The following is a 62,978-nucleotide window of genomic DNA, read 5'->3' as shown; positions in this document are numbered from 1 at the left end:
CCATATATAATATAGTTCATAAAAAACATATTTGATAGTGATCATGCTATTGTTCCAGTGAATGAGACTTTAAAATATTGCTGTTATTGTCTTTTGCAGATATAGTAATCATATGGATCAGAAATAACAGAAAGTTACCAGCCATTAATCCTGGTAAAAGGACAGATATTATTAAAGCAATATGAATTCCACATCACAAACATATCTCTGTCAGTGAATACCGGGGCCCCGGTTGGCTGATATACATTTGTGCGGTGGAGTTCGCCTTGCACTGCCATCGATCCGGACCGGCACCGCCGATAGGGATGATCAGGCTACAAGTAGCATGCAGTCTCCATTTAATGGAAGGTTTCCACAATTACAGGTCTTTCCTTAAGGCCAGTTAAAGCAATATTCACTGCACATAGCGATTACCGGTAAACTGACACTGGGAGACATAATGGCAATTTAACTAAAAATACATCCTAAAGAAATATCCACATAAATATTAATAACATTTCCACAACAGAGGATGGGAATGAGAGAAAGTGTAGTGAATAGCTCTGTTGGATGAAGTTTGAGATAGGAGATGTGAAGGCAGAAGCTGACCCAGCTGAGAGCAATCTGAGCAAAACAAATATTAAGGCTCCATGCGCACTAGCGTTTATTTTAAATTCTAGAAGCTATTATGAGCATTTTTTTCTGTTCATAGAAGCTAATGGTGTTATCCTATGTGTCCATGCTAGAAGTGTTTTTCAGTCTTCAGCGTTTAGGAGCAGAAAATAAATTAAATGTTCTTGTAGGGTTTTTGGGAGTGTTTTCCCAGCACAAAAAAACACTCCTAAACGCTCCTAAAACAGTCCTAACAGCTTTTTTCGAGCATTTTTTTTTCCATACACTGTAAAAATGCTAATAAAACACTAATGCTCCTGAAAGCGTCTAAAAACTACTGAATCAATACTACAAGACAGCACAAAAACACTATTATCAGCATTTTTTCTAGCATTTTTTAAACCTATAAAAAACACTAGTGTGTATGGAGACTTGTTACAAACTTGTGTAGTGTCTTTATTCACTTTTTACACCTTTTGGATGAGTGGGTAGGGATACTACTACAGTACTACTACTGGGGGCCCACTTGTTAAAGGAGGCTTCCAGATTCCAATAAGCCCTCCGCCCGCAGACTCCCACAACCACCACCTAGGTATTTTCGGAAGCCCCCTCCTGCCCCCAAGCAATCCTTTATGTTGAGGGCATGGGGCCTGGTATGGTCCAGGCTTTCTTGACCTGCTGGGCTGCATACTCGGAGAAGGGTCTGGTATGGATCCTTGGGTGGGACCCCCACACCATTTTTTTTGGCATGGGCCGGCGGCAATGCTTGTTTTTACATTCAGCTGTCAGCCTGGAAGCTGATGACTCATCGGTTGTTAAAGATGCAGCAGCCAGCTTCCCAGGCTGCTCCTTAACAACCAGCTATACACAGTTTTTAAAGATGAAAATAAATTAAAAAACGCACCAAAAATGCACCACAATACGTGTCTAAAAACCACATCAACGGCAACCGCATAAATTTGAACCTAGGGTAAAGAATAATTCCAGGCATCAGCATGTTATATAGAGTTAAATTGTTAATGAGTTATGACATACCTGGCCAAGCTGAAAATTTCTGAAAATCTCCAGTTGCTTCCGAGTCTTGCACTGAGCGGCTACACTCTTGCATTGTGAACACAGGAGGTCAGTTGATTGCCCACAAAGCATTTTTCAATTGGACAAGGTGGGGAGGCTGGGTGGTGACATCACACTCTTCACCTTGTCCTAGCAGAGAATGCTTTGCATTCATTCAGGGAATGCAAAGCATTCTCTGAATGGTGCCCATGTATAGCTGACCACTTGCATTCACAAGGCATCAGGTGGACTGCTCAGTACAGGACCAGGAAACATGTGGAGATCACTGAAGTAGCGAAGCCTAATTCAGTGATTTCCAGCTTCTAATGGCATCCGCCACATATGTCATATGCTGTACATAGTTACATTGGACCAAGTTGGGCCAATGTAACTATATATAACATGCCGATACCTGGAATTATTCATTAAGGGCCCATTTACACCTCTCCGTGTGTGTTAACAGACACATCAATTTATACTGCATGAAAGCATCCCATTTACTTTGGGGCTGGGTTCACACTACTGGGAATTGGATGCGGGTTTCCCCGCATCCAATTTGCATGTCAGTCAGGAGCCAGTTCACACAGCTCCAAGATGGCTATGGAGTGAATTGCACAGGAGTCCTGTGCGTCTTCTGGTCCATATCAGGTCCGCATTCAGACGAATCCAGCCGAAATCGGACCTGAAACAGTGAACAGGACACCGGACCCCTGCTGTGAGCCGCTCCGCACGGAGGTGTGAACCCAGCCTAAATGAATAATAAATACACAAGAAAGCACTTGCATTATTTATAGGAACACATCTTACCACAATGTGCAGAATATTCACATCTGCGTGTTCTGGTGCACTATAACTCATTGACTTTGTTTTTGTATATGTCTTTCCTTTTTTAAAAATGTACAGTGAGGCTATTAAGAGTGCATGGATTGCCATGTATAATATAACAACATGAAAGACGCTGGGAATATAAAATATGCGTTATATAAAATAAACACCACTGTGAAAGCCCAATTGACATGGTGCATGAGCATGACAAATAAAGGTTAGTCCATCCTGCAATAAACTCTTCTCAAGAAAGTTCAATCTTTCCACCATGAATAAAAAGTATTTCAGTGCTCTAAGGCCTGTTTCACGCTGGCTTCAGCTTGTATAAGAACAGTGTGACCAGCAAGTTTTAACAAAGCTTTCAGCAAGCTTTGTTGAAGCTTTTAAAGTACCATCCAGCCCCGGAACTTAATGGGGGTGTTGATTGCCACTTTAAACAAGCTGCTAGCAGGCATCAGAATTTCTTGTAGCATGTTGAAAGACTGTTGAAGCCTTCTAGCAGCTTGCTTAAAGTGGTAATCAATACTTCCATTAGGATTTGTGTTCAGCACTTACAAACTGGAGCTGAATTGCACTTTAAAAGTTTCAACAGCTTGCTAAAAGCTCTGCAAATGCTTTGTCAAAGCTTACTGTTCTCTTCTCTTATACAAGCTGAAGCTCGTGCGAAACAGGCCAAATAAAAATTAGTCCATCCTGCAGCAGTTCTAAACAAAACTCTCCCCAGCAGACTAGGACCCAGACAACAATGCCTCTCTTTTTATAGATTGGCATATAACACTTTTAACCAGTGACGGCCGGTGCTCGGTAATTTGGGGGGGGGGGGGGCGGCGGCAAACCAATTCGGGGTAATTCAGGGGAGCCCCCCTGAATGGTCTAGCCGGCCTGCCTGCCTCCTTACCTCCTCCTGTCTGAGCCGGGAGTGCTGGATGGCTGAGCCGCGGCTGTGTGTCTCCTCCGACACCCCACACAGTGCATGGCTACACACATGAAGCAATGGGGGGGGGGGCGAATTGTGCGTGCTGCAGGGCTGGTGCCCCTGGTGGACCAGCCACCACTGGAAGTGTGGAAAAGGCTTTATTTAAGTCTTTATAATTCATATAAATGACCCGAATAAATATGTTTTTCTTTATTTATACCTACTGTAGATTGCCACTTTAAATAAATGAGCTAGAAGCTATAATTTGCTGACATCTGAGCAGTGATGCTGTAGGTGAATGCCAAGTTTAATGTTTTGCCATCTCAACCCTCAGCCACTCCTTGATCTACCACAAGTTTTGTACCTCCACAACCTAAGGGAATTTAATGCACATGGGAGTGCAATGACAGATGAATTACTGAGAGCAAATACTTATTTTGTAACTTCTGTATTTTTGAAACGGTTAGAACAGGGGTGTCCAAACTTTTTTCAAAAAGGGCTAGATTTGTGAACATGCATTTTGTGCGTTGAACTTTGCAACCTTTTGCCACATTTCAGGCTTCAAACATAAAGATATAAAACTGTAATTTTTTATGAAGAATCAACAACAAGTGGGACACAATCATGAAGTGGAACAAAATTTATTGGATATTTCAAACTTTGTTAACAAATAAAAAACTAAAAAATTGGGCGCGCAAAATTATTCAACCCCTTTACTTTCAGTGCAGCAAACTCTCTCCAGAAGTTCAGTGAGGATCTCTGAATGATCCAATGTTGACCTAAATGTCTAATGATGATAAATAGAATCCACCTGTGTGTAATCTAGTCTCTGTATAAATGCACCTGCACTTTGATAGTCTCAGAGGTCCGTTTAAAGCGCAGAGAGCATCATGAAGAACAAGGAACACACCAGGCAGGTCCAAGATACTGTTGTGGAGAAGTTTGAAGCCGGATTTGGATACAAAAAGATTTCCCAAGCTTTAAACATCCCAAGGAGCACTGTGCAAGCGATAATATTGAAATGGAAGGAGTATCAGACCACTGCAAATCTACGAAGACCTGGCCGCCCCTCTAAACTTTCAGCTCATACAAGGAGAAGACTGATCAGAGATACAGCCAAGAGGCCCATGATCACTCTGGATGAACTGCAGAGATCTACAGCTGAGGTGGGAGACTCTGTCCATAGGACAACAATCAGTTGTATACTGCACAAATCTGGCCTTTATGGAAAAGTGGCAAGAAGAAAGCCATTTCTTAAAGATATCCATAAAAAGTGTAGTTTAAAGTTTGCCACAAGCCACCTGGGAGACACACCAAACATGTGGAAGAAGGTGCTCTGGTCAGATGAAACCAAAATCGAACTTTTTGTCAATGCAAAACGTTATGTTTGGCATAAAAGCAACACAGCTCATCACCCTGAACATACCATCCCCACTGTCAAACATGGTGGTGGTGGCAGCATCATGGTTTGGGCCTGCTTTTCTTCAGCAGGGACAGGGAAGATGGTTAAAATTGATGGGAAGATGGATGGAGCCAAATACAGGACCATTTTGGAAGAAAATCTGATGGAGTCTGCAAAAGACCGGAGATTTGTCTTCCAACAAAACAATGATCCAAAACATAAAGCAAAATCTACAATGGGATGGTTCACAAATAAACATATCCAGGTGTTAGAATGGCCAAGTCAAAGTCCAGACCTGAATCCAATCGAGAATCTGTGGAAAGAACTGGAAACTGCTGTTCACAAACACTCTCCATCCAACCTCACTGAGCTCGAGCTGTTTTGCAAGGAGGAATGGGCAAACATTTCAGTCTCTCCATGTGCAAAACTGATAGAGACATACCTCAAGCGACTTACAGCTGTAATAGCAGCAAAAGGTGGCGCTACAAAGTATTAACTTAAGGGGGCTGAATAATTTTGCATGCCCAATTTTTCAGTTTTTGTTAAAAAAGTTTGAAATATCCAATAAATTTCGTTCCACTTCATGATTGTGTCCCATTTGTTGTTGATTCTTCACAAAAAAATTACAGTTTTATATCTTTATGTTTGAAGCCTGAAATGTGGCAAAAGGTCGCAAAGTTCAAGGGGGCCGAATACTTTCGCAAGGCACTGTAGTTAACCCTTGTGTGACTGATAATTTTGAACATCCCTCCTGGTGTGTTTTGTTCCCCAGGTGTTACGCCAATAATCATGAAGAGGGTGCTGGTCCTGTCATAATAGGGCTGGATTTATGGGATCGTAGGCAGTATTTTTTCTCTATTTTTTATTAACCTGGACATAACAAAAAACTAAGACACTGTAATTAAATTTAAATTAAATTCAGTGCACAGGAATTGTGGCCACTGCAAGGGAATCAGGTGAAGATGATAACGCAGCGGGATTGAAGCTACAGCAGAGAAGACATCTTGCTGTTGCACAGGAAAGTTCTGCGATGGCTGCGGTCTTGGATGAGGAGGAGGCCTAACCCAACATCCGCTGCGGTTGTCAGAAGATGGTCTGATGACGGAGGAGCCATCCCGAGTCATCCGGGCACTAGTCGGTGTCTTCCTTCTTCTGTTAGAACGGGGTCTGGACGGGGACGGGCTGAATTTCCTGCGCCGGATATGATTCCTCTTCAAAGGCGCATCTTCCTGTCCAGCTGACCCGGAAAGAAGGGGAGGAACTTGACCCGCAGATGGAACAGATACATACGGCTCCGCCTCTACATCATCCTGGGCGCCGGATGTAAAAGCCTGCGGCGGAAGTGACACGGTCTCCGGTAAGTGAACAGAAGCTCCCGGTCCAGGGGGCAAAGACAAGCAGGACTAAAGCCACGCCACACCGCCCTCAGATTCCACCCGCTCGATTAGTTGCCTAAGAAGTGACTCCATAATGAAAGCCAGCTATAGAGGCAAAGAAAAGCACCAGAGGTATTATAGCTCTGCACAGACAAGTGCTGCAGGTGGTCCTCTCCAGGTAACTGACAAAAAACTGGAATGCTGTCCATATTTATAGGGAAGCTTGGGCTTTCCAGAATATTCCATGGTCACCTGATTTTAGTGACCTATCCTGTTGGGATAATTGACCTTCTAGATCTTTCCTTATCAGCTGACTTGGAATAGCCAATCAAAATATTCCCATATTAAATTGCTACTGAATAGCCCTGACTATTAATTTAACTGCCTGACTTTTTTATTTATTTATTTAACTGCCACGATCCCATAGGGAAAAGGGGGCCTTATATAGGCATATCCCCCTTTTCCCTCATTTGTGTTTTTTTAGTGTTTTTGTGCTTTTTTAGGGATAAAAAGCTGGTGGGGGTGGGCGGTGGTTGTTAACAATAGTGTATTCACAAATAACAGGAAAAACTGAAATTGGATGCAGTGGGCCAGGAAGGACCATCATTTTGAGTATAAGTCCTTCAAAACAGTAGCATTTATAAGAGGATGGTAAAAGAACTAATATGGCATACGTGCAGTCCTGCGGTGTTGAAAGATCCAGAGATCCCAGGGGTCCTGAGCAGCGTTCGGGGATTCACAGGGGCCACAACAATGGATTTTTCCAAATGACCTGTGGGGCCCTATTAAAGCGACCCACGGGCCGGACTTTGGACATGCCTGGGTTAGAAGCTTAGCTGTGAAACAAATATGTAAGCAGAAATCAGTATGCCGGATACGAAGTAAAGGGTGCCTTTACTAAAGAGGGGTTGAGAAACACTGCTTTAGAAAGACAATTCATAGATATAGAAGGGAGCTCTTTGTCATTGTAATATTACCGGTTTTGATGGGTGTTGGCTGTTGTACAGTATCCACCCATCCCAGCTTTTAATATGTACTGCTGATGTTTTCTGTGTACTAGCTGCAAAGTAGACAGACCATCTACAGCCATCACTGTGACAGGTAACTATTACATTTTCTTCCTTTTTGTACTGCATACTGTATGTTATATACTGATAGAAATGGATTGTTTTCCACTGTGTGTCCTTCAGTAAGGTTTAAAGTGTTTGTTAATTTAAAGTAAAACTTATTTATTTGTAATTTTGGATGGATTAGGGAAGGATTAGACTTTCTGGTAAGTTTTTATTGCTGATGGTGTTCTGGCAAGGAAGACTAAAGCATTAATCCGGCCTAAAAAAATAACAAGGTAAAATGAAAAGCCCAAACAGTACATGATAAAATAAAAACAACTTTTGCTGCAATATTCCTTTATTTCAGAGATTTCCCCACTGACACCCTTAGTCTGATGGTCAGCATTGTTGAAGTACAGAATCACAGTATATATAAAAATAATATGCAAAGTCCTTAAAACATTGCTGCTTCTGCAGGAGTTTTGTGTTTTGCTATCCTATGAGTCCATGCACATTAGGAGGATTAGAGACAATTTTCAAGCTCAGCGTTTAGAGGCAGGAAAAAAAAAACCCCTTCTGGTTTGCGTTTCTGATTGGAGCTTTCTGGCAGAAGAAAATGCTAAACTCTCCTAAAAACGCTCTATTTGAGATTTTTTTTTTTCTGCCAAGGGAACTGGAATTTCTTTTTGAAGCGGAGCTCCACCCAAAAGGGAGCTGATACCTGTCAAAACCTGGTACCCGATCCCGCAATTGTTGTGTGGCGATCTACGAAAATTCTGGCACCTTCTCCTTCCCCCCTGCTGCCTTCTGGGAGACACACAGGCACACAAGGTTTCCCCTAGTGAAGATGCTAGCGCCTGCACCTGGATTCGATGGATGGATCGGCTCGTGGTGCTGACATCACGGGTTCCCTGGACAGGTAAATTTCCTTATCAGTGGCAGCCCGTCCCTTGGGGGAGCAGGGGTGCCGCCCTCCCCATCCATGCATCTGGCCCCCTAAACTACATGCAGGGCGCCAGATGCATGGATTCCAATAGGGTTTTTTTTTTTTTTTTTTTTTTTAAGCATCTGATTAGAGCGAGAGGCTCTAATAGGCTTCAAAAAAGGGTGGGCTCGGGGCGACCTGAGCCCACCCAGTTGTATGACAATAGCGAATAAATATTCGCAATTATCACACTGATTCTCCTACCAGCCAATCGGGAAGCGGGTCGTGAGACCTCTGTCCTGCTTGGCTGAAAAGAGAAGCGATTTTACTGCCCATTGGCCTGGAAGAGGGAGGAGACGCACGGCCGGAGGAGGTAAGAATGCTGGCTGTCTGTCCGGCCATCCCACTGGGGGGGGGGGGGGTGTATTTGCCTGCCGGCCATCAGTCTATCCGTCCCGCTGGGAGAGGGGCAATGGATTTGCCCCCTCCCCCAAATTATCAAGTACCAGCTGCCACTGGTCCTTATATTAAAAGTCAGCAGCTACTGTATTTGTAGCTGCTGACTTTAAATTTTTTGTTCCCCCCAAAATGGAACTATTCTTTAAGTCCAGTGTGCATGGAGAGATGGCAAGTGGTTGTCAAATTCAGGTGCTTACACTGCTTGCATGGGGAAAAAATCAAATCAATTTAATTCAAGATTAAAGAGATGCATTAAAGCCCAAAATCTGGGAAACTTTAAAATGATCCCTTGCAGTGGAGCTGCTCCAGCACTACAAAGGTTAATTTCTCATTTAGATCTAGAGGACATAGAAAAGAAAATCTACTTACCCAATCCTCTGCTCTGCTAGACCAGTCCCTGCAGTGTCTTCTCCCTCATGCTCCACCAGTCTAAGTTCCTGATGTAATGAAGACCAATGTAGGGTCCATAGCAACACCGAGGAACAGTCCACCGCCGGAACATGAGGGAGCGCCAACTGCCAGGGGTATCAGGTGAGTTAAAGTGCTTCCCCTCTCCCCTATACAAAATGAGAAGTTTACCCTTGTAGCATGGGACTTTTACATTTTCCAGAGTGCATCCTATATATCTGCCTGGAATTCAGCTGTAAACCATTTATTTGTCTTCTAATGGGCGACAGTGGCAAATGTCTTAAAAGAGGATTTCCCCCACTTTGGAGAGATTTCCTTTTCCTTTGTATCTACAGGAAAGGAAAATAAGGAAAATCTACCTAATGAGAAACAGAAAGTAATAGGAATGGAAATCCAAAATCTGAGAGCAGTCACCAAAGCAAGATGTGAGGCAAAATTATCCGATGTTCCAATGACAACTAAGATGGGAATTTTACTTTACTTTTTTGGGAGATTTCCTTTCCAGGAAAGAAAATATTGGGAAATCTCTGTTGGCCATATGCAGCAATATAACCTAATTAAAGTATAACTAAATGTAAAACCTTTTTTTTTAGTTTTGGATAAAAGGGAGGTGGATTAGAACACCTGTCAGGTTTTATATTGCTGTATGTGCCCCCATTAAGGGTATTCCCCCTCTCTATTTGTCCTGTTTACCATTATCAGTGAAAGTAAAAGAAAATCCCAAATTTTGAGTTATGTCCAGAAAAGTAATAGTTTCCCCATTGGAAGGTTTCCCCTCTATTTCTCGTGACCTGGGGGTCCCCAAGAGATTGCCTTATTTTGCAAGAATTTCTTCTTACTTCCAGTTTACCTATGGGACAGAAAGTGAAGGTAAATATCCCCAATGGGACACATATAGCAAAAATAAACCTTACAGGGGTTATAACTAGGGATAGACTGATTATCGGTAAGGCTGAAATATCGGGGGTCGATATGCACTTTTCCTGATATACTGGTATCGGCTCCGGAACTGGCCGATATTGCCGATTTTGTGACGTCATTCTGCCTTCTTATGCTGCCTCCCTCGCCTTGGACAGCCTCTTCTGGAGTCATTACTGGTCTTGCGGGAGTGTATCACAGCAATACACCCACCCACAGCAGCCCGGTTTCAGCCAGCCACTCACATCCACAGGCTCTGTACCAGCCACAGGCACTGTACCAGTGAGCCAGCCAGCCACCCACTGGCCCTGTATCAGCCAGCCACAGGCACTGTACCAGCCAGCCAGCCAGTCACCCACAGGCCCTGTACCAGCCAGCCACCCACAGCCCCTGTTCCAGCCACCCACCTACCACAGGGTGCCAGCCAGCCACCCACCCACCACAGGGTGCCAGACAGCCAGCCACCCACCACAGGGTGCCAGACAGCCAGCCACCCACAGACAGGGTGCCAGCCAGCCACCCACCCACCACAGGGTGCCAGTCAGCCATCCACCACAGGGTGCCAGCAAGCCAGCCACCCACCACAGGGTGCCAGCCAGCTAGCCACCCACCACAGGGTGCCAGCCAGTCACCCACCACAGGGTGCCAACAAGCCAGCCACCCACCACAGGGTGCCAGCCAGCTAGCCACCCACCACAGGGTGCCAGCCAGTCACCCACCACAGGGTGCCAACAAGCCAGGAATTAAGCATTAAACAAAAATTAAAATGTTCAGTACCAGATTTGTGTCAAAAATTGTCTTTATTTTTCAAAACTTTAAATGTACAAAATATCAGCCGATACCTATACGTTGTGACCAAAATATCGGAATCGGCCCTAAAAAACCATATCGGGCTATCCCCAGTTATAACCCTCCCTTACTCTATCCAAAATTAAGAAAAATGTTTTGCCTATAGTTCTACTTTCAAATTTGAACTATTCCCATTAACATTAAAAAAAAAAGAAAAAAGAAAAAAAGTTTTAGCCATACAAACTCCTAAAGAATTGTTGCACTTTTAAACAAAGGGGAGGAGAAATGAACCTATTATTTCATATGATCTGTAATATAGGGTTGAAAAAAGAAAAAATTGCCACGCTGCATTGTTCTTTAATGTGTATGTAAAGCCACCGTTTTTAATACCTACTCGTCCACTAGTAAGATTGATCCTTTCTATGGCTAAAAGGGAAGAATTTTGAGTTTTTATAAGAACAGCGAGAAAATCTTCCAAAGCTGTTCTAGTGACAAAGATAATAATCCCTCGTTTTGGAGATATTTTTTCTCACTTCTATTTATGTCTGCAGGACAGGAAGTAAAGGAAAATCTCTAAAATGGGACATGGATGGCAAAAATTAAATTTTGTTTTGGGTTGACACCTGAAAAAGGAATATAGAGGAAATCTTACAAGTAGGACAGTTGTTAAGGTGACAACTGTCCTAAGAGAGAACCTCACTTTGGAAAGCTTTCCTTTCACTTTTTGTTTCTGTTGGGCACAGACAAAAAAAAAAAAAACTGACAGGGGTTTTAACCCTACAATAACCGAAGCTAAAAACTAGAAACGTTTTTCTCTAGATATTGAGGATTGATGTTATCTAATGATCAGACACACAGAAATACAATCTGTTGCACTAAAAAAATTGTATTCATTTTTATTAGGAGTAAAACAAAGGATTCATAAATCTGCGGAACCTGTGCACTCCATAAAAATGTCTGGTGTTATGAAATGTAAGTATAGCTTTCAACATATATTTACATTATTCTAAAATTCAGTAAAAGACAATATTTTAGATATTTAAGGATGTGATCTGTAATGTGGATTTTGATCATCTTCTGATTAATAATGTAGTTTTTGGGAAGGGTGATGATAAGGACAAGCATGAGGATAAGGACAAGCATAAGGAAAAAGACAAAGATGAAAAGCATCACAAAAAGGATAAAAAGGAGAAGAAAAAGAAGGAGAAAAAGGTACGAATTTCAAACTGGGCTTTTTATTGATGTGTTTCAAGATGACTTTTACTGTATGGTATTGGGTAGATGAAATTAGAATATTATACAGGTATAATTTATCAGTTTTATTCAGTTGCCTAGATTACAGATAATAAATACTGTACATTATAGCTCAACACTAAGCATTTGTTTGACTAGCAAAAAAAAAAAAGTCCCTAGATGCTTAAAAAAATGATCTGGTTACAATATTCGCCTTTACTGCTGCCCCCGCAATACTCAGTTTTTGCCACAAGATGTCCTCGTTCTTCAGAATTAAATGATGGCCAGTGTCATTCAGTCTGGAAGAGAGAGGACACAGTGTGCATACAGGGCATCATGGGCCTACATCCTGAGGGTTGTTGTCACTATTTATTGTTCCCTTTATTTCCAGCGCAATGATGCAAAGGGTAGCACCATTTTCTTCATCATTGTGGAACACACTCACCTCCTGAGGGGAAAATTACACAGTGCAACATGTATGTGTGTGTGTGTGTGTGTATATATATATATATATATATATATATATATATATATGTGCAAAATAAAATCATGCAGCATAGTTGGCCTCCAGGGGAAATAAACCCAGAGGTGGGCATTAACCACTTAAGCCCCGGAGAATTTGGCTGCTCAAAGACCAGGGCCTATTTTGCGATTCGGCACTGCCTGACTTTAACGGACAATTGCGCGGTCGTGCGATGCTGTACCCAAATGAAATCCCTTTTTTCCCACAAATAAGAGCTTTCTTTTGGTGGTATTTGATCACCTGTGTGATTTTTACTTTTTGTGCTATAAACAAAAAAAGAGAGACAATTTTGAAAAAATAACAATATTTTTCACATTTTTTTATATGAAATTCCCCCCAAAAAATGTTAAAAATCTAAAATTTTTAACATTTTAGGCCAATTTGTTTTTTGCTACATATTTTTGGTGTAAAAAATAATATTTTGATTGGTTTGCGCAAAAGTCATTGCGTTTACTAACTACGGGAAAGATTTATGTAATTTTTATAGTTTTTTTTAAACTAGTAATGGTGGCGATCTGCGATTTTTTTTGCGGGACTGCGACATTGCGGCAGACAGATCGGACCCTTGACTGACATTTTTGACACTTTTGGGGGTACCAGTGACATTACTACAGTAATCAGTGCTATAAATATGCACTGTTACTGTAAAAATGACACTGGCAGGGAAGGGGTTGACTTTATTGGTGATCAGTGGGTTAAATGTATCCCTAGGGGCGTGATTCTAACTGTGGGGGGGGCGTGGCTTGTGATGTAACCACAGAGACATACGATCCTACATAGCAGGATCGTATAGTCTCTGCAGTTACACCAGGGAGAATGACAGGCGGCTTTGTTTATATTAGCGCGCTAATGGCTCGTGGGCAAGCAACGTAGCCCTAAGTTGCTTTGCCCAGTAGAGGCCGACGGCCGCAGTAAATAGTCGTACGGCGGTCGGCAAGTGGTTAAAGTGTTACTAAACCCACAACAGTAAATCAGTCTGTATATGCAGTAAAGCATGCTTGTTTTACTCACTGTGGAACCTAAAGGGTTAATCCTCTGCATTGTGTAAAATGGCTGTGTGATCCTCCCATTCTTTTACTGTCCCCAAGCCATCTGCTAATAGTACAGAGCCCTAGGAGGCACTCAGTTTGATGTGTATAGCTTGAGACATTTTTTTTTTTTTGGGTGGGTGCATGTGATCAGAGCAGGGCCAATCAGCACTGTCCAGACAGAGGGTCAGGAGTCATGCAGCCTCATAGGACAGTCAGAGCAGAATGAAAACTCCTCCACAAGTGTTAACCAGTGTTCGGCCAGACACTGATAGAAGTCGCAAGACTGCTATATACTGCTGATGGGAAAAGGCAGTTTATATTTACTAAAATAATTGTATTTTCATGTTTTATGTACTGTGGGAGACCAGTTATGGCGAATGAAGGGTCCTGGGTTTAGTAACACTTTAGGGCCATGTCATGCTAGTGTCTTATAATTTGCCAGTAAAAGGATTACAAAGCAGGGTAGAAAAAAAAAACTGCTTCCATGTGTCCCTCCCTCACTAGCTGGATGGGTGAGCCATCACTCTCTCGCTGGCAATACATGTAAGTAAGTAGGTGAGTATTATCTCTGCAATTTTTATTGATCCTGTCACTGGTGTGTTGTTGCCACCATCAGGATAGAATGTGTGACAAAAGCCTTATGAGTTGTACGTAGAAGCTTTACAAACAAAAGTGTACACCATTAAGGATATGGGTTGAACATAATCTAATGGTGCCATTGCCCAGTTCACCTAACAACTGAACCACCCACTCATCACCCTTTGGTGGTCCTGTAAGTGGACTGAAATGCTTGTGGATCTCCCAGCCTCTGAACCCTGTTTCTGCACAACTTTCCATAAGCTTATATATGAGACAGGTAATATTGTGGTAGCAGGGGAAGTGTTGTTTTTTATACCCTAGTTGTTTTTTGCATGTACTTATATAGTGCCAACAATTTATAAAGTGCTTTACATATTTTATTATACATTATACATTCACATCACTCCCTGCCCTCAGGAAGCTTACAATCTAAGGTCCTTATCTCACATTCAAACATAGACATACAGTGATGATCGAACGTTTGGGCACCCCAGGTAAAAACTTGTATTAATGTGCATAAAGAAGCCAAGGAAAGATGGGAAAATCTCGAAAAGGCATCAAATTACAGATTAGACATTCTTATAATATGTCAACAAAAGTTAGATTTTATTTCCACCATTGACACTTTCAAAATTACAGAAAACAAAAAAAATGGCGTCTGCAAAAGTTTGGGCACCCTGCAGAATTTATTGCATGCACTGCCCCCTTTGCAACTCTGAGACCTGCCAGTGTCATGGATTGTTCTCAATTGTCGTCTGGGAAGACCAGGTGATGTCAATCTCAAAGGTTTTTTTTTTTTTTTTTTTTATTTAAAATTTTTCGACAATTTAACAAGTCAGATAATACAACAGGTATACACAAGAATTGTACATAGCAAAATGCAACAGTGATTGGAAGGATCCAGCAGGAGGGGAGAGGAAGAGTGGAAAGGGGGGGGTGGCCAGAACTCAATGGCCAGACATTACATGAGTCCCAGGTTGGCATAGGTGGCGGGGATTGTGGAGTCACTCATAGTGAATGCAAAGGCAAAATCAACAGGGGGGGGGGGGGGGGTCGTCCGAGGTTTTTGACATGTGCTTGAGGAAGACGTTCCACTTGGCGTGGAAGAGACCAGTGGCAGAGGGGGACACATTGTCCATGTTGATGCGGTCAATGGAAAGGAGTGTGGTTAGCTCTGGCTGTAGCATGGATACAAGGGGGGGGGGGGGGGTACTTGTAATCCAATGTTTCAGGATCAGTCGCCTGGCAATTAGTAGAGTGGTAAGGATCCAGAGACGAGGGGAAACGTCTGATGTGCTTGACCATTTTTGCAGGCGTTTGTCCCAGTAGCCAAACAGCAGGAGAAGAGGGTCTTTTGGGACAATCAGTTTGGTGACGGTTTCAATGTAGGCGAGCACCCTATCCCAAAATGACGTAATAGAAGGACAGTCCCAAAACTTGTGACAGAGGGACGGGCGTTCAATTAGGCAAAAAGGACATTTGTGAGCATCCGGGATCGTATTATCTGAGAGGAACGGAATATGTGCTCTATGAAAGATCTTAAGTTGCGTTTCCTTCCAGATAGAGTTAGGGGTGAGTTCAAGAGTAGTCCGAAGACCACTTATGATCTTTGGTAGGGTGTCCTCTCCAGGAAAGTCTTTGAGCCAGTTCTTTGCGGATGATGTAAAGATCGCCGGTGGGCACGAGTGTAAGAGGGGTTTATACACGTCAGAAATGGTGTATTTGCCAGAAGCTATAAGAGAGTCCACAAGTGACGGCTAGAATCCCTGATCAGGTTTGGGCGAGGTGGTGCGGATGAAATGACGACATTGTGCCAAGTAGAAATGGTCCGATGCAGACAAGTCATAAATCTTGGAGGTGTCCGAAATAGGGAGTAAGAGACCAGTTTGGGTGTTGCAGAGCTGGGCGAAGGTGACCAGACCTTTCAAGTTCCAATGATTTTAGACCGTGTGATCCATACCAGGGGGAAAAGCCGGGTTGCCCCGGATCGGCATAAATTTGGAGAAATACAGTGGTAGTTTTAGCAGCTTGCGTATCTCCCTCCACGCTATAACCGTGTCCCTCAGGAGCAAGCTATGTCACAGGTCGGGAGGGAATTGAACCCATCTGACATGGAGAAGGGCTGCCAGGTCGAAAGGCTTGGACATCTGGGACTCCAACTCATAGTTCGAGAATTGTGACGCCCGAGATATCCAGTCCAAAGCCACCCTCAGCAAGCATGACAAATTATACAGTCGTATGTCAGGAAAATTGATACCTGCGTCTCGCCTGGGGAGGCTTAGCTTTTTGGAGGATATGCGAGGCCTCTTCCCTCTCCACAGGAAACGAGAAAAGGCTCTGGAGAGCTCCTGTGCGTCCTTGTGTTTGATCAGTAATGGTAAGGTTTGCAAAAAGTACAGTATGCGTGCAAAGCTGACCATCTTAACCAAATGGCATCTCCCCAAGAGAGACAGCGGTAGATCCTTCCAGTTTTCCAGTTCCCCTTTAATTTTGGCGAATAGCGGGGGGTAATTAAGGGTGTAGATTGATGCAGGCGTCCTTCCGATTTTTATACCTAGGTAAGTGATAGCGTGAGGTGCAATCTTAAAGGGGGAATTACGTTCCCACGCACGTTGTACGTTAGACCCCAGGGGGAGGATTTCGCTCTTAGAATAATTTATTTTAAGGCCCGAACATTTCCTGAAGGCGTCAAAGGTAGAAACTATCGTGGGTATGTCGTCAGCGGGTTGAGAGGTGAAGAGAAGCACATCGTCAGCAAATAGGGAGATCCGGAGTTCCCGGTCCCCTACACAGACACCGTGTAAGGGCGCCTTGGTGGAAAAGTAACGCGACAAGGGTTCCATCGCCAAATTAAAGAGCAGCGGGGATAGGGGGCACCCCTGACGCGTTCCTTTGTACAGTCTAAAATCGTCCGTCATGGATCCACCCAAACACAGTCTAGCAGTCGGAGAGGTGTACATAGAGGTAACCAGGTGCACGAATGGGCCCTTGAACCCCATAGTGTCCAGGACCCGCCGTAGCCAGTTGAAGTTCACATTGTCGAATGCCTTTTCGGCGTCTAGCGTTACTATGGCCAGGTCTTTGTCGGGATGAATGCGGGCTTGTTCTAGCACCAGTAACACCTTCCGGATATTCGCCGTAGCCGAACGTCCTTTGGTGAAACCGGATTGGGCTGGGTGAATTAGAGTGGGCATGATGAGCGCCAGGCGCGAGGCAACAATTTTTGATAGAATTTTAACGTCGAGGTTGAGTAGCGATATAGGGCGGTACGATCCTGGTTCCAGAGGGTCCTTCCCTTTTTTTGCAAGCAATTTAATAATAGCCTGGTTACCGGTCGGCAGGTAAGGCCCCCCGTCCCAAATATGGGAGTAGACGGCAACCAATGTAGGGACCAAGCATGTCATAGCAGATTTGTAAAATTCCCCTGTGAGACCGTCAGGACCAGGAGATTTGTTAGCCGCTAGGTGTCGTATCGTTTGTGTGATTTCTTCCGCCGATATCGGAGCGTTCAGCATACGCAATTGTGCAGGGTCAATAAGAGGAAGCCCCGTGTTTGACAGAAACATATCGCCCGCCGTTTCCTCTACGTCTTCCTGCCCATATAACGAAGAGTAGAAATCTCTCATGATGCGCTGCACGCCTAGGGGAGAAGAGTCTACCAAGCCAGAGGGATCCCGAAGAGAGCCTATGTGTGTGGGAGAAGGCCGACCCTTACACATGCTCGCCAACATCTTGCCCGCTTTATTGCCGAACCTGTGCAAGGACGCAGCCAGGTGGGCAGTGTGGATGCGTTCCACCTTTTCTGCCCAGTCATCAAAAGCTTTCTTAGCCAGAAGCCAAGCTTCTGTGGCCTTGGGGGTGTTCGTGAGAAGTAGGTGCCTGTGTGCCGCGTGTAAACGTTCGCTCGCTGCCTTGTAACCGCTTTTGGCATGTCTCTTGTACGCTGCCGCATACGAAATTATGCGGCCCCTTAGGAAGGCTTTGCCCGCTTCCCAAAATAGATGTGGGGAGGAGGAGTGCGCCGCATTAGCCGCCGAGTAATTTTGCCATTCACGCTCGAGATAAGACTGGAAGTCATGATTTTTAGCCAAAAAGGAGGGGAATCGCCAAATAAGTGGGACCGTCGGGGAGCCTGCGAGGTCAATGGACAGGGCTAGGGGAGAGTGGTCAGAGATAGCCATATCGTGAATATTTGCGTCTTGTATCAGGGGGAGGAGAGAATCAGAGCAGAAGAAATAGTCGATCCTAGTGAAGGTCTTGCGAGGGTGAGAATAAAAGGTATATTCACGGTCTGTTGGGTGGAAATGTCGCCACACGTCAATCAGTGATAATGAGTCTACAAGAGTGGTCAGGGGAGTAGGAGATTCCATAGTGCGGGAGCGGGATGATTGAGGGTGCAAGGATTTGTCCATAACTACATCCATAACCGCATTAAAATCGCCCCCCAGTAGTCGTGGGGTCTGTGGCAGTGTTAGGGCCCGCGTCGATAGCGACGAGTAAAAGGACTGGTCAAATACATTAGGGGCATACACGTTGGATATGACTAATTCCCTACTGTTGATGCGAACGTGTGCAGAGACATATCGGCCTTCCTCATCCGTATCCACAGCCAGGATTTCCACTGAGAGCCGCTTGTGGAAAAGAATGAGGACACCAGCCTTGCGGCCCACTGCCGCTGATCCTATCACCTTACCCACCCAAAGCTTTTCCATGCGGTGCATATCCGCCGCCGGAAGGTGCTATTCCTGGAGAAGAGCTATGTCCGCCCGGAGGCGTTTTAAATGCCGCAGGACTTTCATCCTCTTCGCCGGGGATCTGAGTCCCTTAACGTTCCAGGATATCAGCGTCATTTGTCATACAAAAATGGTCGATGTGTTAGACAGTGATGGTACATCATGCCCAAAAATATGATATAGTTATGCCAGAGTAAGGTGGGGGAAGCTACAGAGTTAAATGAAAGAAGCTCCAAGTGCCGTCTAGAGCTCAAGGGGTGACGACCGTTGGGGGGGGGGGGAGGCCCAGGGGAGAAGGGAAGGGATAACTGGAAGGAGCAACATCTACAGAACAGAGAAACATAGCAAAACAATAGCATCAACTTCACTTTTTTCCGCATATGTGTGCAATAGAGCGCAGCTCCCCAAGCGTGACTCCAGATACGACCGGGGCGGATCAGGCCCTATAAACGAACGCATCTGGAGTGAGACCCGGGTCGCGATGAACGAACAGAACTAGGCGCTGCCATGGCACAAGATGCGGAGCATAGAGAGGAGAACAGTAAAACATTAAGGGCTGAGAGAATTATAAGCGACATGTAATAAACAGGTTGATCTACTCCAGTTTGTGGAGGGTATGCTTACGGAAATTGCCGTATGATCTTCCGCTCCTCAGAGTAGAGTCCCATCCTGTGCGCCCGTTCCACCACACATATACCTTGTAGGCCCAGGGCAGCCGGTATTTTGCGTGCACACAGCTCAGGGATAGCCGAGGGGGCAACAGATTCCGGGATCCCTATGAACCGAAGGTTGCTCCGCCTGGATCGGTTCTCCAAATCCTCAAGCTTGTCCATTATCACCCTATTGAGTTTATCCTGGGATTGTTCCGTTCCCTGCATTTGGTAAATTTCGTCTTCTATGCTGGAGATTCTACCTTCAGCTTCATTTAGGCGACGGGAGTGAGACTCCAGCTCTTTTCTGATGCAGGCCATGCCGGCAGCCACCGCTTGTTCCACTGAAGCTTTGATGGTGGGGGTGAGCAGGGCGACCACTGCCTGAGCGATCCGGTCCGTGGAAGGGTCCGCAGCTGTGGAGGATATGGCAGAGGTCGGCTGCGAGCTCTCCTCGGGCTGCTGGGAGGTGTCCATGGCAGCTGGAGCAGGCGTTTTCGCGGAGTAGGCCGCGACCGCGGCCTCGATTTGGGCCGTGCCCGGCGGAGGTTGCGCCGCCGCTTTTTCTAAGAAGCGTTCCATGGCGGAGCAAACGGAGGGGCTGTGCCGGGGCCGGGGGGGTTCGGAAGGCAGATGGAGTGCCGATGGGGCAGGCTGGAGGTGCTGGGCCGGCTTTTTATGCCGTTTTTTGGAGCCACGCCGCGGGAGCTGAGTAGTGCTCAACTACTCCATGCGGCGCCGGAACCGGAAGTCATCTCAAAGGTTTTAAATGCCCAGACTCATCTGACCTTTCCCCCAACAATCAGCACCATGGGATCTTCAAAGCAGCTGTCTAGAAAACTGAAAATAGTTGATGCTCAAAAAGCTGGAGAAGGCTATAAGAAGATAGCAAAGCGTTTTCAGATGTCAATATTCCCTGTTCGGAATGTAATTAAGAAATGGAAGTCATCAGGAACAGTGAAAGTTAAAGCAAGATCTGGAAGACCAAGAAAAATATCAGACAGAACAGCTCGCAGGATTGTGAGAAAAACAATTCAAAACCCACGTTTGACTGCACGATCCCTCCAGAAAGATCTGGCAGACACTGGAGTTGTGGTACACTATTCCACTATAAAGAGATACTTGTACAAATATGGTCTTCATGGAAGAGTCATCAGAAGAAAACCTTTTCTACGTCCTCACCACAAAAAGCAGTGTTTGAACTTTGCAAATGAACATATAGACAAGCCTGATGCATTTTGGAAACAAGTTCTGTGGACCGATGAGGTTAAAATTGAACTTTTTGGCCAGAATGAGCAAAGGTACGTTTGGAGAAGAAGGGGCACAGAATTAAATGAAAAGAACCTCTGTCAAACTGTTAAGCATGGGGGTGGATCAATCATGCTTTGGGGTTGTATTGCAGCCAGTGGCACAGGGAACATCCCACAAGTATAGACGGAAAAACGGATTCAATGAAATTTCAGCAAATTTTGGATGGTAACTTGATGCCATCTGTGAAAAAGCTGAAGTTAAAGAGAGGATGGCTTCTACAAATGGATAATGATCCTAAACACACCTCAAAATCCACGGGGGATTACATCAAGAGGCGTAAACTGAAGGTTTTGCCATGGCCTTCACAATCTCCTGACCTCAACATAATTGAAAATCTATGGATAGACCTTAAAAGAGCAGTGCGCGGCAGACAGCCCAGAAATCTCAAAGAACTGGAAGACTTTTGTAAGGAAGAATGGGCAAAGATACCTCAAACAAGAATTGAAAGACTGTGAACAAAATAACTGACCTAAGTCAGTGAGTCAGCGCTCACTGTTCCACAATAAAAAAAAAAAAAACCCCTAGATGGTAGAATAAATAAATCAATAAGAATAAATTGAGTTAATGAAAGGAAGGGGACAAATAAGACATTGGCAAGGATGCATGAACTCATCTGTAGACAGAGTCCTTCTTCAAGCGTGTGGTGGTCACAATGATGACAGTTCCTTCTGGTGGGAAGTCATAAAGTCCAAATCAGGGTGTAAAGGATGTATGATGACAGACAGCTCCTCCAGAGGTAGGGAATCCCTCCAAGCATACAGCAAAAACAGAAAAAGGAAGAACAAGGGCGCCAAGTCATGAATGGGAATAAACAAATGACAATTTATTGCAGCAACTTACATGTAAAAACAGGAGATCCAGAGGACAATCATATGGATGTAGATCCGCAGTTCCCACAGTGGGACCAGTAGAAGTTCAACAGATCAAGAAACTGACATCACGGTCCTATGCTGTGTAGCGATAAACAGTTCCAGCTGCCGGCCAATGCTGCAAGTGACGTGGGCTCCCTGGTTGGGCAGCCTCACAAGTGTCCGTTGTACAGCAGAGCCGGTGGGGATGCTGACCCGGAACCGGAAGTGGCATGTGTAACCTGTCGGTTCCTCCACGGAGTCCGACAGTGATCAGAGGGCTAGACAGAGCGTGGAGGGCTGTCCATCCAGGGAGCCCACGTTACTTGCAGCATTGGCCGGCAGCTGGAACTGTTTATCGCTACACAGCATAGGACCGTGATGTCAGTTTCTTGATCTGTTGAACTTCTACTGGTCCCATTGTGGGAACTGCGGATCTACATCCATATGATTGTCCTCTGGATCTCCTGTTTTTACATGTAAGTTGCTGCAATAAATTGTCATTTGTTTATTCCCATTCATGACTTGGTGCCCTTGTTCTTCCTTTTTCTGTTTTTGAAGAATTGAAAGACTCTTGGCTGGCTACAAAAAGCGTTTACAAGCTGTGATACTTGCCAAAGGGGGCAGTACACGATATTATCTCTGCAGGGTGCCCAAACTTTTGCAGACGCCATTTTTTTGTTTTCTGTTATTTTGAAAGTGTCAATGATGGAAAGAAAATATAACTTTTGTTGACATATTATAAGAATGTCTAACCTGTTATTTGATGCCTTTTGGAGATTTTTCCATCTTTCCTTGGCTTCTTTATGCACATTAATACAAATTTTTACCTGGGGTGGCCAAACTTTCGATCACCACTGTACTAGGCCCAATTTAGATGGCAGCCAGTAAATCTACCAGCATCTCTTTGGAGTATGGGAAGAAACCCACACAGTCACATGGAGAACATGCAAACTCCAGGCAGGTAGTGCCATGGTTGGGACTTGAACCCACAACCCTAGTGTTGCTAGATGGAAGGGATAACCCCTTAGGCACTGTGCTTCCCTTGTCATTTCCTTTAAAGTATACCTAAATTCTAATATTTTCTATTTTTTTATAGTGCAAAAAGGAATAAAACTCCTGTGGTGTTTTTTTTTTTTTTTTTACTATCTTTGTCCTACTAGGGAGATCCCATTTCACTTCCTGTCCTGCAGACACAAAAGGAAGTGTGTGAAAATCTTTCCATAGTGAGGGAATATCCCCTTGTCAGTTGTCCCTGAAACACATGTTCCCATTGGAAGCATGTCTGCTGTGTTTTCATTACAAAATGATGGATTGTCCCTCCCTTTTAGTCCCATAGACCAGTTGTCTCCAAACTTTTTAGTCCAGAGACCCCATTGTATAATTTACAAATGTTCATGGGCCAAAAAATACTCTGTTTAATAAATTAATGAGTACAATTTAAATGAATTAATGTCAGAAGTCCTACCTTCACATCTTCACATCCCCCCTATCTCATCAAACCTCTCCTTTCACATCAGAGGCCCAATCTTCACTAGGGATGATCGAACGGTTCGGGTCGACCATCGGTTCGACCCGAACATTGACTGTTCGAAATTCGGCCGAATTCTGAACTTTTTGCTGAAAAAGTTTGGAATTCGGCAACCAGAACCAACCAAAATGCAATGGGACAGGAACTGGGCTTTAATAGCCCCTGATTGGACCAGAACCATCAGTAAAAGCCAATTGAGGGGGCAGGGGGATGCTAGGAATGTGATTGGAGTGACTAGGGGGTCCAGAGGCCAATCAGTAGTGAATACGCCCCCCAGTATATAAGATAGCCCCGCCAAATCTCTAGCATTGTAATACAGGGATGTGGAAGAGAGTGGAAGCAGTTCTGTTACTCCTGCTTCAAAAGTGTCATTTAGCAATTATTAGTGTGAGGAAAGGGATATCTAGTGTAGTTAAGGTACTATTTTCCACTATAGTTAGATTTAATAATCTAGTTTCTGTAGGGAAAGTGTTAGGTGTCAGGGTGACTGTAGTGTAGTGTAGGGTGAACTGACTCTGCTATGCCAGGGTGACCGAACTCTTCCATGTCAGGGTGACCGTAGTGTAGTGTGAACTGACTCTGCTATGCCAGGATGACCGAACTCTTCCATGTCAGGGTGACCGTAATGTAGTGTAGGGTGAACTGACTGTGCTATGCCAGGGTGACCGAACTCTTCCATGTCAGGGTGACCATAGTGTAGTGTAGGGTTAACTGACTCTGACTGCTATGGCAGGGTGACCAAACCCTTCCATGTCAGGGTGACCGCCATAGAAAAAAGATCGTTTGTATTAGAATTGCAGTAGAGCAGGATAGTGGCTTCGCTATTTTCACACCTGGCCGTTTTTGTTTCAGGCGTTTATTGGGCTTTTTTGTGGACATCTTTGGAGACAGGCATGACATCTGAACTTCTGTGTAGGGGTATATATACACACACACACACACATGTATGTATATATACACATATATAGGTGTGAAAGTAGCAGAACCCTATGCCTGCGCTATTGAAATAATTTGCAGCCATAGGGCTTCGCTCCTATCACATCTATATGTGTGTATGTGTATATATACATATAAGTGTGTGTGTGTATATATACCCCTATACAGAAGTTCAGATGTTATGCCTGCCTCCAAAGACGCCCAAAAAAACGCCTGCAACAAAAACGCCCAGGTGTGTTGTTGCAGGCGTTTTTTTTTTTATGGGCATCTTTCAGCTACATGTTAGTATGTAAAAATATATTTACTTATTTTTATTTATTTAAATGTAATTATTTATTTATTTATTATTTATATAAACAACTTTTTTATTTCTACCAGAAATTCATCTCTACCTTTTTAAATAGATGTTTTATGCAAGATTTCATGTATGAAAGCATTCGTTTCCTTTTAATTATAATTTAATTAGGATTTTTCAAGCTCGCCATATACTGTTAGAATCTCATTCGAAAATTTTCGATTGAATGTTCTTACAAAGATTTGTTTGAAAATCCACTAGTGTATGGCCGGCTTTAGATTTTAGTGTTGTGTCTCCTGGCTGGTCAGAATAATTTAAATGGAGAGCAGCAAAGGGTAATGTGATAGAGCAAAAGCAGTAATATGAATCCAATTTTTTTTTCTTCAGTATTTTTCAGTAATGATATCTGACTTAAATTTCGTCTTTTTATCCCCAGGAAGGAGACAAATCAGGCAGCAGTTCCAGCTCTGACAGCGGCTCTGATGTAAGACTCTAATATAGATAGTGATATGATATTGGTTTGTGCTGTCTGCTCAATGACTACCTGATAGCTACAGTGCCTTGAAAAAGTATTCACACCCCTTGACATTTTCCACATTTTGTCACGTTACAACCAAAAATGTAAGTCTATTTTATTGCGATTTTATGTAATAGACCAACACAAAGTGGCATATAATTGTGAAGTGGAATAAAAATGATAAATGGTTTTCAACATTTTTTACAAATAAATATCTGAAAAGTGTGGTGTGCATTCAGCCCCCTTTACTCTGATACCTTGAACTAAAATCTTGTGGAACCAATTGCCTTCAAAAGTCACCTAAATGGTAAATAGAGTTCACCTGTGTGTAATTTAATCTCAGTATAAATACAGCTCTTCTGTGAAGCTCTCAGAAGTTTGTTAGAGAACCTTCGTGAACTAACAGCATTATGAAGGCCAAGGAACACACCAGACAGGTCAAGGACGAAGTTGTGGAGAAGTTTAAAGCAGGGTTAGATTATAAAAAAAAATTCCCAAGGTTTGAACATCTCACGGAGCACTGTTCAATCCATCACCCAAAAATGGAAAAAGTATGGCACAACTGCAAACTACCAAGACATGGCCATCTACCTAAACTGACAGGCCGTGCAAGGAGAGCATTCATAAGAGAAGCAGCCAAGAGGCCCATGGTAATTCTAGAGGAGCTGCAGAGATCTACGGCTCAGGTGGGAGAATCTGTCCACAGGACAACTATTAGTCATGCACTCTACAAATCTGGCTTTTATGGAAGAGTGGCAAGAAGAAAGCCATTGTTGAAAGAAAGCCACAAGAAGTCCTGTTTGCAGTTTGCGAGAAGCCATGTGGGGGACACAGCAAATGTGAAAGAAGGTGCTCTGTGGTCAGATAAGACCAAAATTGAACTTTTTGTCCTAAAAGCAAAACACTATGTGTGGCAGAAAACGAACACTGCACAGCACCCTGAACACATCATCCCCACCGTGAAACATAGTGGTGACAGCATCATGTTGTGGGGATGCTTTTCCAGGGAAACTGGTCAGAGTTGATGGGAAGGTGTATGGAGCCAAATACAAGGCAATCTTAGAAGAAAACCTGTTGGAGTCTGCAGAAGATTTGAGACTGGGGCAGAGGTTCACCTTCTGGCACGACAACAACCCTAACCATACAGCCAGAGCTACAATGGAATGGTTTAGATCAAAGCATATTGATGTGTTAGAATGGCTCCCGTCAAAATCCAGACCTAAATGCAATTAAAAATCTGTGGCAAGACTTGGAAATTGCTGTTCACAGACGCTCTCTATCCAATCTGATAGAGTTTGAGCTATTTTGCAAAGAAGAATGGGCAAAAATGTCACTCTCTAGATGTACAAAGCTGGTAGAGACATACCCAAAAAGACTTGCAGCTGTAATTGCAACGAAAGGTGGTTCTACATAGTATTGACTCATTTATGTTTTTGGTTGTAACATGACAAAATGTGGAATATTTCAAGGGGTATGAATACTTTCTCAAGGCACTGTACATATGCATTATGTTCCTATGGCTATTTTAATGTATACCTAAACATGGTTGTTGGAATATTGTGTACAGTACAGTAATTATTCCAAACATCCAAAAAAGAACAATCAAGATGGCAGAAAATCTTCTTTATTTTAATACTGTATAGTGGGGAGAGTAGTGGGGGGCTCCCACCCCAACTTTGTGTGCGAACGCGCTCCTAAGTGTGCCTCTGCTGAATACAACTAAGGGCTCATTTACAAATGCACCAGGTACTGCTGCTTCTCTAAGTGAGTTTGACAGTTCCAAGTGTGTTTGACAGGTAGTGAGAAGGCGATATGTTGCCTCCTCACCACCTGACTTAAACCCATGATTGTTGTCATTGTGAAACGGTAGTATGGCAATTAGAGGTTTAAATTAGGTGTGAGGAGGCGACCCTGTGCCCGGTGATCATTGACTTCTCCCATGTTGTTCAGGTAGAACTCTACCTCTTAAAGGTTAATATAGTACATGAGGGTAAGTGGAATTCAATCCTAAATATCTCAAATAAAGTTAATGTTAGCATAACTGGGTGTGTTCAGAAAAAAAAAGAAAGAAAGAAAAGGCAATAAAAGAAAGCACATCAGGGTCAAAGAGCAACAGTAAGCAAAGATTTCTGTCCCAGAATGTGGACAAAAAACTGGAGATTAACAATACACTGTATAACACCAACATGTCAGAAAAAAAACAAAAACAGAATCACTGACTTGGAAAAAGGATCACCAACCCCATGTCAGTATTTTGTTGGACCACATTTTGATTTAATTACATCCTATAGTCTGTTGGGATATGTCTCTACTAACTTTGCACATCTAGACTTTTCAATAATTGCCCACTCTTTGCAGAACTGCTCAAGTTTAGTTATATGTAATGGTGACTGTTTGTGGACTGCAGTCTTCAAGTCATTCCACAGATTTTCAATGGGGTTTAAGTCTGGGCTCGGACTAGGCCATACAAGAACAATGACTTTTTTTTCCTTCAACCACTGTTGAATGTTAGTCTCATCTGGCCACCTTAAACACACCTTGAAGATTCTGAGGCCACATGGAAAAAGGTAGTGTGGTCAGACTAAAATTGAATTATTTGGCCTCAACACCAAATCATATGTTTGGCGGAAATCCAATACAGCTCACCATCCAAATAACACCATTCCTACAGTAAAACATGGAGGTGGTAATATCCTGTTATGTGGATGTTTCTCTGCAACAGGGACTGGAGCACTTGTCAGGATAGAAGAAAAATGGATGGGGCAAAATACCATCAACTCTTGAGGAAAATCTGCTGCTCTGCCAGAAAGTTGTCAATGGGAAGAAGGTTTACCTTCCAACATGACAATGACTCAAAGCACACAGCAAAAGTGACCACACAGTGGTTGAAGGAGATAAAGGTGAATGTCCTTGCATGGCCTAGTCAGAACCCAGACTTAAACTCCATTAAAAATCTGTGGAATGACTTGAAGACTGCAGTTCACAAACAGTCACCATCAAATTTACCTGAATTTGAGCAGTTCTGCAAAGATGAGTGGGCAAATATTGCAAAGTCTAGATGTGAAAAGTTAGTAGAGACATATCCAAACAGACTAGAGACTATAATTAAAGCAAAAGGTGGTTCAACAAAATACTGACACAAGGGGGTGATCCTTTTTCCAACTCAGTGATTACGTTTTTTAAATGTTTTTTTTTCTGACATGTTGGCGTTATTTCTTTCACTTGGATGTTAGACCGCATTCACACTGCAGCGGCACGACTTATGCACGACTTCGGGGGGAACCTGTGAAGGCCTATGCACCGCGACTTCGGCGCGACTTGCACGGACTTCATATAATGAATGTCTATGCAAGTCGCTCCGCGGTCGCCCCAAAGTAGTACAGGACCCTTTTTCTAAGTCGGAGCGACTTGTGTCACTCCTATTAGAACGGGTCCTGTACCAGTCAGTGGACCGCGAGGGACCTCGACTTGTCAGGCTGACAAATCGCGGTAGTGTGAATGGAGCCTTAAAGGTTGCACTAAGTAAACAGAGCTGGATAAAACAAAACATGTGTCAGTGTTTTCAGGCTGAAAAGCAACAAAATGTGAATATTTTAAAAGGAGATGATTCTTTTCTATACCCACTGTATATATACATATATAGTACACACACACACACACACACGTTTTGTTTTGCATTTATATTTTACAAGGTGAGGGTGCACATATTCTTTAAAGTTTAGGGTATGTGGTGCAATTGACATATTGTAGCAATGTATTATTTATTTAATTAGTACCATAAACAGAAATACAAGCTCTTATGAATTTTGCGCTGCTCCCACCCCTTTCCCATAGAGTCTTTTAGCAAACTCTAAGAGCAGTGCAAAATACTTAAAGAAGATATGCCGCTACAGGTCCCCAGAGCTCTTGCGATAATGTGGAAGTATGCACAGAATACATGCACAATATGAAAGGCCTAATTCCCCCCCTCTATTGAGATTAGGTCCATGCTCTCCCTCATTGCTTAATTGCCCTTGCTGCCATCTTCTATGTCCTGAATCTTCATGCTTCTTCATGTCTTCTCTATTGGCTAACCAGGAATGATGTAACTCTCATGCATCAGCATGGGCGTCCACAGGAAGGGGCAGGGGGGGGGGGAAATGCCCCCCCCCCTGGAATCTCAACTTCCCCTTTCAAGTGGTTGTTAAGCCACTTCATACCATCCTGTCTAGTCTGTTTAATAATCCTGTGTGTCTGTGTTTTAAAAAAATAAGCCGTTCTTTACCAGTCTTCAGAGGGCCGAGCGCCGCTCACGTGACCCGTTGGCTCTCTCCTCTCCCCCTCTGACAGCTGCCTGCAGCGGGTGGGTCCAAGGATTCCTCACTAATGTCAGTCGGGAGGAGGGAGAGAGGCGAAGGGTCACGTGAGCGGCTAGTGGCACTCTGAAAACTTGTAAAGAATGGCTTATTTTTATAAAACACAGACACAGGGGCACACAGGGTTATTAAACAGACTTTAGACAGGATATGAAACTTTAAATAAAACTACAGCAGGAGAGGAGGGGGCGGGCACTGACACAGGAGCAGATATGCAGGCAGAGGGGGGGGGGGAGAGAGGACAGAGGAGGACAGGAGGGCTGTGGATGACGGAGACACGAAAACTGACCACAGCATCAGGGCTCAGCAGCCATGGCATACCGTGGTCAGTTTACAGAGGTGAGGACATAGCCAGGCAGGATCAGCCAAGTATTTTAGGTGATAGAAGGGGCCAAATTTCACAGCAAAGCACTCATGGATCATTTTTTTCTTTGGGTTAACAAATGCTTTAAAAATAAATGCTGCCGTTTTCTCTTTAAAAATAAATACTGAAAATAATTATGACTATAGGAGACACGAAAACTGACCACAGCATCAGGGCTCAGCAGCCATGGTATACTGTGATTAGTTTACAGAGGGGAGGACATAGCCAGGCAGGATCAGCCAAGTATTTTAGGTGATAGAAGGGGCCAAATTACACAGCAAAGCACTCAAGGATCATTTTTTTCTTTGGGTTAACAAATGCTTTAAAAATAAATGCTGCCGTTTTCTCTTTAAAAATAAATACTGAAAATAATTATGACTAAGCCCCTCCCCTTCATTACATTGTTGAAAAGGGGCGGAGCATGGGTGACCTTAAAATGTTGCCCCCCCTGAAAAAAGTTATGTGGATGCCCAATGCGTGCATGCACACGGGAGTTACTTTTTCCTGGAACAGATGATGTGATTGTACAATGATAGCAGGCAGTTTTATGTAGAAGAGACATAAAGTAGGCATAAAATCCTACCTGCTACGATTTGTTTTTTAAAACTAGAGTTTAGTTCTGCTTTAAAAGTGTGTAGGCCTGTTAGCTGTACTAAAATAAAGAAGATTTTCTGCTATTGCGATTGTGTGGTAATCTTTTGGGGAATTTGGAATTGCTATACTGGCAATCAATAAGTTAACAGCCTAGTATTTTGGTATCTAATAAAAAAAAAAGTCAAACATTTCAAAACTGTTCACAAAAACATATAGAAGGCAAAACTTCTAGTATATACACTGCTCAAAAAAAATGAGTATAGAATCAAGTCAATTAAACTCCTGGGATATTGATCTGGTCAGTTAAGTAGCAGAGGGGGTTGTTAATCAGTTTCAGCTGCTTTGGTGTTATTGAAATTAACAGGTGCACTAGATGGACAACAATGAGACAACCTCCAAAACAGGAATAGTTTAACAGGTAGAGGCTACTGACAGTATAACTACTGGTAGCATGAGGCGATATCTGGACCCTATAGAGGTTGCACAGGTAGTCCAACTCCTCCAGAATGGCACGTGCCATTGCCAGAAGGTTTGCTGTGTCTCCCAGCACAGTCTCAAGAGCATGGAGGAGATTCCAGGAAACAGGTAGTTACTCTAGGAGAGCTGGACAGGGTCATAGAAGGTCTTTAACTCATCAGCAGGACCAGTATCTGCTCCTTTGTGCAAGGAGGAATAGGATGAGCACCGCAAAATGCCCTCCAGCAGGCCACTGGTGTGAATGTCTCTGACTAAACAATCAGAAACCGACTTCATGAGGGTGGCCTGAAGGCCCGACGTCCTCTAGTGGGCACTGTGCTCACTTCCCGGCACTGTGGAGCTCGATTAGCATTTGACATTGAACACCAGAATTGGCAGGTCCGCCACTTGAGCCCTGTGCTTTTCACAGATGAGAGCAGGTTCACCCTGAGCATATGTGACAGGTGTGAAAGGGTATGGAGAAGCCGTGGAGAATTTTATGCTGCCTGTAACATTGTTCAGCATGACCGGTTTGATGGTGGGTCAGTGATGGTCTGGGGAGGCATATCCATGGTAGGACGCACAGACCTTTACAGACTAGACAATGGCACCCTGACTGCCAATAGGTATCGGGATAAAATCCTGGGACCCATTTCAGACCCTACACTGGTTCAGTGGGTCCTGGGTTCCTTCTGGTGCACAAAAATGACCGGTCCCATGTGGCGACAGTATGCAGCCAGTTCCTGGAGGATGAAGTTTTTTTTTACCATTGAATGGCCACCACGCTCGCCTGACCTAAATCTTAGAACACCTCTGGGACATTATGTTTTGGTCCATCCGACGCCACCAGGTTGAACCTCAGTCTGTTCAGGAGTTCAGTGATGCCATGGTCCAGATCTGGGAGGAAATACCTCAGGACACCATCTGTCATCTCATTAGGAGCATGCCTCAACCTTTTCTGGCATGCATACAAGCACAGGGAGGCCATACAAACTACTGAGTGCCATTTTGAGTTGCTGCAATGAAATTTCAGCAAAATCTACTAGCCTGCTGCATTATTTTTTCACTTTGATTTTCGCAGTGTCTTTAAATTCAGCCCTCTGTAGGTTAATCATTTTCATTTCCCTTAAAGAATGTTGCATTTTTTCCTTCCTAACACATTACCCTGTCCATATTTGTATAGTTATCCAGCATGATATTTTTCCCCATTGAAATCTGTGTTTTTAAAGTGTTCCTTTGAATATGTGTTTTTAAAGTGTTCCTTTATTTTTTTTGAGCAGTGTATTATTGTCCATGAAAGAAATGATAGAGATCTGATAGATGTCCATAGATATCAATAGACATTACTACTTCTAATCCACCCCTATTTGCCCTATCAGGAGACAATCTAATGGATATTCAACAGCCATATTGTTGATAAAAGTAAATACAAGTACGATTGAATGTGTATCTGTGTTTTTTTTCTAAAACCTATTCATTTTTTAATCCATAGTGTGAAAAGAAGAAAAAGAAGGACAAAAAATAGCATCACGGCACTGGCCCTTACCTTTTGAAATGTAACTCTTGTTTTATTGCATATGTATTTTACCTCTGTTTTATATTGTGCTCTATTTGCAGCTGTTACGAGGTTCTTAATAAAAAATGAATACTTTAATTCTGAGAAGTTTGTTGTCAGTATCATTTTTCTGTTGAAGAATTTTAATGTGGCTTCATAGACAGCTATAGTTAAAGTGGTTTTAAAGTTAAAATGTTTTTGACCTAATCCATTCCCTGCCCCCCTCCCTAAAAACTTATCTGAGTTCTCTATTGATCCAGCACTGTATCCAGCTGCAGCTCATCTGTTCCCTCTTCCTAAACTCACAAGAGACTCCGGCAGCAGTTGGAGCCATTGGCTACTGCTGCTGTCAGTCAAATTCTGTGAGGAGGCAGTGGAGTGTGTGGCCGAGCCATGCTGTGTGTGTCTATAGACACACAGCCCAGCTCAGGAGCATGCCTGCATAGCACACAGCGAGGTTAGGGAGGCACATGAAGGGGGGGGGGGGGAGTGGACATGGCCAAACAATGGGACTTCGGAAGATGAGGTAAGGGACTGCTCTGTGAAATACCATTACACAGAGCAGGTAAATATAATCCTCTTTTATTATAAATAAAAAAATGGTGTTGCAACCACTTTATTAACCACTTAAGCCCCGGAGGATTTGGCTGCTCAAAGACCAGGGCCTCTTTTGCGATTCGGCACTGCGTGACTTTAATGGAAAATTGCGCGGTCGTGCGACGCTGTACCCAAATGAAATTGACATCCTTTTTTTACCACACACAGAGCTTTCTTTTGGTGGTATTTGATCACCTGTGCGATTTTTACTTTTCACGCTATAAACAAAAAAGAGCGACAATTTTGAAAAAATAACAATATTTTTTACATGAAATTCCCCCCCCCCCCCCAAAAAATGTAAAAATCTAAATTTTTTAACGTTTTAGGCCAATTTGTTTACTGCTACATATTTTTGTTGGAAAAAAAATCGCAATAAGCGTATTTTGATTGGTTTGCGCAAAAGTTTTTGCGTTTACTAACTACAGGAAAGATTTATGTAATTTTTATTGTTTTTTTTTTTTTTAACTAGTAATGGCGGTGATCTGCGTTTTTTTTGCGGGACTGCGACATTGTGGCGGACAGATCAGACCCTTGACTGACATTTTTGGGGGTACCAGTGACATTACTACAGTAATCAGAGCTATAAATATGCACTGTTACTGTAAAAATGACACTGACAGGGAAGGGGTAACTTTTCTGCTAAACAGTGGGTTAAATGTATCCCTAGGGGCGTGATTCTAACTGTAAAGGGGCATGGCTTGTGATGTAAACACAGAGACATACGATCCTACATAGCAGGATCATATGATCTCTGCAGTTACATCAGGGAGAATGACAGGCGGCTTTGTTTACATCAGCCGTCTGCCTTTCTCCCTCTCCAGCGGGAGATTGCGAGTGGCCGGCGGACATCGGAGCTGCCGGTCACTCGCGCGGGGATGCCCGTGAACGAGCGGGGGCTCGCCCCCTACAGGCTCCTGGGCGAGCAACGTAGTACTACGTCGCTTTCCCAGGAGGGGCTGACTGCAGCAGTAAATATACTGTGGGCGGTCGGCAAGTGGTTAAAGAGGCTTTTGCTTGTTTGTACCTTGTATAATTTGTAAAACTCATGAAATAGAGCTAGCTACACAAATAAAATGTATATAACCAATAAGGAAAAATCTGAACAAAATAAGAGAAAAAGGGGAAGAATGAGTTAATTAAAACTAACTATTAATAATAAGGGGCTAAAATGTTGTTCAACTAGTTGCAGACTTTGAGTGTGCTACATATGCCCAAAAAAAGGTCATCATTGTACACTTTAAGACCGAAGGATTTTCCTGCCTAACGTCCAGGCAACTTTTTTCAACTTGGCACTGCGCGACTTTAACTGACAATTGCGCGGTCATGCAACGCTGTACCCAAACAAAATTTACGTCCTTTTTTTCCCACAGACAGAGCTTTCTTTTGGTGGTATTTGATGACCTCTGCACTTTTTTCATTTTTTTGCGATATTAATAAAAAAAGAGCGAAAATTTTTCCAAAAAATTGACATTTTCTACTTTGACAGTTAAAAAATATCCAATATATTCAATTTTTGACATATATTTAGGCCAAAATGTATTTAGCTACATGCCTTGACAAAAAAATTCTCAATGAGCGTATTTTTAACCACTTTAAGACCGAAAGATTTTACCCCATTTCTGACCAGGCCATATTTTGCGATTCGGCACTGCGTTACTTTAACGGACAATTGCACGGTCGTGCAACGTAGTACCCAAATTAAATTTATGTCCTTTTTTCCCCACAAATAGAGCTTTCTTTTGGTGGTATTTGATCACCTGTGCGATTTAAAATTTTTGAAAAAAAGAGCGACACTTTTGAAAAAAAAAAAACAATATTTTTCACATTCTAATATACTGTATAACATTCCCCAAAAAACATTTACAAATCCAAATTTTTTAACATTTTAGGCCAATTTGTTTTCTACTACATATTTTTGGTAAAAACAAAAATCACAATAAGCGTATTGTGATTGGTTTGCGCAAAAGTTATTGCGCTTACTAACTACGGGACAGATTTGTCATTTTTATTGTATATTTTTTTTTTTACTAGTAATGGCGGCAAGCTGTGATTTTTTTTTGCGGGACTGCAACATTGCAGCGGACAGATCGGACCCCTAACTGACATTTTTGATACTCTTGGGGGAACCAGTGACATTACTACAGTAATCAGTGCTATAAATATGCACTGTTACTGTAATAATGACACTGGCAGGGAAGGGGTTAACACTGTTGGTCATCAAGGGGTTAAATGTATGCTTTACTTACTGACGTGTGTGGGGGGAGGGGGTTGTGTGACACAGACACAGATCGCAGGTTCAGCTATGCTGAATCCTGTGATCTGTCCCTGCCTGTCACAGAGGAGATCCGTCCGCTTTGTTTACACAAGCGGGGGATTTCCTCGCTCTTTCCCCGACGATCGGGGAAGAGAGACGGTGATCACCGCCTCTCCTCCCCTGGCCCGACTCCCGCTGTGTCTAAACACATCGGGAGCGAGCCTCTGGCGGTCTACGTCGCCAGACCCAGCCGAGCCGCTCTGCTGCAGTAGCAGCAACATGAGCGGTCGGCAAGTGGTTAACCACCTCCCACCCGGGCCATTGTACATATACGTGGGAGTCTCGTCCTTCTGATTGGACGTTCCGGAACGTCCTTCAGAAGGAGAGAGATCGCGCCACCGCGGGCACGCGCAGCGGCGCGATCTCGATGTGCCTGTGTCCCTAGGACACAGAGCAACAAGATTCGGCAGGAGGGCCCTGTGATTGGCCCTCCTGATCACATGACGGCTGTGTCCAATCACAGCCATCATGTAATGTCAATACAGCCGTTGTAACGGCTTCGATCTCTTCTCCTCCTGACAGATCCTATCAGTGCCCACCAATGCTGCATATCAGTGCTATCTATCAGTGCCACATATCAGTGCCCATCAGTGCTGCATATCAGTGCTACCTATCAGGGCCCATCAGTGCCCATCAGTGCTGCATATCAGTGCCACCCCATCAGTGTCTCCTCATCAGTGCCTGTCAGTGCGGCGTCATCGGTGCTCATCAGTGCAGGAAAAAACACATCTATTTACAAAATTTTATAACCTAAACAAAAAAACTTTTCGGTCTTTTTTTATTTGTGCACCAAAAAATAAAAAAACCTGGCGGTGATCAAATACCACCAAAAGAAAGCTCTATTTGTGGGGAAAAAATGACATAAATTTGGTTTAGGTACAGTGTTGCATGACCGCGCAATTGTCATTCAAAATGCAACAGCGCTAAAAGCTGAAAATTGGTCTGGGAAGGAAGGGGGTTTAAGTGCCCAGTATTGAGGTAGTTAAACAACTATATCGACTTTGAGTAATCAAAACCGGCATGGTTGTCTACACACAGAAGGTGGGCAGCTTCAGCTGTAAAATAAAAAGCAGTCTGACAATGTTTATAAATAACACTTGCTACAGAAAGATGTGTAGATTTACTATAAGCAAATGCACTTTGTACTTTACAAAGTGCAGTTGCACTCTGCAAGAGCTGTTGCTCCTGGGCATAGTATATGAGAAGAAGCTCTGCTGACTTCAATCATCCAATCATGTGCAAGCAAAAAATGGGATTTTTGACTTACCGTAAAAATCCATTTCTCTGATGTTCATTGACGTACACAGCTCCTGATCTTCATAACCATTGGGTTATACTGCCCCCTACAGAAGTAGGACACTAGGCAGAAAAATAATCTGGCTATGTCTATGGGCAGTCCCAGGGGGTATACTCCCTCTCTCTGCTATGTTTTGTTAGAAGCAGTGTTAGAAGAATTACAACTCCACAGAGGGGTGGGTGTTGTGTCCGTCAATGAACATCAAAGAAATGGATTTTAAGGTAAGTCAAAAATCCCATTTTCTCTTTCATTCATTGGCGTACAAAGCTCCTGATCTTCATAACTATTGGGACATCCCAAATCAGTGTTAAACATGAGGGGTAGGAACAGCAAAAAACAATCCCCAGGCTAAACAGTAGCCAATCAGGCAACAGGAGCTCAACCAAAACAACTGGAGCTCACCTGAAAAAAGAATACACCCTCAAAGAGGATCAAATCCTCTAAACAGCAGCCTGCAGAACCTTGCAGCCAAAAGAAGCATCTGGAGATGCCATCACATCCACTTTATAGAACTTTGTGAAAGTTTGCACCGACGACCAGGTAATTGCCTTGCAAACCTGTGTCACTGACATCTGATGACGGAAAGCCCAGGAGGCACTAAGTGCCCAAGTAAAGTGTGCCTTGACAGGGAAAGGAGGAATCTGACCCCTGATGGAATAGGCCTGAATCTCTGTCTGATCCATCTGGAAATGGTCGCAGAGAAAGCGGACAAAACCTTTCCGAGGCCCATCCGTGAGCACAAATAGTGAGTCTGACTTCCTAAAAGACTCCGTAGCTGCCATGTACACCCTAATTGCCTGGACCCCATCCAAGGCATGAAAGGCAATTTCCTTCAGATGTTTAGGCCTGGGACACAGGGAAGGCAACACAATGTTTTCATTCAAATGAAAATCAGAGACAACCTTTGAGACGAAAGACGGACACAGAAACACCTTATCTCTGTGAATCACCAAGTAAGGTGAACGATAGGATAACGCTGCCAGTTTTGACACTCTGCACCTAGAGGTGATAGCCACCAAAAAGGCCACCTTCTGAGACAGCCAAAGCAAGGGAATATCCCAAAGTTTCTTAAAGGGAGGCTTCTGGAGGACGGAAAGCACCAAATTGAGGTCCCAAGGCGGCAACGGAGACCGCACTGTAGGAACCAAATGTCGGACACCCTGAAGAAAGGTACACACCAGGGAGTGTGTGGCCAAGGGTCGTTGGAAGAAGACCGCCAAAGCTGACACCTGGCCCTTTCTGTTCAAACCCCCCATGTTAAAGGAAGGTCGAGATCCGAGCTACTGAGAAGGAGCAAGGATGAACCCCAATAGACTCACACTATGCAATGTATGTCTTCCACGTACAATGGTAGATCTTCCTAGAAGTAGATTTCCTAGCCTTTAACAGCGTTGGAATCACTGACTCAGATAAACCTCTATCCATCAGCACTTGGCGTTCCAACAGCCAAGCTGTCAAAGCCAGCGACTACAGGCATACCCCACTTTTAAGTACACAATGGGACCAGAGCATGTATGTAAAACAAAAATGTACTTAAAGTGAAGCAATCCCTTTTTTAATTTCTCAATGCATGTAAATACACTAGCTCCATAGGAAATCTTGGTCAGCTTGACATGGCACTGCTCCCAAACCATAAGTGACAAGGACACCAAGCTTGGGGAGCATGTTAAGGGGATCCAGGACTATAACATGGTAGATAACCTAGGCAAGCTGGCCGGCCACAAATAGGATATGTTGTAGTCCTGGGTCCCCTCTCGGTGCTCCGTAAGTTTTGTATCCCTGTCACTTATGGTTTGGGAGCAGCGCCATGTCAAGCTGACCAAGATTTCCCATAGACGCCAATGTTAAAAACCAGGAGTAGTGCCATGCCAAGCTGACCAGGCTGTGTCCGTACTCGCGAGTGTACGTAAAGTGAGTGTACTTAAAACGGGGTATGCCTGTATAAAGCAGGTTGGAAGATTGGTCCTTGGGACAGCAGATCCTCCCTGAGAGGAAGCTTCCAAGAAACGCCAGCGACCAGCCGTACCAGATCGGTGTACCAAGCCTGGCGAGGCCAGTCTGGAGCCACTAAGATGAGCGGAATCCCTTCTGCCTCAATCCTGCGTAGAAGTCTTGGCAGAAGTTTGAGAGGAGGGAAGGCATAAATCAGATGATACTGATCCCACTGGGCCACCAGCGCGTCTGTGGCATCTGCCAGAGGATCCCATGACCGAGCCACAAACCTCTGCACCTTTCTGTTGAGCCGAGACACCAACAGACCCACCTCGGGAATGCCCCACCGGAGACACAACTGATGAAACACCTCCGAATGAAGGGACCACTCCCCTTAGTCCAACGCCTGCCGACTGAGGTAATCCACTTGTCAGTTTTCCAACCCAGGAATGTATACGGCGGAGAGTGTGAAAGTGCTTGAACGAACCGTTCTGCCCACCTTAGAATGCCAGCTACCTCCCGACACTTTTTGTGCCCCCTTATTTATTGACATAAGCCACGGCCATGGCATTGTCCGACTGAATGTGCACTGGACGTCCCGGAAGACGATCCGTCCAATGGTCCAAGCACAGTCTGATCGCTTGGAGTTCCAAGACATTGATTGGTAGTCTGGAGTCTGGACCAGAATCTCCCGTTGCAGGGACCTCATATGGAACTGTGCAAAAGGAACTGCCTCAAAAGGTAGACACCATCAGGCCCAGCACTTGTAAGTCCGGAGGAATGACCATCTGCTGGAGAGCAGGAGACGAATTGCAGCCTGCAACTTCTGGAGTTTGTCTAGAGGAAGGAGTATTTTGGCTAAGGCCGAGTCCAGAGTCAGACCCAGGTAGTCCAGCTTTGTTGACGGAACCAGAGCAGACTTCTGAAAATTCAGAATCCAGCCGATCTCCCTCAGTGTTTGTACAGTGATTTCCAGGTTTTCCACAGAGCAGTAGAGGACTCTGCTCATAGAAGGAGGTCGTTCAAGTAGCCCAGTACCAAGATCCCCCATTGGCGTAGCAACGCTAGCACTGGGGCTAAAACTTTTGTGAAGACCCAAGGAACAAAGGCAAGACCAAAGGGTAACTCCACAAACTGATAATGCTCCTCTCCCACAACAAAGCAGAGGAAGCGCGTGTGACTGGCACAAATTGAAATGTAAGGTAAGCATCCTTAATGTCAATAGAGGCAAGAAAATCCCCCTGATGCAGGGAAGCCACCACCGTGCGAATGGATTCCATCCTGAACATCTGCACCTGCATAAAGCAGTTAACCGCTTTGAGGTCCAGAATTGGATGCACGTTGCCTTCCTTCCCGGGAACTGTAAACAGGTTTGAGTAAAAACCCTGAAAATGTTCTGAAGTCGTAACCGGGACAATCACCCATTGAAGCAACAGGTCTTGTACCGCCCCAAACAGACCCTGTAAATGGTCCAGGGACAGGCGCAAGTTGGAAGGAAAGAACCTTGTTGGGGACAAGAGTGAAACTTGATGTTGTAGCCGGACCGAGTGACCTTGTGGACCCTACTTGTCTTGTACCAGGGAAGTCCACGGGTCCGGAAACCAATGAAGACTTCCCCCCACCCCCGATATGGTTGAGGGCACACCTTCATGCTGAAGAAGCCTTGTCCGCGGGTCTGGAGAAGCACGCTCTCGGCTTGCCAGATCAGGTTCTTTGGATCCTCCAGAAGAGGCCCTGAAAAGCTTCAAGCCCTTGTCAGTCAACCGTGAGGCATGAAAAAACTTCTTACGAGCTGAAAAGGAGGGCCCATGTCTCCGACCAGGGCCCCTGCCCTTAGTAGCCTGTGGAAGAAAAATACTCTTTCCCCCGTGAGACCTTTAATGATGTCATCCAGGGTAGCCCCAAACAGGCGATCCCCTTGAAGGTGGAGATCAGTCAAGGACTTTTTAGAAGTCTGATCCGCAGATCAGCATTTAAGCCAAAAGACACGTTGAAGGACCACTGCCGAAACAGAGAGCCGAGCCACTAGGGGAGCTGCATCCAAAGAGACATCACAGATAAACTGCAGCCCCTGGACCAGCTGGTCCGCCTGCTCAGAAAAGGCAGGGGGGAGCTGTTCTCCCTCCAGGTCATGGCGTAAAAGCTTAGCCCACTCGGTCAGAGTTTGCGACACCAGGGCAATGGTGAATAGCGGCCTCAGTGCCGAACCAGCCAGAGTGTACATATTGTGGGCCACAGAATCCGCCTTCCTGTCAGCTGGATCCCTAAAGGCTGGGGACTCTTCAACCAGTATCTTGGTTGCCTTGTTCAATCTGGAAACCGGAGGGTCCACCACCGGTGGAACAGTCCACTTCTTAATAAGGGACTCCTCATAGGGATAACGCCTAGTAAATAGCTTAGGGACCCCAAGGGAATGCTTTGTTTGTTCCCACACTTTAGCGACAATTCTGTCAAAATAGGCAGGGAAAGGAAACACCTTTGCTACTCTGGATGGCTTGTGAGTGCCAAATGGGAACCTGCGTCTCCATCGAAGCTGCAGCTGCGTTCTCCATGTTCAAGGTCTCACGCACAGATACAATCAGTGCTTCCCACCAGCGCCTTTTCGTGCACCATTGCAGATGTGGAGTAATCATCATCACTATCTGAGGATTCCGGGTGCGTGGTCGCAGACTCAGCAGGGTGACCCACATCTGCAGCAGCTGAATCAGATTCAGGATCTGATGAGACAGATGAGGCAGGGGTTATTTTTGCCTACCCGTTGCCCGAAAACCACCTCCACCCGGGACACAAAGGTCTCCAGGACCGCTGTCAGTGCATTGATGGATGGTTGGGACATGGAGGGCCCCGCAGCCTCAGAGAGGGGGGTCAGGTGGGGAGATGTGCTCCAAAAGACTTCATAAGTCACCAGGGGGACCCCACAAAAAGTGTAAAACACTGCAAAGGGACAACCCCCACCGCACCGGCAGCACCACCCGGTCGCCAGGCACAAGCACTAAGCGATCCTCAGCAGAGAGGGAGAGAACCCCACCAGACTCACCACACAGCAGAAACAGGCACCTGCAGCCACCAGGATAATCTGCACTCCACGTGTCCAGGTGTCAGCACCAGGGGATGAGGAGGGGTTCCCACCGCCGAAATCGCTGCCCACAGGGCTCCACTGTCATGGTCGCTGCTATATTTAATGGCAAACCACCGCAAAATGGCCGCCGGACTACACAAACATGGCTGTCATGCAAAGAAACACACAGGCTAAAGCAAAATGCAAGCCCCGCTCAGCACCAGGAGGGATCCCTAGGCCTCAAGGACAGACCCAGGCAGAACGGAGGTCCCTGGCAGGAGTCCCCACCAGTTACAACTCCCTCTGCACAGCCAATCGTCTGGTCGCTAGCGGCGCACCACCCTGGCCCCCCATTGCCAGGACAGCACCCTGCCCCTACCCCAGGAGGTGGACCAGACCACCCACACAGCCCCAGCATAAGTGGAGGTGGGGTAGGATGGGGACAGATGAAAGGGGGGTCCTGACGGGAAGGAGGGGAACCCTGGGGTCCAACCATCCCAAGGAGGGGCCCACGTCCACCCCAAAACCCTCCAGGGGGAGACAGCTACTCATCATACCTGGAACCAGACGGGCACCGCTCCAGACAAAACCCCTCGCTATTGAAATGGGGGGCTGTCTGCGAGGAGGAACACTGCGACTCAGGTCGAGACTTGGCCGTATGTGACCTCACGAGGCATTTAACTCTAAGGCCAACTCAATGTCGCGGCCAACCTAGTGCAGAGCTAAGGTCTGCGCGCGTTTGCTGGCCAGACTGGGGTGGGGTGACCACTGGATCTAGGTTATCTAGCCCGTCACCCAGTCCGGCAGTTGATTGTAGATCTCACAGGAAAAAAACAGGAGAAAAATTTCTACCGGATTCTTTTTCTGCCTAGTGTCCTACCCCGGTATGGGGCAGTATAACCCAATGGTTATGAAGATCAGGAGCTGTGTCCATCAATGAACAAAAGAGAAATGCTGTTTTTTTTATTTTCCTTGCATGTGATTCGATACAGTGTTCTTTAAAGTGAAGCTTTACCTCATTTTCTAAGCTTTGGAGCAACTGCAATTTGCAAAGTGCACAGCCTGTTTGCCTTTAGTAAATCAACCCCTATGTATCAAAATATTATATTATATATATATATATATATATATATATATATATATATACACACACTGAACATAATTATAAAAACGCAACACTTTTGTTTTTGCCCCCATTTTTTATGAGCTGAACTCAAAGATCTAAGACTTTTTCTATGTACACAAAAGGCCTTTTTCTCTCAAAAATTGTTCACAAATCTGTCTAAATCAGTGTTAGTGAGCACTTCTTTGCCGAGATAATCCATCCACCTCACAGGTGTGGCAAATCAAGGTGCTGATTAGACAGCATGATTATTGCACAGGTATACCTTAGGCTGACCACAATAAAGGCCACTCTAAAATGTGCAGGTTCACTGTATTGGAGGGGCCGGGGGGGGGTTCGAAAACTAGTCAGTATCTGGTGTGACCACCATTTGCCTCACGCAGTGCAACACATTTCCTTTGCATAGAGTTGATCAGGTTGTTGATTGTGGCCTGTGGAATGTTGGTCCACTCTTCAATGGCTGTGTGAAGTTGCTGGACATTGTCAGGACCTGGAACACGCTGTCATATACGCCGATCCAGAGCATTCCAAACATGCTCATTTGGTGACATGTCCGGAGAGTATGCTGGGCAAGAACTGGGATGTTTTCAGCTTCCAAGAATTGTATACAGATCATTGCAACATATAATATTATCATGCTACAACATGAGGTGATGGTCATGGATGAATGGCTTAACAATGGGCCTCAGGATCTCGTCATGGTATCTCTGTGCAGGGCTGCTATTAGAAATCACGGGGGCCCCGTTTCTCCCCCCCCCCCGAATATATCAAGACAATATTTTCACTAAAAATACACTATAATCAATATTAGCAGACACAAATGTAACAGTGAACTTGTGTAAATTAGCCCTTTTTAATTGTTTTTTACTATTAAAAAAAATTATAATTTATTTTAAAAATGTTTACAATTATTTTATTTTACAATTTTTTTTAATTAATTTATTACAATGTTTATTTTTTTACAATTTGTTATATTTTTATAGGACAGGGAAGCCTGCAACACGGGGGGGAGACACAGTGAGAGGGGGGCACACGGGGAGATCAGAAGCAGGCAGAACAGGAAGGGGGATCGGTGTCAGAGAAGCAATTACAGGAACGATGTCCTGTGTCTTTCCCTGCAGTAGCTGAAAGGTGGCAGGAGTGGGAGAAACTGGCTTTCAGCTGCTGCAGAGAGCCACACAGGCCTTCCTTCTGTATTGCCCCTCTGCCCTACTGCACCGATTCCCTGTGCTGTTGGGGCCCCCCTGTGTGCCTGGGCCCCCTTCAGGAGGACTGGTGGTCCCCCCCATCAGCGGCCCTGTCTCTGTGCATTCAAAACGCCATCAATAAAATTTGTTGTCCATAACATATGCCTGCCCATACCATAACCCCACCACCACCTGGGCCACTCGATACACAAAGTTGACATCAGCAAACCGCTCACCCACACGACACCATACACATTGTCTGCAATCTGCCCTGTATAGTGAAAATATGAATTCATCCGTAAAAAGAACACCTCTCCAAAGTGCCAGATGCCATTGAATGTGAGCATTTGCCCACTCAAGTCGGTTATGACGACAAACTGCAGTCAGGTCGAGACCCCAATGAGGACAAAGAGCATGCAGATGAGCTTCCCTTCTGCCTAACGGCCCACAAACCGGATCTTTATGTATTTTAGGTAAAATATACATAATTGGCACCCTGGGAGCCACAGGGACCAAAAAGGTCTTTTCTTTTTTATTCAAAATACCACTCCGAAAACCATCTTCCACCAATAGTACAAGGGTGGACTTAAATTTACGAGTCGGATTGCCTTGTAAGGGGGCATAGGTAGTGGTGTCTGAGAGGATGTTCATCATCTCGCAATAAGCCTCCTTCCCCATAACCACAATACCGCCCCCCTTATCTGCGGGACGTACGACAATATCATGTCTGTCTTTCAGTAACTCAAGACCCTTCTTAAAATTCCTATCAAAAGGAGGTCTGGGGATATGCATCCGATCCAAATCAGCGCCCACCACTTCTCTGAATACTCCCAAAGAGGGGGCTAGGGCCCCGGGGGGGGTTAAACAGAGAGGCGTTACTCAATGTAGTGTTCTGATAACTGCTAGAGTTAGATGCTTCATTTCGTATAGGGTTGGTAATGAGATGCCGTTGTACAATCAATTTTCGTACAAATTTTTGCACGTCAATAAATAGATCAAATTTATTGAGAGAGCGAGGAGGAACAAATTTAAGTCCCTTACTATGTACCAGCTTTTCTTCATTAGAAAGTGAAGCCCCGCTCAAGTTGAATATACCTGCATCATCTATACCTTTCGCCTTTTTGGATCGTAACTTCCTCCCCCCTCGGGACCCTTGTTTGGTTCTATGGCCCTTTTTGGCCTGGACTGATCCCTGGGAAAAAAAAATTCAATTTTTGTTATTATAGCCACTAGTAGAGGGGCCATCAAACGAATCTGGGCCTCTCACCCTCCAATTAGGTGACTCTTGATAGTCAGAGCCTCTCCCACCACGGGGATAGTTGTTATAACCCCTTTGGGGGGGCTCATTTGGATAATGGGTGATATAACTATCATCCCCTTGACCCTCATACCCATAAAGAGGCTCATACTGATTCTGGGTATAAGGTTGAGAGTCCTGAGGGTGACGGCCTCCTCCCCGTCTTCTGCGGCCTGATTTACCTCGGCCTGATTTCCCCCTACTACGAGGTCTAACTTCCTCAAAGGCCCCCCCCCCCCCGAATCGAGGGGTCCTGGGGTCTGGGAGTAATAGGAAGACGGGTATTGGATACAGCAGTAGGGGCCTGACTCAAAAGAGTCAAAGGCTCACTTCTGCTAGTCTCCAACCTAGACTGCCACTTAAAAACTTTTTTCAATTTATAATCCTCCTGATCTCTCAAAAACTTTTTACGTTTTTTATTTCTTTGATCGGATTCTTCTTTTTCTTTAAATCCTCAGATTTCAATCTATAATTCTCCTGTTTACTAAAAGGCTCCAGTTTAGTTTTAAGAGTATTGACCTCCACATCTATACTCTCCAACTTCTTTTTCTTTCTAGCCATTAAAAATCTCAAAAGGGAAACCCCTGCTTCGTTGAAAAATGTGTACCAGTCATCTGTTTCAGGATCCTCATTATAAGGAGCTAATTCCCATCGGAGACTCCTCGGCACCATTTGTTCAGACACGTATTTTTCTTATAGGATAATATCCCATTTGGTATGCATTTCAGTGGTCAAGATGTTCCTTAATCTAAAAAAGATACCATCCATGTCATTACGGGGTTCACCTATGGAGGTGAAGATATCATCAATTAGGATACTATGTGATGATCTGTACTCGAAGATATCCATAATTGAAAACAGGAGCTTATACAAAGGTAAAATAGTGAAGGGAATAAAAGATTGAATGACAACCTCATCCACAATCCTAAAAGGCAATAAAGGCAGCAGAGTAACCCAGAAAGCAGGTAAACATGTAATAAAATGAACCTGTGCCTTTAATAATTCATAACAGTTGTGCTTTTATTCACATAGTGATCACATAATACCCCAGCCTCCCAGAGCGGCCAGGTACCGAGAGCCACAATCCACTGTGTCCAGCGTCTGGTAACATACTTGTTCGTGATCCAGCCTGCCTGTGTGCCATACATTTACTACGGGTGGGCGGGAACTGGTTAACATGATCCATAAGACCATATCCTCTGTCAGCAGAACTCCATCCAGATTACACAAATCAATTCAATAAACAAATCTATAGCAACTTTTCAGAGGATATATATAAGAGTAATTTCATCAGGCCGCAGTTACCGGATGAAGGGGGTCTTATAGTGGCTCTAACCCAGGGGTCTCAAACTGGTGGCCCTCCAGCTGTTACAGAACTACAATTCCCATGAGACATTGCAAGGCTGACAGTTACAAGCATGACCCCCCTAGGCAGAGGCATGATGGGACTTGTAGTTCCACAACAGCTGGAAGGCCGCCAGTTTGAGACCCATGCTCTAAACAATTGCTATACTCATGTGAATATGAAATATATGTAGTAGTCAAGAAGGACTGCTTGGGACATGTTTTTTTAGACTTAGGCATCTTCCTAAGGTGCTTTATGGGTGATTTGGCCCTGATTATATGTGTCCAAATATATACATGAGCGACAGTTGCACAGTTGAATATTCAATTAATGGTAAATTCTTGTTTTCTAAGAATTGAACCACATATGCAATGAATCAGTCAGACTGTTCCTTTATTTCAGAATACATTTTTAGTTTTAACAGGTAAACCAAATAATACGCAGATTTTGTCAGGGTTATTCACACCATGCATCAAAAACATAAATACGTATAAAAGTATTCTAACAAGGAAATTTCCAATTGTCAGTACTGTACAACAGTATAAGGCTCCATGTACACGGGACGTTGTTAAAAGTCCCTTTGAATGCTGGTATTTTTAGGACGTTTGAAACGTCCGTTCGGTCGCATTTGTACCCGCGTTTAGCGGCGTTTGCGGGCGTTTGCATTTAGAACCGTTCCTAGATGTCAAAAAAAGAATTCCCCTTTAAAATGGAAAAACGCGAATGCTAAACGCGGGTCATCGCGTTCAGACGCGTTTGAAACGCCGGGAAACACACGTTCGAACGCAAATAATTGCGTTCTAAAAAAAGTCCCTGAACGCAACTGCCTGCAAATGACTGTAAACGACCTGGTGTACATGGACAGATAAGATAAAATGTAGATGGGTTCAGGGGCTTCTGAAAAAAACGCCCAACTGCTCCTAAACAGCCATTACCAGCGTCCCGTGTACATGGACCCTAAGTGTGCCAGTTATGTTCTCTTCCAACCACAAGATAAGATGTTAGGTTTTCTTCAAGGCATGTCTGGTGTGTAGTGGCATTCTTTTTCATTTCATTATGAAACAAGTTGTCTCAAGGGAGAAATGAAAATAGAGGTAGGACACAATCTTCACTAGACACAGATATATTTGTACAGAGTAAAGCAAATCAAGATGGCTTGAATAAAAATTCAGAAAGAATATAAGATACAGGATAAGAATAAAGGAAACTGTGTATGGATGGACAAGAGGAATGAAATTAGGGGTTTTGTGTATGTTTATAGAATAACCTTATGGCCACACAAATCATAAATCCAACATTTTATTCCATAAAAGACAGATGAAAGAATAATGGGCGCTCATTCACAATTCAGGGAGTTCAGGGTTTTTGAAATGTAGTCTACTAAAGTTGCCCTACATTAATGATAATTTTACAAAAAAGCTTGCAGGGCTTTTTGCTGAGCAGAATAGGGTTAGGGTCTTCCAAGCATTCATTATGAGTTTATGACCCTTTTAGCAGGTATGAAGTCATTAAGTTACATGGGGTTTGGTTCATGGGGTTTTTCAGGGAGCACTTTACATGGGCTTTGGAAGTAGTAAAGTCCTCTCTAAGGTTTTGAAAGGCCTTGTAAAGGCTGGACAATTGGGCAGACACAAGGACTTGGACCCAAAGCAGCCCCAGAAGAATGGGATTTACAGAGTCTGAGACCTTCAGAAGAGAAGGGCTTTATGCGGAGAGCGCCAATATGCATAGTTTTACATTTTGTGACCTTGTGAATACATTTCAACAAATCTTTGCCGTTATTCACAAATTGAGACAGTAGACAACTACTGTCTCAAAATGCACCATGTGCAGTCCAACCAGGCAGGACCCTAGGTGCAATTGCAAGATCTGAAGGTAGGTTTTGCATAATTCGTTTGAAGTCCTTATAACACCCAAGATAGACACGTTAAAGAGGTAAGAATTAGTGATCGACCGATATCGTTTTTTTTAATGCCGATACCGATATTTTGGTCATCGGATATTGGCTGATATTTTCGGACATTTGAAAAAAAATTTTTTTTTACACAGGTACTGTTGTGGAGGGATCTGGGGGTCTACAAGACCCCAAACCCCTCCTCTGCACTTAAAAGCATTCAAAACGCCAAGTTTGGCTGTTTTGAAAGCTGTAATTCTTTTGAATTTGGTGCCCAGTACCCGGAAGTCATGTCATGACATCACTTCCGGGTTTTTTTTTTTACATGGAGACCCGATCAATGCGGCTTTGATCGGGTCTTCTCTTCGGCGGTCGTGCAGGTAGGATGCCCGGGTCTCCCGGTGGGACGGGAGACCCGGGCGAGCCGCAGAGGGCGGCGGGAGGGAGGGGAAGTCCCCTTCCGCTCCTTGTAATGACAGCCGAGCGGCTTCTCAGCCGCATCAGTTGTCATTACAAGACAGCCGACCACGGCTATGGACGCCGGTACCAGGGTGATGCCTCTAGCTGCAGGCATCACTCCGGTAAAGCACTTTACCGAAAATTCGGCAATATCGGTAACCCCAGGGGCCAAATTATGATATATCGGGGAAAGTGCATATCGGCCCCCGATATATCGGTGTTGCTGATAATCAGTCAATCCCTAGTAAGAATTATTACTTTCTGAGAGTGGCGAGGCCTAGGCAAGAGCCTCCACAGTAGTCAGAGAGAAAACATTAGTACAGTTAAAAGGGATATATAAGAGCTAGAGTTCAGACTGGATTTGGCACTAATACAGGAAACACAACAAGAATTATGTTCTCAACTGAAGCCTGGACGTAGTGAAACATGTAAAGCAGAGAAAATCACAGCAGTGAAGGATGACTAAGTTGGGCAGGAGACACCAGTACAGGTAGAACACTAACAGCTCCCAGCAAAGACAGCGACTAGCACAGTGCACAGTTTGAAGACCCTGGCAATGTGGTCCTGGTTAACCACTAAACATTGCCTGGATGAGTATGTTGTGGTTGAGTGTCAGGCATCTGCACATCAGTAGGATTATTGGCCTTGGCAAAATGTCACTGATAAAATCTATAATCTGTGTGGCCAGCAGTTTCTCACCAAAGTGCAGATTATAGAAGTACCTCATCTTCATTGTAGAGATGGCTGCTGTACATCTTGTAGACTGCATCCTTTGGGACTGCCTGGCTGGAAAGAGCAAACAGTTTAGAAAATATAAAGCAGCGCATCAAGTTATGAGGTAAGGGGTCAGTTCAAAGGTCTGGGCAGAGAATAGAAAAACATTGGCGCAGAATCAAGTGTGAGATCAGGTCAGGCAGCATACAAAAAGCAGATATTACATGAAAACATAGCAGTAGTCATCAGAAAACATATAATTTTGTTCTCAGATTCACAAAAGGGAAGCTTAGAAACACACAACGAAATAAGGAAGAAAAGAGGAAGGAAAGGAAGGGGGGGGGGGGTGGCTATACGCTGTTTATGATAAAAACAATTTTAGTATGAACAGGTCTTGATGCTCTGGGGTGTCCAATCTAAATCCTCTTAGAAAGTTGGTAGAATAGTCAACAAGGCTTGGTAGAGTTCAGAAAAACCCTAGTAGTAGTAGTATTAACAGACGTGCATGGAAGGATAAGGTATACAGTTACTGCAATCATTGGATGCTTGCAAGTAAAGCCCGAACGCAGGTTCTACTTCATCAGAAAATTTATTGTCATTTTACAATAACAATCATAAAATGAAACAGAGTTGTAGCGCCCTCACATTAAAAAAAAAAAAAATTCCATGCCCAGCATAAAAACTTAACCAAAAACAGCACACATCCTGTAATAAATACATACTGTAACTCCCAATACATTTTATTCCACAGGACCTCTAGCATTTAAGAGCTGCACAGATCGAGGAAAGAAGCTATTCCCCAACCTGGTAGTACGAGAGCCAATACTTCTATAGCTCCCATTAGACGGTAGCAATGTATACAGAGCATTACCAGGATGTGAAGTGTCATCCATATATTGATCACCCTCCGAATACACCTCCCCCCCCCAGTTCATCAATAAATTGTAGACTAATTCCTGCAATAATCATAAAGGAATATCTTCTTCAAAATCCATATGACACATTTCATGACACATGATTAATTTCTTTGTCTTTTTCAATTCTTTATTTAGAGGTTCACATCAGGACTTAACATAGCAATAATTTACTTTCAAAATATAAACAGGCGTTCATTTCTTTAGATACAAGTTGTGACACAAGTGTTCAAAAATCTCTCTTCACCTCCCCTTATAGCTGACCAAGCACTTCCCTATGTTTTAAGATGTCTCTTATAGCTGCGGATACACACACAACTAGGATGCAAGATATTAAAAAAATCTGACCTCTACCTCACCTTATAGTCAGCCAAGTGCACGCCCAAGATACAAATTGTGACACAAATGTTTAAATATCCCGTCTACACCTCCCCTTATAGCTGACCAAGCACTCACGTATGTTTTAAGAGGTTAAAAATAAAAAAAAAATAAAAAAACAGCTTTAAACCTCTCCTTATACAGTAGCTGCTGATGCACACAATGCACCTATGATGCAAGATATTAAAAAAAAAAAAAAAAAAAACAATCGGACCTCTACCTCACCTTATAGTAAGCCAAGCGCACGCCCATGTTGCAAGATATAGAAGCATTGGTTAAAAACTGTGAAGTCCCCCATAACCGACTAAAGGCCAACTCACACATAGTGTGGTGACTGTCATTGTCCACTGGTGGAACGCCAGTCACCACTGGGACACACAGAAAACAATTATTTTCTACAGTTATGTGTCCTAATCACACTGCAAAGCAGCATGGGGCTGCTCTGCAAGTGATCTTATCAATGATATTTTATTTATTTTTTTCTATCATACCCAACTGTGCTGTCTATCATAGGATTGTCTATAGGATTTTCATTTTGAGGACACCTGGTGGTTGCCTGTTGCAATTGCAGTTCAGTTCCTCACAGGAAGAAACAGAAAGGCTTGCCTTTGTTAATAAAGTTTCTTTTTGAACAACAAAGTTTTCACCTTGGTTACGACATAACGATTTTACCTCAGATACAGAAGCCATTTTAGTTCTGATGCAGACAAGTGAAGATCTCCATATTTGCCCCTAGATACACAAATGCCTGTAAGTCGATTTATTATTTCCCAAAGTTCATTTTACACTTGGACTGCACTGCTGTGTGTTTGATATATCATTTTAATATAAGCTTTCTGCATAGTAATGTTTAATGTTGTGCTTATTAGCAAAGTGTCACATGTAATACATAATTGTAATTCGAAGTCTCTCTGATTGTATTGCAGTTTACAGAACTATTGATAGAAGTAAATTCAGTTTTCGAATAAAACACAACGCTATTTCTGTCTGTTTTGTTAACTGGCTATCAGCTAAGGAATAGTAGGACAGCACAGTAAAAGGCATACGTATAACAGGCAAAGTCAAAACAGCTACATTTGAAGTTAAGGCATCCACTTTAAATTTATCACAATGAATTCAGATAAGAGTATTAAAATGACTCCTTTAACCTTGAAGACCAGATCTCAGGTTTCCGGCTCCAGAGATTCTGTGTGCTCCAGCAGATCGTCAGTGAGTTCTGCAGCGCTCAGAGCAAAGGCAGAAGCAGCACGAGCAGAAGTCTCTTATGCAGAAAGAGAGGCAAACATGATAAAGCAGAGTTGGAAGCTAATATGCATGTGCTACAGAGTCAAAGGGCAGCAGTAGCAGCATCCGCAGAAGCTGCAGTATATGAAGCTGCAGCTGTTTTAGAAGAGGACTCGCTTCAAGAGTTTGCAGAGATAGTTACTCATGATCCAGCACGAAGGACTCATGAGTATGTTCACAATCATGCTCTGGAACAAAATATAATAGAGTTTGTTCCCATCTCCAGCACAATTTCAAAGCTTCAATCCACTCCAAATGTGCCTGAATTGCACACCTATACTGACAATGTCCCAACACCAAGGGTGCGCATCCAAGAAAGTATAGATTATGCAAATATACAACATCCATCCCATAACATGGACTATTGTGCATCCTCTTTCAGAGATGGCACATTAGGAACTTCAGAGACCACTGATCTAGCAAAGCACCTTATTCGTCGAGAGTTAGTGAGTACAGGGCTGCTAACATTTGATGATCACCCGGAGAGAACTATTGGGCATGGAAGACATCATTCCAGGGCATAACCAGAGACCTCAATCTTACATCCAGAGAAGAGCTTGATTTGCTGACAAAGTGGCTTGGGCCAGAGTCATCTCAACAGGCCCAAAAGAATCAGATCAGTGCATGTTAAAAATCCAATTGCTGGAGTTAAAATGGTATGGCAGAGATTAGAAGACTGTTATGGCAGCCCTGAAGTCATTTAAAATGCTCTGTTAAAGAAACTAGAAAATTTCCCCAGAATCTCTAACAAAGACAATCTAAAGTTAAGAGAACTTATTGACCTGTTGTTGGAAGTAGATGCAGCGAAGTCTGGAGGCTACTTGCCGGGACTGGCATACCTGGACACAGCTCGTAGAATTAAACCAATAATTGAAAATCTCCCATATAGTCTGCAAGAAAAGTGGATTTCCCAAGGCTCCAAGTATAAAGAAGATCATCATGTCTCTTTCCCACCATTCGGTTTCTTCACTGGATTTATTGTCAACCAAGCCAAGACTAGAAATGATCCGAGCTTCATATTCTCAACATGCAACAACCAAATTACAGCAAATACAGAGAAGACAGGAGCAAGGTACGGCAACAGACCACCAGTGTCAGAGAGATGGAGGTGTCATCCACTAATTCGACTCCACAAGTAAGCAGCCATGAAAAGAAATCCATGGAACCGGACAGTCCATGTCCAATTTATAATAAACCACACCCACTGTCAAAGTGCCGTGGGTTCAGAAGCAAGCACATTGATGAACGTAAAGCTTACCTGAAAGAAAATGGTATCTGCTTTAGATGCTGTCCACCAAACATTTTGCTAAAGATTGCAAAGCTAACATAAGATGCAGAGAATGTAACAGTGACCAGCATATCTCAGCATTGCATACAGGTCCAGCCCCCTGGGCAGCAGAGACTCTTATAACTGGAAAAGAGCAAGGAGGGGAGAAAGCTGAAGCTACCTCATCCACTATTGTATCCAAGAGTACAGAGGTATGCGCGCAAGGGACAAGGCCCAGATCATGTTCCAAGATTTGTTTAGTGACTGTGTATCCCTCTAACAAACCTGAGTGTGCAGTGAAAATGTATGCAGTGTTAGATGATCAAAGTAATCGGTCATTAGCCAAATCAGAGTTCTTTGATACGTTTAACATTAGTGGTGAAACACTTTCCTACACTCTAAAAACATGCTCAGGCATAATGGAAAAAATAGGGAGTAGGGTGTCCAACTTCACTGTTCAGTCTCTGGATAAGCAAATACACATAGAACTTCCCACACATTTAATTTGACATGATACCTGATGACAGGTCAGAAATTCCAACACCTGAGATTACACAGCATTTCTCTCATCTGAAATCCTTAAAAGACAAGATCCCAGAACTTGACCCTAATGTCCAAATTCTTCTCTTGCTAGGAAGGGATATCCTAAGGGTGCACAAGGTACGTGAGCAGATTAATGGGCCCCATAACACACCTTATGCACAATGTTTAGATTTGGGTTGGGTTATAGTTGGGGAAATTTGCTTAAGAGGAATTCATAGATCAGTAGCTGTGAACTCTTTTAAGACAAATATGCTGCCTAGTGGACGCACTTCTCTATTCAGCCCTTGCACTAGCTATATGCAGGTTAAAGATATTTTTGATGCTAGCAAACAACAGCCACGCACCCTCTCACTATGCTATTTAGGAACTGCAACTAACAGTGTAGACAGTTTAGGTGATGACGTGTTTGTTAGAACTTTAAATGATGAAAAATCTGCTATGTCTATTGAAGATAGAATGTTCCTTGATATAGTTGAAAAAGATGTTGTTGATGAAGAAAATTACTGGGTAGCACCCCTACCATTTTGCTGGCCACGTCCTAGACTGCCAAACAATATAAAGCAAGCACAAAAAAGATTCCTGGTTCTCTTGAAAAAAAACCTGAGTTAAAAGAACATTTTGTGAGGTTTATGCAGAAGATCTTTGACAATGACCAAGCAGAACCTGCCCCACCATTGGAAACAGGTGAGGAATGCTGGTACCTACCAATCTTTGGCGTCTATCACCCTCATAAACCAGAGCAGATCAGGGTAGTTTAGGATTCAAGTGCTCAGTATCAAGGCATCTCATTGAATGACACACTTCTCAGTGGACCCAATTTGAATAATACACTGTTAAGTGTCCTTCTGCATTTCCGCAAAGAGCAAGTTGCAATTACCACTGATGTACAGTATATGTTTTACTGTTTCATAGTTCGAGAAGATCATCGTAACTTCTTAAGGTTTCTTTGGTTTCGAGAAAACAACTGTAACAAAGAAATTACAGAGTTCAGAATGAAAGTGCATGGAAACAGCCATTCTCCTGGCATAGCCATTTATGGTCTAAGACAAATAGCTAAGCAGGGAGAGTGTGAGTATGGTGAAGGTCTAAAAGAGTTTATCTTAAGAAATGTTTACATAAATGATGGACTAACTTCTTTGCCTACTGAAACAGTCAGTCTTCTGCAAAGGTGCAGGGAGATGCTTGCAGAATCAAATCTAAAGCTACACAAAGTGGCGTCCAATAGAAGTTCAGTTATGGAAGCATTTCCAGCAGATGACAGGGCTAAAGATCTAAAGGATTTGTTTTAGGTGTCGACCCTCTGCCACTTCAACGGAGCTTAGGAGTAAGTTGGAATCTACAGACTGACAGTTTTACCTTTCAAGTATCCAGAGAAGTAAGGCCATTCACGCGACTAGATATCCTGGCCACAGTAAACAGTCTTTATGACCCACTTGGATTTGCAGCCCCAGTCACTATACAAGGAAAAATCTTAGTTAGGGAGCTCTCAGTAGATCAATGTGACTGGTATTTCCCACTCTCACCAGATCGAGAAGCTCAGTGGATGACATGGACAGAAGATTTGACTAAATTGGAAGATCTCAGTATTCCCAGATCCTATGGCCCAGTGTCACTGTCTTCCACAGTGCGAAGGAAGGTACATGCTTTTTCTGATGCTTCTACTGTAGCAATAACAGCTGTGGCATATCTTAGAGTTATAGATAGCCATGCTCAATGTCATGTAGGCTTTATAATGGGCAAGTGTAAACTAGCTCCAAGACCAGCTCACACAGTGCCACAATTAGAATTATATGCAGCTGTTTTGTCAGTTGAACTTGCAGAGTTAATTACTGAAGAAATAGACATCAAACCTTATACAATTAAATATTTCACTGACAGCAAAATTGTGTTAGGGTATATTCATAACACTTCCAGAAGATTTTATGTATAGGTCTCAAACAATAACCCGTATTAGAAATTCCACTTACCCAGATCAGTGGCATTACATTACCTCTAGTCAGAATCCAGCAGACCACGGCACCAGACCAATTCAGGCAGCTCACCTGAAATACACCAACTGGTTCTCAGGGCCAGAAATGTTTACATTGTGCAGATACAAGTGATCAATCTGAAGACAAAGTATTTGACCTCATTGAACCAAATTCCGACAGTGAGATCAGACCTGTAGTGACAGTCTTAGCAACTGAAGTGTATGAACGCCATTTAGGCTCACATAGATTTATAAGATTCTCAAGTTGGAAGTCTATTGTGATAGGTATAGTGACACTAATTCATGTTAGTAAAGCATTTTCCAGCAGCGCACAGAAAGAATCGTGTAAAGGCTGGCATTGCTGCAAACGATTATACTGTCCAGTAGATTTTATGCAAGCAGAAACAGTCATCATCAAATGTGTCCAACAAGAAACATTTCTAGAAGAGTTAAAGTCTTTGTCAAAAGGAAAGAAAATCCCTGATCAAAGCCCAATTAAATGTTTGAATCCCATAGTTGACAAAGATGGACTGGTTAGAGTAGGAGGACGTTTGTTTAAGGCAGACATGACTGAAAATGAGAAACATCCTCTTATAATTCCAGCCATTGATCACATAGCCACTCTCTTAGTTAAACACTATCATGAGACGGTAGCACATCAAGGTCATCACTTTACTGAAGGTACATTACGTTCAGCAGGCTTATGGATTTTTAGAGCTAAGAAGCTCATCTCCAGTTATGTCCATAAGTGTGTCATCTGCAGGAAGTTGAGGGGAAGGCTGCAGGAACAGAAAATGTCAGATCTCCCAACAGACAGGCTCACTGTAGCTCCTCCATTCTCCAGGGCTCGATGTTTTCGGGCCTTGGAATGTATTGTCTCGTTATACTAGAGGACACCCTGCCGAGAGTGAGAGATGGGCTATAATGTTCACTTGTTTAAATACTAGAGCAATTCATTTGGAGGTGATTGAATCCATGTCATCTTCAAAGTTTTATTAATGCCTTGAGAAGATTTTTGTCTCTTCGTGGACCAGTCATGCAATTCCGATCGGACCAAAGGACAAACTTTGTAGGAGCCTGCAAAGAATTACAAATTAACCCAGAAGATCCCGAGATCCAAAAGTACCTACTGGGTCAGGGATGCACTTGGACCTTTAATGCTCCCCACTCATCTCATATGGGAGGAGTGTGGGAGAGAATGATTGGTATTGCTAGGCGTATTCTAGACTCAATGTTGATGCAAAATAAAAACAAACATTTAACTGTCACATGATGTGCGTAAGCACATCATGTGACAGTCGAATGTTTGTTTTTATTTTGCATCAACATTGAGTCTAGAATACGCCTAGCAATACCAATCATTCTCTCCCACACTCCTCCCATCAGGGTAGTAATACCCTGATGGCTGAAGTTACAGCTATAATGAACTCTAGACCATTGGTTTCCATTTCACAGACCCTGAGAGACCTGAAATTCTTTCGCCAGCAATGCTCTTGACTCAAAAAACTTGTACAATATCAGCTCCTCCTGGTGAGTTCACCCTAAAAGATCTTTACAAGTGTCAGTGGAAGAAAGTTCAGAACCTTGCTGACACCTTTTGGAAACGGAGGCAAGAGTATTTATCATCACTCCAAACTAGAAGAAAGTGGAAAGAGGAGAAACCAAATGTTGAAGAAGGAGATCTTGTGTTGTTGAAAGACCCTCAAGCAAAGCGCAATGATTGGCCAATGGGTCTTGTCATGAAGACCATTTCCAGTGGTGACAGTAGAATTCGCAAAGTAGTGATCATTAAACAATGAATTGCTAAAGTAAATCTCAGGCCTGTCTCAGATTTGATTTTTCTTGTCCAAAAGATAGAGTCACCTGTTGGAATAGTACAGTAATTCATACATTATATAGTAGTGGTATATATTTATACCAGGCAGGGAGTGTGCTGTCTATTATAGGATTGTCTATAGGATTTTCATTTTGAGGACACCTGGTGGTTGCCTGTTGCAATTGCAGTTCAGTTCCTCACAGGAAGAAACAGAAAGGCTTGTCTTTGTTAATAAAGTTTCTTTTTGAACAACAAAGTTTTCACTTTGGTTACGACATAACGATTTTACCTCAGATACAGAAGCCATTTTAGTTCTGATGCAGACAAGTGAAGATCTCCAATTTGCCCCTAGATACACAAATGCCTGTAAGTCTATTTATTATTTCCCAAAGTTCATTTTACACTTGGACTGCACTGTTGTGTTTGAGATATATCATTTTAATATAAGCTTTCTGCATAGTAATGTTTAATGTTGTGCTTATTAGCAAAGTGTCACATGTAATACATATTGTAATTCTAAGTCTCTCTGATTGTATTGCAGTTTACAGAACTATAGATAGAAGTAAATTCAATTTTGGAATAAAACACAACGCTATTTCTGTCTATTTTGTTAACTGCTGTCAGCTAAGGGATAGTAGGACAGCACACTAACCATCTATTTATTATTTCTATCTATATGTATTCATCATCTTATCCTCTTCTGTAATCTATTTTATTTACTGTAAATTCTTTTCTTTGGATCTACAGTATCTTCTCTATGTTATGTAAGGTTATTACTTGGTCTGTCAATCTGTTATTTAGATTTGTTTTTCTATCTTATTTATATTTAATATTATCTGAGTTTCTATGGTATCTATCTCTTCTGCTCACCTTGCTCATCTTATCTATCTATCTATCGAATTTCACAAAAGTCAGTACACCCCTCACATTTTTGTAAATATTTTATTATATCTTTTCATGTGACAATACTGAAGAAATGACACTTTGCTACAATGTAAAGTAGTGAGTGTACAGCTTGTATAACAGTGTAAATTTCCTGTCCTCTCGAAATAACAACACACAGCCATTAAGGTCTAAACCTCTGGCAGCAAAAGTGAGTTATTTCTTCAGTGTTGTCACATGAAAAGATAAAATAAAATATTTAAAAAAATGTGAAGGGTGTACTCACTTTTGTGAAACACTGTACCTATCTAATGTATTACTGTATATGCTATCTATTAAATTCTAATTGATCCATTTCTCTTAACCTCATTTGAGCACTTACATTAAACCTTACACTGAAACCTCACATGGGTGGACTCCACCAGCAGATCTGAATGCACACTTAGGGAATCTGTTGGCTCTCCGCTAGGCAGGCAGATGACAGGTCCGTATCTGCTCCGCTTATGCCCGCATTCCTCTATTGGCGGTCAGATGTAAATGGACCGCCTGTCAATTTCCATCCAACTGCCGTTTCCGACAGACAGACGGGGAACGGATCCCAATCCGTCTGCATTTTTAGCTGATCTGATAGGATGTCGGAGGGTGTAAACGGACATTCGCAGCTTTATAGACAGCAATGGATGGTCTGATCGGTCTGCCTGTGTGAAAGGGACCTAAACCTCAAAGTTATCTTTCCAATTCCTTAGCCACCAGGAGAATACAGAGACACCAAAAATAAGTTACCTGAATACTAACTAAGTCATCTCTCCTCCTAATGTGAAACCTTTCCTGAACCCTCAAACCTAGCCTCCAAAATCGTAAATCTAACTGTAACCTAAGGCAGACCTTCAGTCTTTTTATAAAAGGTCTTCCTATTACAATTCTCCCCCTTCATATACTACAATTTGATATTAAATTCACCTTTTTTTTTTTATTATTGGTGAATTTCCATCCTTGAGAGGGTGGAGCAGGGAGGCAGAGAGGTGTTCCTTGCTGCTCTGCAACATTATGGCTTCCCTATTGTTTACGAATTTCTATAACTGCAGCAGCGAACTTCCGTCCACTGACACTGCCATTACTACAGCAACTTGTAAACAAAGTGTTGATCGTGCTGTGTCCGTAGTGTACAGGCATGTGATTTAGCAGTGTGCCGGGCTGCCATCAGGGGGGTACAGCCAGTACTCCTGTATGGGGCCCGGGCACATAGGGGGGCCCGGGCAGCAGGAGGATTGGTGGGGAGAGGGATCAATGACAGAGCAATGCAGTGTCTGCCTCTTCCTCCACCAGCTGAAAGCCGGTTTCTCCCCCTCTCGCTGGCTTTGAGCTATTTGTCCCCCGCCCACACTCAGAGCTGGGACATGGGGACGGCAGTCTGGAGAAGTGGTGGAGTCGTGGAGAGGTAAGACCTGGAAGGAGGTGCGCTGTGTGCTGCTCTGTAGGCTCTCCCCTCCTGTCTGAGCAACACTCGTCCGTGCAGCATAAGAGACAGCCAGCATCGCTCTTACATTGCATAGCACTGCACACACACACAGTTGGATTACCACCCCCTACCTCCTCCATGGGCTGCTCATCTCCCGACAGCAGGAAATGTGGGTAGGGGGTGGTAATCAAACCGTTTGTGTGAGCGTACAGTCCGATTCAATGTAAGAGCGATCCTGTCTCTTATGCTGTGTGTTGTTCAGACAGGAGGGGAAAGCACAACACAGTGCACCCCTTGTTGGCTTTGTAGTGGTTTCGCCCTGTTGGGGCTTACAGTAATAATAATGGGAAAATAATTTATGCCTGGGTTGTTTGAGGGATTGGCAGCTCTCTTTGCTAGAAAGTGTAATGGGGATTTGGTAGAAGGAGGAATGGGGGGAGCGGGGCTGGGGGATTTATGCTAGGAGGTGGGAATTTGTGCTGGGGGGGATGGGGTTCTGAATTTGTGGAGGGATTTGGGGGGATGTGCTGGGAGGGGTGATTGGGAGGGTTTTGTGCTAGGAAGAGAGATTGGGGGGGGGGGGTGATATAATTTTGATATTTTCGCTGGAAGTGGGGGGCCCCGTCAGGTAGGCTGTATGGGGCCCTGGGATTTCTAGCGGCAGCCCTGGCAGTGTGTCATGGGGAGTAAGCTGCTGCATCTCCAGAAAAAGAGTAGTCTCTGGCTTCAACAGCTCTTAGTTCAAATGGCTGCCATCAGATAACCGGTGAATACTCCAATCTTGGAAAACACAGGCTATATTTGCCTCCTGCACGTTGACTGAAGTTCCTCTTTAACCCTTAGCCTCTTACTGAGGCTAACTTAACCCCAATATTTATCCTATATCCTAAATATTTATCCTATATCCTAACTAAGACAATGAAGTACCTGTGGAAGCACTAAATTATTTTTATCTTAAAGACATATTGTATGAAGCCTCAGGGTGAATCAGAAACCCACAATCTACTCATAGCTAAAGTTTATTATGGGCACAGAGAAACTTTAACAATTCAATTAAAAATAAATTCACAAATAAAATGTTTAAAAACTCTTGGAAGGACATAGTGTGAATATGACAGCTTTAGGCGCTCCATCATGTGAAATCTATTTTGTGGCTTTAAAGAAATCAGGTCTGTCCTTGTAGGATTCGTGTGGTGTGGATTTTGTGTTGAATGAACATACAAGATCTTCCAAATGATGGTCCAAGCCAAAAACTGACAAAGCAGACGAATGGCAGCAGATGAATGATTCTCAGGTTGCACTTGCAAATAGCACAATACTGAAGTCCATGGCTGCATTGTACAGCTATCCTGTGAAGACCTGCCCAGAAAAAATTAACAACATTGGTGACCCTTACCATATTACACAGAATATCATAGCAGACAGCAACTACAATACAGTAACTATTTTACAAGTACAACATAGCTGTCAGATATCTCTGATTTCCAAGGACTCTCCCCAATAAAGGTTGACCAGAGGCATGTTTGGATACTAGTCCGAAGCTACCTGAGCTATCCTGACAGGAAAATGTCTCTGTGGAGAACCAATCATAGGCGACCAAGGCATTCCCTGCCCTGACGCTGCATGTTAAAAAAAAAAGGGGTGCGTAGATGTGAGGCCGGGGGGGGGGGGGGGGTCAGGGAATAGATGCAAAAAAAAAAAAAAAACAAGTAAAATATGGTGCAAAGTAGAGTGAGGGAAAAAAAAAAAAAGAATTAAAAAGCAACAACAATGTGTTGGGAGACAGTAACATAAAAAGCTCTAAGATTCAGGCTGCAGCTGTAAAAGAAGGGATTGGAAACCTTAGGATCTGTGTAATACGCCATAAAAATGGACTTTTGTAAAATCTTACCGTAAAATCCTTTTCTCTTAAGCTCATTGACAGACGCAGTCCTCTTGATTAATATCAAATTGGGTTATACTGCCCTCTACAGGAGTAGGACACTAGGCAGAAGGAAAACGTTCTGGCCACACCTTAGGGGCAGTCCCAGAGGGTATATCCTCTCTCTCTCTGCTACAGGATGTTAGTTATGTCACAAAGCAGTGTCAGAGAATTTAACCCAACCCAACTCAAAAATAGAGGGGCGGGTACTGCGTCTGTCAATGAGCTTAAGAGAAAAGGATTTTACAGTAAGATTTTACAAAAATCCATTTTTCTCTGTCGCTCATTGACAGACGCAGTCCTCTTGATTAATATCTAATTGGGACGTCCCAAAGCAGTGCCACAAATGAGGGGTGGGATAACAGAAACCAAAATGTAAATCTAGAAGGCCCAACCGATGCCGACTAGAAGTCTTAAAGGCTCCTCAAACCAAAGGATGAGACTCAACTGAAAACCCAACAGAAAAAAACCCTCGAGGTAGACCAACGGTCTCCTCAAATTGCGGCCTGCGAAACCTTGCGGCCAAAAGAGGCATCCGCCGATGCCAACACATCAACTTTATAAAATTTTGTAAAGGTATGAACCGACGAACAGGTAGCCGCCTTGCAAACCTGGACCACTGACGCCTGATGGCGGAAGGCCCAGGAAGCACTAAGCGCCCGAGTGGAGTGCGCCTTAACAGGGAACGGAGGATTCCGACCCTTAATAGAATAAGCCTGTACCACCGTCTGTCTGATCCATCTGGAGATAGTCGCAGCAGATGCAGGCAACCCCTTTTTGGGGCCATCCGTGATCACAAAAAGTGAATCCGTCTTACGAAACAGGTCCGTAGTTTTCAAGTATACCCTGATTGCCCGAACCACATCCAAGGAATGCAACGCAAACTCCCGAGGATGACTGGGCTTAGGACACAGGGAAGGTAACACAATATCTTCATTCAGATGAAACTCTGAAACCACTTTAGGAAGGAAGGATGGATTCGGACAAAGAACCACCTTATCCCTATGAACCACCAGATATGGGGAACGACAAGATAATGCGGCCAGTTGTGACACCCTGCGTGCAGAAGTGATGGCCACCAAGAAGGCCACCTTCTGGGATAACGT

At 43.7% G+C, this 62,978-nt stretch overlaps 1 long non-coding RNA gene across 2 annotated transcripts; it reads left to right on the top strand.

Moving 5' to 3' along the window:
- Window positions 1–7,202: 7,202 nt before the first annotated feature.
- On the top strand, window positions 7,203–32,330 carry LOC309555088. 2 transcript variants are annotated; one of them, XR_014225250.1, is made up of 5 exons: window positions 7,203–7,264; window positions 11,618–11,671; window positions 11,805–11,923; window positions 24,818–24,865; window positions 32,160–32,330. It is a non-coding gene; the product is annotated as an uncharacterized lncRNA (long non-coding RNA). The 2 variants fall into 2 exon arrangements; XR_014225251.1 differs by having other exon boundaries at window positions 7,215–7,264; window positions 11,615–11,671.
- Window positions 32,331–62,978: the final 30,648 nt, after the last annotated feature.

Source organism: Pelophylax lessonae (genome assembly GCF_965119305.1).
Source record: "Pelophylax lessonae genome assembly, chromosome: 4".
Classification (NCBI taxonomy): domain Eukaryota; kingdom Metazoa; phylum Chordata; class Amphibia; order Anura; family Ranidae; genus Pelophylax; species Pelophylax lessonae.
Note: the sequence above shows the minus strand (reverse complement) of the source record. Positions and strands in the feature narration are given on the sequence as shown.